This window comes from Megalobrama amblycephala, linkage group LG14, assembly GCF_018812025.1.
Source record: "Megalobrama amblycephala isolate DHTTF-2021 linkage group LG14, ASM1881202v1, whole genome shotgun sequence".
In the NCBI taxonomy this organism is placed as follows: Eukaryota; Metazoa; Chordata; class Actinopteri; order Cypriniformes; family Xenocyprididae; genus Megalobrama; species Megalobrama amblycephala.
The window spans coordinates 35,031,229-35,088,942 of NC_063057.1; the positions used below are offsets into that span (position 1 = coordinate 35,031,229).

The following is a 57,714-nucleotide window of genomic DNA, read 5'->3' on the forward strand; positions in this document are numbered from 1 at the left end:
CCAACACGATGGTTGAGCCTGCTCCCTGCAATTGACAGACTTATCACCACCTGGCCAGCTGTGCGGAGCTACTTCTTGTCGCTGGGAGAGGAGGAGTGCCCCCGTGTCCTCTGGGAAGCGCTCCGGGGTAACGAGCATGGAGAGGAAAATGAATGCAGCGAGTTGGAGGTCACTCCCTTCTTCTTGCAAAATACTTTAAAGATGTTCACTGGTGCTGTGCTGAGTCTTGAGAGTGACAGTCTCACCTCAGTTGAAGTGTATGCGCTGATGAAGGGCCTCCGAACCAAACTGCAGCAGCGCAAAAAGGATGCTTTTTTCGGAGCAAAAGTTGACCGTGTCCTCCTCTCCTCCGTTAATCTTAGGGTTGACAGGCTCAAGAGAGAATTCACGAGTTTCTATGATACCGCGGAGCAATACCTTGAGAAATGGTTCGATTTCTCCGAAACTGGGCACCTGTTCAACATCCAGTGTTTCAATCTAAAGGAAAAGCAAGAAATCAGCTACCAGAAATTAACCGCAGCTGTATCTGCCCTTCAGATGGAGGATGAGCTTGACCTGGACGAGCTCTACAACAAAAGCTGTGTTCTGAAAGAGATATTGCCTCATCTGGAGATACACAGTCACCCTGTAGGTGAGCTTTGGGGCCAAGCACTCAGGAGCAGGTCTGCGTTCCCACAGTATGCCAAGCTACTGTCTTTCATTTTGAGCATCCCCGCGAGCAATGCATACTCAGAACGGGTGTTTTCAATTATGAAAGGTGACTGGACCGATGTGAGAAACGCAGCGAAATCAAAGTAAAAATTAATTTGGTGATGAATTACGCAGAGTTCCATAAATACATCCTGGGAAAGACAGGAGTGCTGGAAACAGTGAAAACCTCCGCGAAATATGCTGACGTCGGGCCTCCACAACCTAGGTAGGCTATGTGTGAATTTAAAGTTTTATTGTTTCTATTCATTTATCTAATTAGTCTATATGCACAAAGACAATACGACCCTTTTGTCCCCTTTTTGTTTTAAGCCTTGATGAAGAGAGCGCAAGTTGCTGCAGCCGCGAGGAGGACAGTGATGCACGCTAAGGAGTGATTGATTGTTCGCAGCACTGTGTACCTACAAAGAATCACTACACAATTATTTCGTTATTTTCGTTTACTCAGCTACAACAGTCATTGTTTTTTTTTCTTTTCACAATGACATCTGTGTTCATGATTTTAATATTTAGACTAAAGACTAATGACAGTTGATCTTTGAATAAAAATGTTCGAAATTCATTATCTTTGAAATTCATTATACTATTAGCAGCTTTTAAATAAAAAAAACGACACAAACTGTCTTTGACAATACTACTGACCTCAGACCAAAACACGGCAAGTTAAGTAAGTTAAGCCTTATAGCTACCAGCAATGAATCGCATAGGAGAGCATGGAGGAAACTGATCATGTATGTTCATGTAACGACTCACAACTCCTTTATTATTTTGGATTGGCAACCACGTAAACACATCGTAATCCATAGTGTAAGCTACATTTAAAAGCATCAAAATAGACCCGCTGTTAAATGTTAAACACAATACAACTAACGTTACACAAATATGCCGCAAGTTGTGCCGCCTTGCCGTCAAGTGTTTCATTAGTAGGTACCGATAGTGTAGGAAAACCGTGACGTTTTCTACTACATAATTACGCGCATGTGTGATACAGATCGTGCAGGTGGAACGGATTGTGTACCGACAGCAACAGTTCATAGCCAGGTCAGATTACGTCAGAGTTGGTTGCCGTTTGTTGGAAAACTGTTCACACCGCGCAGACATTCCATGACCCGATAAACACCGATTAAACATGTTCAGTCCGGTGAAACAGACTGAGATGTCTTAAAGACAGAAATGTCTTATTTTGGCTCAAAAATGGGTTGAATACATGCGGTTCATGTATCTCTTCTTTAGTCTGTTGGCTCTTTAGGTTTTTTACTGGCACACATCACTTACACATTTTGCACTTACAGCGGAGTGTTGAGACTGTTGACATATTTGTGCCCATATGTACATATTATATACTGGTTTTATTTTTTAATGAATATTTTCTAAAATTGTATGATGTTTTTGTTGAGTTAATATTACACAATACTTTTTCTGACCTTTTTGAATCTTGCCCCTGACAAATAGACCAAATTACAAAAAAAAGACTAAAACTAACACTAAAACTAATAAAAACTAAACTAAAACTAAGCATTTTCAAAAAATAAAAACTAAACTAAACTAGCAAACCCACTTTAAAAACTAATTAAAACTAAACTGAATTTGAAAACAAAAAGTCAAAACAAAATAAAAACTAATGAAAAATGCAAAACTATAATAACCTTGCTCCAGACTCACCTTATGAGACTCCACAGCCTCTCTCAGCTGCTGAAGATCTTTCTCTCTCTGCTGGATCCTCTGCTGGAATGACCTCTGCGTCTCCTTCAGCTGGTGCTAAAGGACAAACCAATGACAGGAGAAACATCACATAAATCATCATGGTGTTAAAGGACAAACCAATGACAGGAGAAACATCACATAAATCATCAAGTAAACAGATATGAATCCAGTATCAGTGAAGTGGTGAGATTGAGGGGTTAAAGATCTTGTATGATAAGATTATAAGATCAATCATAAGTGCCAGAATTATTTAATCAATGCCTAGCCTTTGCAGGGATAGTTCACCCAGAAATGTAAATTCTTTCATTGTTTACTCGTCCTCACATCTTTACAAACTCACATCCTCACGTCTTTTTTGTAAAGCACAAAAAAAGATATTATGAAGAATTTATCTGTTTCTAGAGCCTAAATCAAATATGGTGACATGCCAATCACATCAAATGCATGTCATATGACTAAACATGCTATCATATTTGATTTTTCTTATAATTTCAGAAGACTTAAGGTGTATTCCAATTCACGTACTTATGCACTATTCTATGACGTTTTTAAGTATTGTTATAGTGTAAGTTAATTAAAATAAGTTGTTTGTGTTAGTTATTTCATGTATTCATAATGAGTTCTGTATATATATATATATATATATATATATATATATATATATATATATATATATATATATATATATATATATATATATATATATATATATATATATATATATACACACACTCACCTAAAGGATTATTAGGAACACCATACTAATACTGTGTTTGACCCCCTTTCGCCTTCAGAACTGCCTTAATTCTACGTGGCATTGATTCAACAAGGTGCTGAAAGCATTCTTTAGAAATGTTGGCCCATATTGATAGGATAGCATCTTGCAGTTGATGGAGATTTGTGGGATGCACATCCAGGGCACGAAGCTCCCGTTCCACCACATCCCAAAGATGCTCTATTGGGTTGAGATCTGGTGACTGTGGGGGCCATTTTGGTACAGTGAACTCATTGTCATGTTCAAGAAACCAATTTGAAATGATTTGAGCTTTGTGACATGGTGCATTATCCTGCTGGAAGTAGCCATCAGAGGATGGGTACATGGTGGTCATAAAGGGATGGACATGGTCAGAAACAATGCTCAGGTAGGCCGTGGCATTTAAACGATGCCCAATTGGCACTAAGGGGCCTAAAGTATGCCAAGAAAACATCCCCCACAAGATTACACCACCACCACCAGCCTGCACAGTGGTAACAAGGCATGATGGATCCATGTTCTCATTCTGTTTACGCCAAATTCTGACTCTACCATCTGAATGTCTCAACAGAAATCGAGACTCATCAGACCAGGCAACATTTTTCCAGTCTTCAACTGTCCAATTTTGGTGAGCTTGTGCAAATTGTAGCCTCTTTTTCCTATTTGTAGCAGAGATGAGTGGTACCCGGTGGGGTCTTCTGCTGTTGTAGCCCATCCGCCTCAAGGTTGTGCATGTTGTGGCTTCACAAATGCTTTGCTGCATACCTCGGTTGAAACGAGTGGTTATTTCAGTCAAAGTTGCTCTTCTATCAGCTTGAATCAGTCAGCCCATTCTCCTCTGACCTCTAGCATCAACAAGGCATTTTCGCCCACAGGACTGCCGCATACTGGATGTTTTTCCATTTTCACACCATTCTTTGTAAACCCTAGAAATGGTTGTGCATGAAAATCCTGAGCAGATTGTGAAATACTCAGACCGGCCCGTCTGGCACCAACAACCATGCCACGCTCAAAATTGCTTAAATCACCTTTCTTTCCCATTCTGACATTCAGTTTGGAGTTGTCTTGACCAGGAGATTGGAGATTGTCTTGACCAGGACCACACCCCTAAATGCATTGAAGCAACTGCCATGTGATTGGTTGATTAGATAATTGCATTAATGAGAAATTGAACAGGTGTTCCTAATAATCCTTTAGGTGAGTGTATATATATCAGATGTTGCTACATCATCACGCGGGGATTAGTTTACTGTTTGATTTACATTTAGTGTCAGTATGCTCGCAGGCTCTGGTGCAGATGGTTGCATATAAACCCATCAGTGCTGGGCAAGAGCATAAACCCCCGCTATTGTAAAGTTGTGATTAAATAAGTTAAGTGAAGTTTCTTAAACAGATTCACTTTCTTGTGTGCTTCTCTTCACACCTCCTCGGATGCTGTTAAATGAAAGACTAAAGCACAACAAGTGGTTTCAGTAGAGCATGATTGACAGTCATCAGCGAATTGTGAGTGTGGTGAACTGCTGGGACATCCTTTGTGAGTTGATGGGCATTTTAATCACTGCAAAACATTTGTTGTGAAGTATTAAACACTGATTGACCACGTTTAGTCATTGCATTTACCGCAAATTAACGGAGATAAGAGCATCACAGAGTTTCCCTTCCCCCAGCGGAGAGGCGTGGCGCTGGCAGTCTGCCAAATCCAGCACTGCTGTTGACTGCCTGCCAAGTTTCATGGACACTATACGAAACAGCCTTGCAAATCTACGTTGAAACTCACAAGCCACACAATATATTTGAGTATTAATAAATAATAATTAAAAAAAGAAATCAAAAAAAGAAAAAAATAAGTGTAAGAAAAGTTTTCTAGTTAAATTGTAATACAAAATGGATCTGAGTTTAAGTCCAACTTGGTGCATCAGCTGCTCCAGACCCCCCACAATGGCTACAGGCTGTTCTGTCACAACAAAATAAGCGACACCAACATGCCATTTCGCCTCTGCTCCAAAGACTGGAAGCGACAGAGTCCAGTTTGTTTACTCTCATGCAGCAGCCTAATGCCAGCAAAGTAACCTGTGGTCCCCACCCACATAAAGACACTACCACAATTGCAGCTGCCCGATAGAACCCTTGTAACAGACGGAGATGTCACAGGGCCTGGCCCTGATGTAAGATCCAGAACTCGTGCACAAGGACCTAGCCATTATAATGGCTCTTTCAACTTGGGCCCAAACATGCACACACCTTTAACTGCTTCAGTGCCCACCCATCACCTCACAACCCCTCGTGGTAGAGCTACAGATGGACCTAAAGTTGAACTTGATGCTTATGATGGTAAAGATGACTGAGACTCTTTCATAATTTCTTTTGAGCGCAGAGCTGTCATTTAAAGATGGAGTACAGTAGAAAGAGTGGATAAACTCCATGAATGTTTACAGGGAGTTGCTGTCAGATATCTGTGCTCATTACCCGAACACATACGTGAAGATTACTTTCTGCTGAAAGAACAGCTGGCTTTCCAACTTAGCCAAAGAGAGCCTCCCACCACAGCACGGAGGAGACTTGGAGAACTGCGGCAGTCTAAAGAAACTGTTTCAGAGTTTGCTGAGGAGGTTCACAGGCTGGTAATTTTGCTTATCCTGGGGTTGACACTGAGGTCAGGGAGCAAATTGCTGCTGATGCTTTTCTCAAAGGGCTGCGCAACCAAAAAGTGACATACAAGGTTATGAACCGCGACCCTGTATCACTGGATGATGCACAACGGCTAGTATCATCTTATGAACACAACTTTAAAGCCACACTCGGACAAGACTTCGATCAGAGGGGGAGGACATGTTGAGTATCCTGGGCTGATCAAAACATGGACCCTGATGAGGAGCCACAGGAGTTGCAATCACGTAGAGTGCAGGCACAGGGCTATGTTACACAGCTCCAGCTGCAAACACTCATTGATAAAGTTGATAAGCTTCAACTACCCATAGACCGTCTGCCTCCTCCCACTTCTGTTGTTCTTCCTTCTACTGTAAGACCCACCCAACAAATAAATTCCAGTATGGCAGTCAGAATTGGCACAAAAGTGTTGGAGTGGACAGTTTGCATTGCACCAATTCAGGATGCCTTGCTCCTGGGCTTAGATTTCCTAAAAGCTGCTCATTTCACCATATATGCTTCCGGTAAAGTTTTCATGGGCTCAGAACTCATCCCAGCCTATATATCTGAAGGCAAAGGGCCAGACTATGCCATTTCAAGAGTGATGATAGTGGGTGATTTCACTGTGCCACCAGAGTGTGAATGTCTAGTTTGAGGTGTGTTAGATGACCCGAAACCAGACCTCCCTGCTGTTCTAGAGCCTGTTAGCCAGGCTGATGGAGTGTCTTCAGGCAGTATCATGATTAACATGGAACAGAGGATCCCTGTCAGGCTATGCAATGTCTCAGCTTCCAGCAGACTCTTATCACACAGAGTCTGTTTGGGTGTGCTCACCAAAGCATATCCTGATGCTCAAGAGAAGGGAAAGAGGGCCTACTCAGTTCCAATCGACACTCAGTTGTATAAAAAAGGTGGGGACTCAGTGCCACAAGACCCTGACAGTGAGCCTCTAGATGAGCACAACATAAGAAGGGTGTCATCACCAAATGCTCTTGACCTTCCAGAACACCTCAGACAGTTGTTCACTTCTGCAAGCGAAACGCTCACTGAACAGCAACAAGAGATGTTAGTGGCTCTGCTGAGTGAACATCAAGCAGTTTTTGCAGCAACTGATGATGATCTTGGGAAGTTCTCTGCTCTGCAGCACAGCATAGACACCGGACTGTGTCAGTCTGTTCGACAGCCAGTACGACGTACCCATTTAGGGTTCTGGAATGAGGAGGAAACACATTTCAAGAAAATGCTTGATTCAGGTATTGTTGTCCCCTCAAGCTCACAGTGGCCATCCCCTATTGTCCTTGTAAGAAAAAAGATTATCGCCAGCTTAATGATCTTAACCAAAAATAGAGGAATGCCTGGATGTGCTGGGTGGTGCAAAGACTTACTCTACACTTGACCTTCAGTCAGGATATTAGCAGATTGAATTGAAATTGGCTCGCAGAGGTTTTTCAGAGGTTGCAGGATTATGGACTGAAACTTAAGCCCTCAAAATGCCAGCTACTAAGAGATGAAGTCCTGTTTCTTGGTCACGTTGTGAGCGGTGAAGGAATTAAGACCAATCCAGCCCTCATTAATGACCAATTAAGACCAATCCAGCCCTCATTAATGACCAGTATCTAGGAACACCAGTCTTTCCTGGGTCTGTGCAATTATTATAGGAGGTTTGTTGCCAAGATTGCTGAAATCACTACACCACTGACAAAGCTACTCAACAAAGGGACTCCCTTCTCCTGGGAAAAGGAGCAGCAAAAGGCATTCAAACATCTGATGCCTCACAACTGCACCCATCTTGGTGTTCCCAATTACATCAGGACAGTTTGTCTTGGACACCGATGCGTCCATCTAGAGCATTGGAGCAGTACTCTCACAGTTACAGTGGGGGGAAGAGGTGGTTATCTCATTTGCCAGCTGTCTCCTCACACCAGCACACAAGAGGTACTATGTCACACGTAAAGAACTCCTAGCAGTTGTCAGATTCACAAGACAGTTCCGCCACTATTTGGTGGGGTTTAACTTCATATTGAAGACGGATCACAGCAGCCTAACATGGCTATACAGGTTTAAGTGACCAAAAGGCCAACTTGCTAGGTGGCTTGAAGAACTCAGCCAGTACAACTTTGTCATTGAGCATAGGCCGGGTACACACCATGCTGACACACTGCTGAACCTTGTGACTGTTATCAAGCAGGAAGACAGCTAGATAGCTTGCCGTGCAAGGGCTGTCCCTTCTGTCCAAAGATCTAATATCTTCCTCAAATCTGGCCCATTGATGGTGATGATGCTATCCCCTTGGTGGTAAGATGCACACACTCGCTCAACTGTCAGAATAAAGGTAGTGGCACTAATACTCCTAGTCTTGTTAATGAAGAAGGTGATAACAACCCAGGTCCTACCTCAAACTAGCTGCAACCGCTGAGCCTTGAAAGTCTTAGGGAAGAACAATTAGCTGACCCAGACCTTTCTGTTCTCCATAAATGGATGTCTGATAGTTCCTTGCCTGCTAAGGAAGGGGTCATGATGCAGAGCCCAGCGGTTCGCAAGTACTGGCTGTGTTGGTCTCAAGTGGATATGCGAGATGGGGTCCTCTTATCGTTGGGATTATGTCACTGGAGGTATGTCATCTATGCGCTTACTTTTTCTGGTTTCGCTAAAGAATGAGGTTCTCCAAGCCTGTCAAAATCTAGCAAAAGCAGGTCATGTAGGGGAGGAAAAGAAGCTTATGTGCCTCCGCAGGCGTTACCACTGGTACAATATGGGGAGCAATGTACGCCTTTTCGTCAAGAAGTGCCCACAGTGTAGTTCCTGTAAGACAACTAGTCCAATGGGAAGGGCCAAGCTCCAGAACTACCAGGCTGGAGCACATATGGATCAACTCCATCTTGATGTCCTAGGACCATTCCCAGAATCCAAGTCAGGTACATCCTCGTTATAATCGACCAGTTTACACACTGGGTAGAGGCGTTCCCTGTCCCTGAACAAGGAGCTGAGACAACAGCAAAGAGGTTGGTATTTGACTTCATCTCATGCTTTGGTGCTCCCCTTGAGATTCACACTGGCTAAGGACGGAACTTTGAGAGTTTGCCTGTTACAAGTAACCAAGACCCGGATCACACCATATCATCCAGTTTTTAACGGACATGTGGAAATGTTCAATAGAACGCTCTTGCAGATGATATGGTGCTATGTGGACCAAAGTCAGCATAATTGGGATAAACATCTTCCCTTACTCATTGCAGCATACTGGAGCACTCTGCATTCAGCAAAAGGTTTAACACCAAATCAGCTAATGCTGGGGCGAGAAGTTTTCCAGCCACATAACATCTGGTTAAGGATGGCTGAGTTTACAGGGGAGCTAAAGGTCAATCTGAGTTTGTCCAGGAACTGCAAGCTAACCTGCAGCAGGCCCATCAAGTGGCGTGCCAGAACATACACTCTGCTCAGACTCACCAGAAGAAGGTCTATGACTTACGAGCCAGAGAGAAGTCCTACCAAGTAGGTGGTCTTGTGTTGGTGAGGGTCAGTAGCAGACAAAATGGCTACAGACCAAAACTCCAAGCCCAATGGCAAGAGCCATTCATTGTCACAGCATGCCTTGGACCAGTGCTCTACCGAGTGAGAAAATACTGCATCATGATCGCTTGCAACCCTATCTAAGTGACCACATACCTGCTTGGATGCAGCGTCTGTGAAGCAAATACACCTGCACAGAGGAAGGCTCCTTGGTTCCAATAACTGCTCAGGTACCTGTAACCACAGAGGCAGAAGTGCCAAACCTTACACCCTCTGACAACACTGTGTCGGAAGAGCCTCCGACCCTTCTTGTAATTGACTCTAGCTGTGATCCTAGTCCCTGTGGAAATGAGGGGCCGAAGACAAAAAGGGGACAGCTTGTTCGAGCCCCAAGTTGTTATATGAACTGAAAAGAAAAAGTTAACTGTTCACCCTCAGTGGTGCAGAAGAGACTCTGCAGAGCAGAGTGTTAGTTAATTTAAAAAAAAGTTGTTTGTGTTACAGTTATTTCATGTATTCATAATGAGTTCTATATTACCCATCAGATGTGGCTACGACATCACGTGAAGATTAGTTCACTGTTTGTTTGGCTCGCAGGCTCTGGTGTGGATGGTTGTATATAAACCCATCAGCTCAATAAACTTAAATTAAAAAATTTAATTCATACACTACATGGATGAGTACATAGTGCATAAGTACTTAGTGTGTAAGTGCATAGTGTATAGTGCGTTATTTGGGACGCAACTTTAGATTACCCCCTTTGGAGTTGTATGGATTTCTTTTATGCTACTTTAATGTACTTTTTAAATATTGAAACTTTCGGACCATGTTGACTTTAAATATACATACAGATGAGACATTTCTTAAAATACCTTCATTTGTGTTCCTCAGAAAACAGAAATTCCAGTTTAGAATAACACGAGTAAATGATGAATGTACTTTTTTTTGATGAACTACTGGTTCAAATGGGTCCTTTTATGCTTTTTTTCTTGTTCACCTTTCTTTAGTGTGTAATGTTGCTGTTTGAGCATGAAAATGTCTGCAAAGTTACAAAGTTCCTCCAGCAGGAGTTATTCTCTATATTAGTGTCACTGTTTCTGAACTCCCTGAAACACCTCCATTATAGTCGAGTTTTCTTCTGGGAATGAACACATCACTATATTCCTCATATTAAATAATTCCTGCCCAAGGCATACACAAAGTAAAGGGTTCTCACCATTATTATAATGACGGCTTTCTGAACCATGCAGTTCGATGCAGGTCAGATGTTATAAATGAAGTTACAAATGTAGGTTCAGGAGGAGTCTAATCATACAGTCCTGTCAATCATCATTTTGAGCATATATAAGCAGCAGTCATTGAGCCGTCCCAGGAACAATTCTTCCGGCATCCCTGCACATCCCCATTGCCGTTTATGGTAAAGTAAGCAGTAGATCAATCACAGCGGACTGCGATTTTCGGAAGGCAACCTATTATGCCCCTTTATACAAGATGTTATTTAAGTCTCAGGTGTCTGTGAAGTTTCAGCTCAAAATACCTCATAGATAATTTATTATACCATGTTGTAAATCCCCATTTATGAGTAGAAGGAAAATCAGGTAACAATTTATAATAACGTTCAGTTATAAGTCATTTATGAATTATTAGTTAATGATTAACAAATCATTTACAAAACATGAATATACATTTATAAATGATTGATAACTGATATACTAATATTTAATGAATGTTTTATTAATTCAGTTATAAGTCATTTATAAATTATTTGTTAATTATGAACAAATCATTTACAAAATATGGCTATATGTTCATAAATGATGTGATATGTTAACATTTTATGAATGTTTTATTAATTCAGTTGTGAGACACTTATACGTTTTTAGTTAATGATGAACGAATCATTTACAAAACATGAATATACATTCATAAATGATTGATAAGTGTTATGCTAACAATTTACAAATGTGTTGTAAGTTATCTTAATCAAATAAATCAAACAGATCATTAGTAGATGGTTTATAAGTTATTAGTTGATACATTATCACTTATAATAATCGAAGTATTTATGACAAAATTGTTTTAGTATCATTATCTCAATAAACAATTGTTAATCATGAACAAATGTTGAACAAACCATTAGTAAATGATCAGTTTATGATTTAATGATGAAGTTGTAAGCTGGTCAGTGTTCAAAAGCACAAACATGCAGGTATGCTAAAGCACTATTTTTAAGAAGAGTAATTTATTTGTTTTGAAGTGGATAAACATTTTTAAATGCCTTACAGTCAGGTGATTCCAGTGGATTATATTAAATTATCATCAACACAGATTTGTGTTCTGCGTTCTGTGTGTGGGATCTACTGATAAAGTGAACCTCTGAACCGGTTTTACCTTCCACTGAAGCTCACATCAGGTGCACAGAGTTAAACACTCCACGTGTTTCAGAGAAGACAGCTGTCTATACCCTAACCAGTCAGCACTTACACTGCAGTGCACACTACAAAGTGTTCAACACCTGTTATAGATGATGTGTAAATGCATCATTTGTAGACCTTTCTTACCTGTTACAAATGATTTGTATATGTATATTAAGTCATTTATAATGCTTTCTGCATCCCCTATTCCAGTGGTTCCCTTTCAGTCGGTCACGTTCGACGTACGTCAGTAGTGACCGACGAATTGGGATATCGCTTAGAGAGCCCTATCATCTTCGTGTAAACTAAAACAAGCCAATGGAATTGGCGTGCGAAATTTGCATAATGCGCACCGCCCCCGACAGGTGTATATAAATAGGAAGCGGATGCAATCGCACTCTGTCTTTCGCTTCGGAGCCATTCTCTGGTGTCCTATTTAGAAGACTCCTTTCTTCGTTTTGTTTATTCTAAAACATTGCCTCAGAAGAGGATTACAGCGAGCTGTCAGTGCTGGTGAGAGGGCACGTTCAGCGAGGTCGCGAGTGTCCGAGGAGCTGAGCTATAAGCTCTAAAACTGCTGTTTTCACAGCAACACAAAGAGTGTGTGTGTGTAGCGATTTGGGCCGGTTCCTCGGTGTGTCAGGGAGTGGTGTACCTGACACATCGCGTCGCTCCCTGGGTGCTTCAGCACGAGTGAGTTGACTTCCCCTTCTAAAAGAGCTTTACAGACGAACCCTGACAGTATGTCATTTCGTCTGTGCGTTACTGGGTGCGGTCGTTCCCTGGTCCCTGCTGATGGGCACAATCGCTGCATCTCGTGTTTGGGCGTTCAGCACGCTGAAGCAGCTTTTGTGGATGCTTCATGTTCCCATTGCGGGAACATGACCACCGCGGTGCTGAGGTCGAGGCTCTCCTTCCTGAAGTCTCAGGAAGCGGGGGTCCCCTCTCCTATGCCGCGTACGACCGTTTTTTCCGGCCCCGGGAACCGGAATGACGGTACGGCGCTGTATAGGGAGGGCGGCCTGAGGATAACGGTCAGGGCTCCCCCGCCGAGCGGAAACGCTCCTCGGGCCCCTGCCCCCTCGTCAGCACTGCAACCCATCTTGCCGCCGTTGGTTTCCGCTGGGCCCTCTTCGGACTGTCCAGCCGTTACCTTTGGTGCGCCGGCGGAGGATCAGATGTCGATCGCTGCGTCGGAAGGCGAGTTTGAGAATTCGGGGGAGGAAGATCCGGACGCGCTGCCGCCCTCTGGGATCCCGAACTCTCGGCTGTGCTCTCTCGGGCCGCCTTGTGCGTCGGGCTTGAGTGGAACCCTCCACCCTGTCCCGGCCCATCTCGGCTGGATGATTGGTACTTGGGGGGGGGTCGCGCTGGTCAGCCCCAGCGTCCCGCCCCAATGCCTTTCTTCCCGGAGGTGCATGATGAGGTGACCAGGTCTTGGCAGACACCGTATAGTGCCCGTACCAGGCCTGGCCCCGCGTCCGCCTTCACCTCCCTGGACGGCGGGGTAGCCAGGGGGTACGCGAGGATCCCGCCAGTCGAGCGGTCCGTTGCGATGCAGTTGTGTCCAACGGCCACTGGCTGGCGTGGTGAGCCGCGTCTCCCATCCCGGGCCTGTAAGTTCTCAACCGGTCTGACTGAGAAAGCTTACAGTTCCTGTGGGCAGGCTGCCTCCGCCCTGCACGCGATGGCCCTCTTGCAGGTTCACCAAGCAAAGGCGCTGTCGGAGATGCCCCAGGAAGGTCCTGACCGACAGCTGCTTGGGGAGCTGCGTGCTGCCACTGACCTTGCCCTCCGGGCAACGAAGGTGACAGCACGCGCTGTTGGTCATGCGATGTCTACCTTGGTAGTCCAGCAACGCCACCTCTGGCTGACCCTCGCGGACATGCGGGATGCCGACAAGCAGCGGTTCCTAAATTCCCCCGTGTCCCCGGTCGGCCTATTCGGTGACGCGGTGGAGAGCTTCGCCCAACAGTTCTCCGCTGCACAGAAGCAGGCTGAGGCTATCAGTCACGTCATGCCACGGCGGTCCGCTGCTGCCTCCACCCAGCCGCCCGTGGCTCAGCCTCAGCCCGCTCGTCGCCGAGGGCGCCCGCCTGCATCATCCTCCGCCCCTGCTAAAACGGCAAAGCAGCAGCCTACACCAGCCAGGCAGCAGGGTGCCGGTCGCGGGCGTGGTGCCCAGCCCGTCTCCGCTAAGCCCGGTGGTAAACGGAAGAGCAAAACACGGCACTGAGACGGGCAACCTGGAGGGGAAGGTTCTCGCTCTTCGGGAGAAAATACCATCGTCTCTCCCACCCCCGGAGGAGGGCCGGGGGAATTTGTGATGTCTGTCTATCAACCGCCGCTGGCTCCCCGGAGTCCAGCGGTACCCACTTTTTCACAAAAAGAGCAGTTTCCTCAAACTCCAGGTCACAACAAGGTGTGTCTGCCAGTGTGTCAGGCCCTGCCTCGCCGCTGACAGCTCCCTCCCCATTCGCCAGCAGGCGGCAGTGTGATGGCGCAGACCGCGCCCCGTGCGCCGTCTCCCATGCACACTGCTGCCTCGCAGAGTCCGACCCCACTCCGGGCCGCTCCCAAGCCGTCCGAGTCAGGTCCCTCTCTGCCTCGCTGCCTCACCCCCGGTGCGTCTGTGGTGCCTTTGGTCCTGCTGGCTCGGAGTCTGGAGGCGTGGTTCACGCTTTCCAGCCCGTCCCGCTGGCTCATTCGCACTATCAGACTCGGCTATGCGATTCAGTTCGCCCGGCGTCCCCCGGTCTTCAGGGGTGTCCACTTCACTCAGGTGTCGTTGGACAATGCACCTGTTCTCCGGGCGGAGATTGCTGTCCTCCTGGCGAAGGATACAATCGAGCCGGTCCCTCCAGCCGATATGAAGTCGGGGTTCTACAGCCCCTACTTCATTGTACCGAGAAAGGGCGGTGGGCTACGGCCAATCCTGGACCGTCCCCAGGATTGGTTTGCAGCAATAGACCTGAAGGACGCGTACTTTCATGTCTCGATTCTGCCTCGACACAGACCCTTCCTCCGGTCTGCGTTCGAGGGTCGGGCATGTCAGTACAAAGTCCTACCCGACATGGTTTTAGCTCCCAGCCGGTTGGGTCTTCAGGTCAACTGGGACAAGAGCAAACTTGCCCCCGGGCAGAGGATCTCTTGTCTCGGTCTCGAGCTAGACTCGGACGCACGGACTGCGCGTCTCACCGAGGCGCGCGTCCAGTCGGTGTTGAACTGCCTGAGCTCGCTCAAGTGCAGGACAGCGGCTCCACTGAAAGATTTTCAGAGGCTCCTGGGGCATATGGCATCTGCAGCCGCGGTAACGCCGCTCGGATTGCTTCATATGAGACCGCTTCAACACTGGCTCCGCGGCCGGGTCCCGAGATGGGCGTGGCAGTGCGGCACGCTCCGTGTCCCCGTGACACCGAGCTGCCGTCGCACCCTTGTCCGGTGGTCGGACCCTTCGTTCCTGCGGGCCGGAGTACCCCTCGAACGAGTGTCCAGGCACGCTGTGGTCTCCACAGATGCCTCTGCCACGGGATAGGGGGCCACGTACAACGGGCATGCAGTGACAGGTCTTTGGACGGGGCCTCAGCTGCATTGGCATATCAATTGCCTCGAGTTGCTAGCGGTTCGTCTCGCGCTGGCCCGCTTCAAGAAGCTGTTGTCAGGCAAGCACGTTCTAGTCCGCTCACACAGCACTGCGGCCGTTGCGTACATCGACCGTCAAGGTGGTCTACGCTTCCGTCGCATGTCGCAACTCGCCCGCCATCTCTTGTTGTGGAGTCAGAAGTATCTGAGGTCCCTTCGGGCCACTCGTGTCTCAGGTGTGCTCAACCGTGCAGCCGACGAGCTCTCACGGCAGCCTCCACTTGCGGGCGAGTGGCGGCTCCACCCCCAGGCGGTCCAGCTGATTTGGCAGCATTTCGGCGAGGCCCAGGTAGACCTGTTTGCCTCCCCGGAAACTGCCCACTGCCAGTGGTTTTATGCCCTGACCGGCGGCACGCTCGGCACGGATGCCCTGGCACACAGCTGGCCCCCGGGTCTGCGCAAATATGCGTTTCCTCCAGTGAGCCTTCTCGCACAACTCATGTGCAAGGTCAGGGAGGACGGGGAGCAGGTTCTGTTAGTGGCTCCGTACTGGCCCACTCGGACCTGGTTCTCAGACCTCATTCTCCTCGCGACAGCCCCTCCCTGGCCGATTCCTCTGAGGAAGGACCTCCTGACTCAGAGACGGGGCACCCTGTGGCACCCACGTCCCGATCTGTGGAACCTCCACGTGTGGTCCCTGGACGGGATGCGGAGGTTCTGAGTGATCTCCCGCAAGCGGTCGTAGACACCATCACTTCCGCTAGAGCTCCTTCCACTAGGAGTCTCTACGCGCTGAAGTGGAACCTGTTCGTCGAATGGTGCGCCTCTCGCCGAGAGGACCCCCGATCATGCTCGGTCAGATCTGTGCTTTCCTTCCTGCAAGAAGGGTTGGAGCGAAGGCTGTCTCCCTCCACCCTGAAGGTGTATGTTGCCGCTATCGCTGCACATCACCACGCAGTTGAGGGTAAGTCCCTGGGGAGACACGATCTGATCGTCAGGTTCCTGAGGGGGGCGAGGAGACTAAATCCTCCTCGCCCTTCCTCCGTACCCTCTTGGGATCTGACCCTGGTTCTCACAGCTCTCCGGGGTCATCCCTTTGAGCCTTTGCGATCAGTCGACCTGAAGGTTATGTCCCTAAAAACTGTCCTTCTGGTCGCATTGGCTTCCCTGAAGAGGGTAGGGGACCTGCATGCGTTTTCGGTCGACGAAGCGTGCCTAGAGTTCGGGCCCGGTGATTCTCACGTCATCCTGAGACCCCGGCCTGGATACGTGCCCAAGGTTCCTACCACTCCCTTCAGAGATCAGGTAGTGAACCTGCAAGCGCTGCCCTCGGAGGAGGCAGACCCAGCCCTAGCTTTGCTCTGTCCCGTCCGCGCTCTGCGCGTTTACGTGGATAGAACGCGAAGCTTCAGGACCTCAGATCAGCTCTTCATCTGTTACGGAGGCCAGCAGAAGGGAAAGGCTGTCTCCAAGCAGAGGATGGCCCACTGGATAGTGGATGCCATCGCCTTGGCGTATGAATCCCAAGGTGTGCCTTGCCCACTCGGGTTGAGAGCCCACTCCACCAGAGGGGTGGCCTCTTCCTGGGCGCTGGCTCATGGCGCCTCGCTGACAGATATCTGTAGAGCTGCGGGCTGGGCGACACCAAACACGTTCGCTAGGTTTTATAGCCTACGTGTAGAGCCGGTATCTTCACGTGTACTCGCATCCACTAGTCGGTAGACGTGTTGTACCCACTCTAAGTGTCGGCTTGCAATGCCAATGCCAGTCACCTGTCAGATGAGTCTCCCCCTACCCAGGTGGAGCCATCCCAGGGACCCCATATGCGTACTGCCCCCGGTCAAGTCCATATGTGTATTCTCCACGTAAACTCCTCCCCCATTGGGTAGGTAGTGGCTCCGCAGCGTCCCTTACGGGTTCGCTTCCCCAGTGTAGTCTAGTTTACTTAGTGGGTAGTGGTTAGACAGCAGTAAGCTCTCTCGGTGTAAGCTCGTCCCCTTCACCGCCAGCCGGTGCTATGGGCGGCTGAGCTTGCGCTGGGCACTGGAAGGGGTTTCGTAACTGTGGCGCTTTAGCTGGGATCCCAATTCGTCGGTCACTACTGACGTACGTCGAACGTGACCGACTGAAAGGGAACGTCTCGGTTACGTATGTAACCCTCGTTCCCTGAAGGAGGGAACGGAGACGTACGTCCCGTCGCCACAGTTTCTGTACCCTCGCTGTAGTGCGGACACCAGTTGTCTCCTCAGCGAAAAACAGAGTGCGATTGCATCCGCTTCCTATTTATATACACCTGTCGGGGGCGGTGCGCATTATGCAAATTTCGCACGCCAATTCCATTGGCTTGTTTTAGTTTACACAAAGATGATAGGGCTCTCTAAGCGATATCCCAATTCGTCGGTCACTACTGACATACGTCTCCGTTCCCTCCTTCAGGGAACGAGGGTTACATACGTAACCGAGACGTTCTCAAACCTGTCCTGGGGACCCCCCACCACTGCACATTTTGCATGTCACCCTCATCTAACACACCTGATTCAAGTCATCAGCTAATTAGTAGAGACTGCAAGAGTTGAATTGGGTGTGTTAGATGAGGGAGACATGCAAAATGTGCAGTGGTGGGGGGTCCCCAGGACAGGTTTGAGAACCACTGCCCTATTCTATAGTGTAAACCATCTCTTATAAATGTGTTACATACAGTATCATTTGCAGATCTTCTTTATAAATTCTGTACAAACTGCAAATTGTAAATTTACCATTTATTTGCCATATGCAAAGTATACCTTTCAGTTACAGGATATACAAATCTATACGAATCCTGATATTTAAATTATATATTTTTATACAAAAATTATAATATTTTTATGCAAATATATTTTACTATTATATAGATATCTTTGAGCCCCTAACTCACCCCTTATACCTAAACATGACCACTTTTTAGCCACTTCACAAAAATAAAAACACAATATATATACACAGTGACTGTAATCTTAGTTGATATACTATTGTATAAAAAGAATAATTTTAAGCTCCCTACTCCACCCTATAACCTTAAGCATAACCATTTTGACAATATACGTAGCGTAACAGGCAGATAAATGTACATTAGTCACAATTATTTATTTAAAACATTACAAAAAACAGCAAAACATAATTTTGTGTGAATGAAATTTAAGTGTTTAATCGCTGTAAACATTCCCCTGATCTGCATGTCCATCCTCCAAAGCGTCACGCTGACACAACACAGCAACTCAAATTCGGCATGTAGCAAACACTTTATAGTGGGAGGAGGTCCTAAGATGGCAGAGTGAGAGGTTGTGTTCTTAGCTGGCTCTGAATCTTAACTTAAAATTAGGCAAGTAATTAATCCAGTTTGTTTATAATAGCCATATTTTATCTACTAATAGTGATGTCAGACCATGTTTACAACTTGAGTGCTCTTCATGAAGCGTGTGACGAAGACATGATTGTGGAGATTGTGGACCAGGCTAAAGCTAACGATAACGATGATGGGGCCATGTCCAAAGAAAACAAGGTTAACTGGGACCACACGCCGATAAAAAATAAAAAAAAATCTAAAAGAAGTAAGACACAAGACAACCTTGCTAAAGATGACATAGTTCAGAACGATCATGCCAAAGAAGACACGGCAAACGCGATTCTCCAGGCTTTACACGAGCTAACGCAAAAAATGGATGACCAAACTCAGCGTTTTATACGCTTTGAAAAGCTGATTGGGGCCAATTCTTTAGCCATCGACAAGAATAAGAAAGACATATCAGAACTGCAATCCCAAGTAATGCATCTTAAAAAAGAGAATGCAATTCTGAAAAGTGCGTGTGAAGAACACGCTCGATATAAGAGAAGGTGGTTGATCGGTTTGCCTGAAAAGGATGACGAGAATGTTTGGGAGACGGTCATCGGGATTCTGACCCAGATTGTCCCTATGTCGGTGGAGAGGCTGCGTGACACCATGGATACTGTGCACAGGCTTGGTAAGAGAGAGAGTGCTGCTACTTCAAACAACGTCTCTAGAGTTGTCATCATTCAGTTTGGAATGCGCACATTGCGGGATAAAGTTTGGAGAAAATCCAAGGATGCTAGAGTCTGTAAAGATCTTCACATCAGCTTCAAGGAAGACAAACTAGCCCGTGCTAAACTGTGGCCCTTGGTTCAGGAGGCCCATCGGAGGGGGAAGCGTGCGTACCTGAAGGAAGGCTATGCGCTGATCGATAACAAGAAGGTGGACCCAGACTGACTTTTTTGTTTGCATTAATGGTACTGTTCTAAGGTATGTTTTTACCTGTTATAGGGCTATTACAAATTACCATGGTTTTTTTGTGTGGCTAGTAAGATTTCTCATTCCTGCACATACTTTTTGTTAATTTTCCATTTATCTGTGCATATATTGACACTTTCTTTTTTTTTTATGCTATCCTTGTTATCGTTAAATGTAAGGGGACTGAAAAATAACGTCAAACGTAAGGCAATTTTTCTTTATTGTAAGGAGCAGAAGGTGAACTGTTTTTTTTTTTGCAAGAAACTCATTCTGAATGTGAGGACACACGTTTTTGGAAACTTCAGTGGGGGGACTCTGCCTATTTCAGCCATGGTACATCTCATTCAGCTGGGGTTATGATTTTGTTTCATAGGTTCCAAGGCTTAATTATTGACTATACAAGTGACACTAATTGTCATTGGTTAATGGTGATTGTGGAGATTGACGGTTGTCACGATCACAGTCTGTTCCTGTTCACTCCGGACTCCATTTCCCATAATCCTCCCTGTCAGTCACATGCACTCACTCCACCAATCACCTGTTGCCACATACAGCCATGCACACTCCACACTAATCACCACACCCAGCTGATACTCATTACCAGGACTATAAAGGACTCACACACACACCACTTCACGGCGAAGTCTTGATTACCATTGTGTCATTTCTGAGCGTTTCTATCCTGTCTGCCAGCTTGTTATCGGTCCTGCCTGTTTCTTGTTTTTGACCCGTTGCTGCCTGTCCTGATCTTTGCCTGTCCCTTGACTACGACTCTGCCTGTTCCTCACTGTTCCTGTTTGTTCCTGTTTTGACCCTGCCTGTACGACCACTCTCACTTGTAAATAAATGCTGCACTTGGATCTCCCGCCTGAGTCTCCATTCGTTACAGAAGGGGGCGAAGTCTTCTGTAACGAATGGAGACTCAGGCGGGAGATCCAAGTGCAGCATTTATTTACAAGTGAGAGTGGTCGTACAGGCAGGGTCAAAACAGGAACAAACAGGAACAGTGAGGAACAGGCAGAGTCGTAGTCAAGGGACAGGCAAAGATCAGGACAGGCAGCAACGGGTCAAAAACAAGAAACAGGCAGGACCGATAACAAGCTGGCAGACAGGATAGAAACGCTCAGAAATGACACAATGGTAATAAAGACTTCGCCGTGAAGTGGTGTGTGTGTGAGTCCTTTATAGTCCTGGTAATGAGTATCAGCTGGGTGTGGTGATTAGTGTGGAGTATGCATGGCTGTATGTGGCAACAGGTGATTGGTGGAGTGAGTGCATGTGACTGACAGGGAGGATTATGGGAAATGGAGTCCGGAGTGAACAGGAACAGACTGTGATCGTGACAACGGTGTTATAATTGTCGAGCCCTTAACAAATTATTTTATGCTGACCTATGTGTTAAGATTAACCAATGGAAGATGATGTTTTTAACTGATGAAGTTATTATAGGGGGTGATTTTAATTTGGTCTTTAATTTAATCTTCCCTCCAGAGGGCGCCATCACACCTTTGATGACATTTTCAATAATATGGTTTCTAATATAAATTTGATTGATTGTTGGAGATTTAAGAATCCTGGAATTAGAAAATACACATGGTTCAATGCATCTAATAATGGTCAGTGCTCCAGGTTAGACTACTGGCTTATTCAATTTAACTGGATTGATAATATCTCTAAATGTGAAATCTCGTCAGCTCCCCTGACTGATCATTGCTCAGTGACTTTAATCCTTACTATAATTAAGAAAAAGCGACCTCAAAATACAGTTTGGAAATTCAATAGTAATCTTTTAGCTAGTAAAGAGTTCTGTAAAGAAGTTAAAAATCTCCTTGATGAGGTGATGTCTTTAAATTTAAACCACTCCCATTTATTAAGTGGAGAAGAATCTAAAGTTAAGGATGTAGCAATTAAAAGGGGAAAACACTCTGCTCAGCAAAAGCGGGTCAAACAAAATGAAATTGTTACTAATATTAATAGGTTATCCTCTAAAGCCGTGTTGTCTAGGGAGGAGAAAGCCCAATTAGAAAATTTTAAAATTCAACTAGATACGTTATTCCTAGATAAAGCTTGTGGTGCTTTTATTCGGTCAAGGGCTCGATGGATAGAGGAGGGTAAAAAAAATTCTTCCTACTTTTTTAATCTTGAGAAACAAAGGCAAACGAAAAAGAAAATTTCTAAATTAAGCATCAATGGTATGGCTACTGAAGATTTAGGTTTAATCAACAAGGAAGTTAGAGATTTTTATAATAACTTATATTGTTCCAAATATTCTGGGGTGAGTTGCAAATCCTTTTTTCAAGCAATTCAGTGTTGGATTGACTTAATTAAGGATGACTTTAAAAACACTATGGAGGATGATTTAATAATTGAGGAGTTGGATAAAGCTATTAATCAAATGGCTAAGGGCAAATCACCTGGCTTAGATGGCTTAACGGTTGATTTCTATGTTTTTTTTTTTTGGGAAGGACATCCGTCAACTGTTATTTGAAGCCTTTAGTGAATGTATTTTAAATCAAAATCTCTCTCCCACAATGAAGCGTGGTCTCATTACATTGATCCCAAAGACCGACAAAGATCTACTTTCTATTGAAAATTGGAGACCGATAACCCTTTTAGGTACGGATTACAAATTAGCTGTAGTATATGCCAATCGCCTTGATAGTGGCTTGCCAAAGATTATTAGTGAATGTCAATCTGCCTTTATAAAGGGAAGGAATATACATTTTCATACTAGGTTGATTCTTGATATGTTGGACTACAGTCATGTAATAGATAATGAAAGTCTATTATTATTCCTTGATTTTTATAAGGCTTTCGATTCGTTAGAGCATGATTTTATTATTGAAACAATTAAAAGTATGGGTTTTGGTGATAAATTTTGCAATATAATCAAAATGTTATATTCAGACATATCTAGTTCAGACATATCTAAGTATCTTTGGGATCTGAAATTACTCCTAGCTTTAAAATGTCTAGAGGAATTCGTCAAAGATGTCCCATATCTCCTGAATTATTTATTCTAACTACTCAGATGCTCACTTTTCAATAATTTTAATTTGCAAGGCATTAAGATTTTTGGAAAGGAATTTAAAATTAGCCAATTTGCAGACGATACTGCTATCTTTTTAAAAGATAAAGCTATGGTTGATATTGCTCTAAAATTAATTAAAACTTTTTCTGATGCCTCTGGTTTGTCTCTCAATATTAAAAAATGTGTTTTGTTGCCTATTCACTCTTGCCCTGAAAAATCTATTGCCTCAATAAATGTTCAGAATGAGGTTAAATATTTGGGTTTAACAATATCTAAGGATGTTCGTAAGACTGAGGAGGTTAACTTTGAAAAACGTGTCGCTGATATGAAAAAAAAAAAAAAAAAAAAAAAAAAAAAAAAAAATCGCTAAGTTACTGGCTGATCAGAGATCTCTGGAAGAGTTATCTTATCTAAAGCTGAAGGTGTGTCGAAGTTAATATACCCATGTCAGTCCTTGTTTATTTCGAACTGTAATATTAGAAAGGCCAACTCAGTCTTATTTCAATTTGTATTTGCTTGCTCCAACTGTCACGGTACACACAAAGACAAAGATGGTAGATCCAATCGCAGCATAAGCATTTATTGGGGAAATCCAGAAACGTAATCCAAAACCAGGCAAGGGTCAAAATCCATGTAGACAGTCCAAACAAACAGGAACAAAAAATAACACAAAGAAGACCAAACAAGAAAACCAGGGAATCAGAAGTACACGTAACATGAAAACAACAAACCACAACCAAAGACAGAAACAACTCAGTATAAATAGACAGACACTAATGATGTGATATAATACAGCTGGGTGCAATGACAATGATAATGAGTCCGGTGAGTGTGTATGGGATATGTAGTCCATGTAACAGGTGGAAATGAGAGTCCGGGATGGAGTGCCCTCTAGTGGCTGAAAGGGCACTCTCACTGGTGATCATGACATTACCCCCCCTCAAAGGGGCGGCTACCAGACGCTCCACCAGACAAAACAAAAACAAAAACACAACTCAGGAGGGAGGTGGACAGGAGGAGGATCAGGGGGAGGGATGGCGGGCCAGATCCAGGGTGCCCAACAAATAGCCAGGGCGGTGCTGGAGGAACTAACCAGGCTGGTTCCAGCGGTTCTGGAGTCCTGGCTGAGTGCCAGGGTGGCGCTGGAGGGACTGACCAGGCTGGTTCCAGCGGTTCTGGAGTCCTCGCTGAGTGCCAGGGTGGCCCTGGAGGGACTGACCAGGCTGGTTCCAGCGGTTCTGGAGTCCTGGCTGAATGCCAGGGTGGCGCTGGAGGAACTAACCAGGCGGGCACTGGCAGGTCTGGATTCCTGGCTGAGTGCCAGGGCGGTGCTGGAGGAACAGACCAGGCGGGTCTTAACGGTTCAGGTAGCCTGGGTAGAGGCGGCAGGGCAGAAGGCTTGGATGGCGGCGGCAGGGCAGACGACCTGGGCGGCGGCGTCAAGGCTGGCCAAGGGTGCTCCGTGGCCATCTCAGGGAGAGCGGGCAGCTCGGTGATGGCCTCCGTGGCCGTATCAGGGAGAGCGGGCAGCTCTGTGACGGCCTCCGTGGCCGTATCAGGGAGAGCGGAAAGCTCGGTGACGGCCTCCGTGGCCGTATCAGGGAGAGCGGAAAGCTCGGTGACGGCCTCCGTGGCCGTATCAGGGAGAGCAGATAGCTCGGTGACGGCAGTGGGCCCAGGCTGGGACTGCTCTGGGACGGCAGCGGGCCCAGGCTGGGGCTGCTCCGGGACGGCAGCGGACCCAGGCTGGGGCTGCTCCGGGACGGCAGCGGGCTCGGGCTGCTCCGGGACGGCAGCGGGCTTGGGCTGGCAGACTGGTCCAGGGTCAAAAACACCTGAGTGCCTCCTCCAGGCATGCAAGACCGCCAAAACATAAAAAGTAAAGACAGCCCTCTTGGCCATCACAGGACTGACAGGGAGAGCATGCGGGGCTGGAGCGGACTCACTGGCTGGAGTGGACTCACTGGCTGGAGCGGGCTCTGGAGTGGACTCACTGGCTGGAGCGGGCTCTGGAGTGGACTCACTGGGTGGAGCGGGCTCTGGAGTGGACTCACTGGCTGGAGCGGGCTCTGGAGTGGACTCACTGGCTGGAGCAGACTCACTGACTGGAGCGGGCTCTGGAATGGACTCACTGGCTGGAGCGGACTCACTGACTGGAGCGGACTCACTGGCTGAAGCGGACTCATTAGCTGGAGCGGACTCACTGGCTGGAGCGGACTCTGGGGAGGCCTCCGGGTCTTGAGGGATGGAAGCCTTCCTCCTCCTCTTCCTCTTCTTAGATGTGGGAAGCGGAGACTTAGTGCCCACCTCCTCTGTGGCCTCTGGAGCGGAGTCACGGGCTGGAACGGGCTCACGGACTGGAGCGAGTTCACGGGCTGGAGCGGGTGTTGGAGGTCTCTGAATCTGCCCATCCCTATGCAGATACAGGTAACTGGCGAAATTACAAAAATTTAACTTCCCCACCAGCTCCATCTCCCACTGCGGCAGAGGATCATTAAGACAGTTATTAATTGTGTCCTTGAGGACCGCATCAGAGAGACTATACCCCTCCGCCCGTGACCAGAACTTCTGGACGAATGCCTGCACTCCCATTCTCCTCTGGCGAAGAGTTGCCAAAAGGGCCTGAGCCTCCTCAGCCTCCACTGATGACCGGAGTCTCCTGCTGCTGGACCTCTGCATGGTGGTTCGTTCTGTCACGGTACACACAAAGACAAAGATGGTAGATCCAATCGCAGCATAAGCATTTATTGGGGAAATCCAGAAACGTAATCCAAAACCAGGCAAGGGTCGAAATCCATGTAGACAGTCCAAACAAACAGGAACAAAAAATAACACAAAGAAAACCAAACAAGAAAACCAGGGAATCAGAAGTACACGTAACATGAAAACAACAAACCACAACCAAAGACAGAAACAACTCAGTATAAATAGACAGACACTAATGATGTGATATAATACAGCTGGGTGCAATGACAATGATAATGAGTCCGGTGAGTGTGTATGGGATATGTAGTCCATGTAACAGGTGGAAATGAGAGTCCAGGATGGAGTGCCCTCTAGTGGCTGAAAGGGCACTCTCACTGGTGATCATGACACCAACTCTATGTGGTTTCACATACCTAGGGCGATTTTTGGAAAGCTTTGCGGTTTAGATTTTTTGTTAAGATGTGATTTTGACATTAATAAGATTCCACTTGCGTTGTCTAAATTTCATAGTCAAATACTATTGTTTTGGAAAATGATATTCACTCACAATTTTACTCCACACAGTTCGGTCCTGTGGAATTATAGAGCAATAATTGTAAACAGAAAATCACTATTCAAAGTTGATTGGTTTGACATAGGAATTGTCTTTGTGACTGACTTGATGGATTGTAAAGGTGTTTTACTGACTCATAACAGTTTTGTGGAACGATATAATATAATCTGTACTCATAGAGAGTATCAAAGAATTTGTAAAGCTATTCCTTTAGCCTTGATCCAACTAATTCAAAATACATTGACTTACTCTAATGTCACTCCTGAACATTCTCTAGAACATTTATTTTTTACCTGTTCCATTTCAAGCCGGTTCTGGAGCAATGTTAGAGACTGGCTAACCTTAAAAATGTCAAACATCCCTGTATTTAGTATTAATCATATTCAGTTTTACGTTGAGGGTTTAAATAATTCAACATCAGACATTGTGAATATTGTTTTCCTACTGGCTAAATACCATAGTCATTGTTGTAAGTGGAGAAATTCTCACCCATGCTTTGAACATTTTATGAGTGAATTCAAACTATTTTACTCCTCACTGAAATTACTGAAGAACTGTTGTACTCTGAAATTATCATCGGCCATGTCCAAATTTCTGGTGCTTAAATTTTTTTATTTTTTTTTTCCCTTAATTTTATTGTGGATCCCCTTACTATTATTGTATTTGTGTTTATACTATGCTGTTACCTCTACGAGTTCTTGCATTCTATGTAAGGTAAAATAATAATAATAAAAATAAAAAAAAAAACACTCCATGGTAGTCGCAAATCAAATGTGACAGCCGGTGACAGCCAATAAGGAGCGAGGTTTGACGTCACTGCTGCAAGCCTGTGTAGTATTATTTGAAGTGGCAATTTTGAAAGTTATTAAACAGCGGATTGGTACGATTATTAACGTAATATAACCATTACACATTATAAGAATCTTTTCCTCACACGATGGCATTGTATGACTTCTGAAGACTTGAAATAAAATGCACAAAATAATGGACTACGTTTATTATCAGTTTATGGTGTGTTTTCATGTTATGGTGAGGAGCTGTTCCATGAAAAACAAAATAAAAATTTAATGATTAACCCTCTGGAGTCTGAGGCTGATTTGGGGCCTGGAGAAGTTTTGACATGCCCTGACATTTGTGCTTTTTTCAGTTGTTCATAAACATATTAATGACACAAGTGTCATTACACTGTATTCAGCACAAACTAGGCTACCATAATATGTGAGGAACATGTGTGTACATGTTTGTGTTTTTGAAGGAATAACGTTTATGCGTGGTTACTGAAAAAAACAAAAAACTTAAGTCACTGATATAAGGCCAATAAAAGTATATTAAATCTGTGTTCACAAGACTTTTGGGTATTGAAGGTTGTAGACTAGAGTTTTTGCTTCAAAATTATGTAAAAATTATGCTGACTACTCTTTCATTTATAACAATATACTGATTTAGTTTTTGTAAGACACTTTTTGCCAAGAAACACGGTATGCGAGGAGGCGTGAATCATCATGAATAATGGCTCATTCTCACCTGTGAAGACAAAAGAATTGAATAGTAATGACCTGAAAAGACTTGCATATTAATGAGGCATTTCAGTCAGGTAGGCTGTGAAAAAAAACTTCTGTGATGTCTCAAGCTCATCATGGTATATGAAACATACAGAAAAATTTTATTACAATATAAATAATGGTTTTATATTATACTTTAAAATATAATGTATTTCTGTGATGCAAAGAGTCTGAATATAGGCTTTTAGTTTAAAAGCATGCACATTTGGAGAAATATAGGATTCTCATATGTTTATGTCAATTTTCTATACAGAGGAGTTATTTTTTATTTAATATTCATTGTTATCTCTATGAGCGCTGGTGTTTGCAATTCATACTGCAGCCGGAGGGCGCTCTGTGCATTTTAGTCCACAAATTCACCTAAGAAGAAGACGATATTCCATGAATGGTGTTTACCAATTCATACTACAGCCGGAGGGCGCTAAAGAAACAAAAACTCACTTAAAACTTATCAATAGAAGAAAACAAACAGGAATTTACTGAATGTCTTCCAGAGATCGCTAACCATGGCTTTTTCATCCAGATAAACAATTTTCAAGGCAATAAATACACGATTGAGATGATGAATGCATGTGTTGTCTCTGAATTTGCCTGTGAATAGCGCTGGCTCCGTGGGTGTGGCCGCATTAGTGGGTAATGAGCTGAATCACGGACTTCTGACATGGCTCTCTTTTCATACAGATTACATAAACGCAGAATGTTTGTTTTCGATTTGACTTGCACGATTTAAAACCTGACATTTCAACGTTTTGTTAGACATAAGTATGAATTTTTTGTGATTAGTATTCACTAAGTTACACTTCATTTTCTGAGAACTATCAGATTGGACTTCGTTCAGAGGGAGATGAGAGATCACGCATCATGTTAGTTTTCTTTATTTTACAAAAAGCACAACATTTTGTTTTTACTCTGAGTGTATACAAATAAAAGGAGATATTCTATAGTTTCAATTGATGTATTACTTATGTTTCTATGACAAAAAATGACGGAGTATTTTAAGTCTGTTTTGCTGCAATGTGAAAAAAAACCTGCAAAACGCGCCGGCGCGTTTTTAGACCTCAGAGTGTTAAGTGCTGGTTAAATGGTGGAAGATTGTTAATTATTATTATTTTTTTTAAAAACAATGTAAAGTTTAGGCTTCTGTAAAGTGATGGATCATGTAACAGGAAGATCTGCAAATAATATGTAACACATTTATAAGTGATGAATAGTTTACACTAGAATGGGGAATGCAGAAAGCTTTGTAAATTATATAATCATGCGTTTAAACATCATCTATAACAGGTGTTGAACACTTTGTAGTGTGTACTGCTGTGTAAGTGCTGACTGGTGAGGGTATAGACAGCTGTCTTCTCTGACACACATGGAGTGTTCAACTCTGTGCACCTGATGTGAGCTTCAGTGGAAGGTAAAACCGGTTCAGAGGTTCACTTTATCAGTAGATCCCACACACAGAACACAAATCTGTGTTGATGAGTGAAAGAATTTAATATAATCCACTGGAATCACCTGACTGTAAGGCATTTATAAATGTTTATCCACTTCAATACAAATAAATTACTCTTCTTAAAAATAGTACTTTAGCATACCTGCATGTTTGTGTTTTTGAAATGATTATTTACTAATTTACTAATACTCATTTACTAATCACTGATCATTAACTAATAAATTATTAGTGACTTATGACCAAATTAATAAAACATTCATAAAATGTTAGTATATCACTTACTAATTATTTATGAATGTATATTCATGTTTTGTAAATGATTTGTTCAACATTATCTAATAATTTATAAATGACCTATAACTGAATTAATAAAACATTCATAAAATGTTAGTATATCACTTACTAATTATTTATGAATGTATATTCATGTTTTGTAAATGATTTGTTCAACATTATCTAATAATTTATAAATGACCTATAACTGAATTAATAAAACATTCATAACATGTTAACATATCACTTATTAATAATTTATGAACATATAATCATGTTTTGTAAATGATTAGTTCATCATTAACTAATTATTTATAAGGGACTTATAACTGAACATTATTATAAAGTGTTACTGAAAATTATGCTGTTTTTGTGCATGTCTTTAAAAGCAAATATGCTGCTGCCCCCTGCTCTCTATCCAGAATAGCACTTCTTTCATTTAACAGGTCCTGAATTGGATACTCTGCCAAATAAAGATATCTGCTTGGTTTTGATTATCATCTCTATCGTGATTTCACTCAGGGACAGTGCAGTTCTTCTTCATCATGAAAGTTTATTATCTGCATGCGTTTTAAAGTTATATCAGTTTAAACTTCTAATTTATATTTTTTTGAGCGCACACCTCTAAAGCACACGCACAGAAAGCTGGCTGTCAGACGTCTCATGAGTATTAAACTAACTTCTCTTTCATGATTTATTGTGCTTAAACTGTCAAATACACATAAGGTTGTCAAAAACACATAAAAAAGTTCATATAGACACGTTAGTCCATTATGTCTGTGATCGTAAACAGCAGGCACAGAAATAGCATTTATATTGTCATGTACACACAACAGCTCAACTACACTTAAGTTTCTCATACTCTGAAGTCAGGTGATTCTTGTTTCCTGGTTCTGTGTTTGAGTGACATCTGTAAAACAGGTGTGTCTGTAAGTCCATTTTCAATGATGGACTTACAGATGATGGATGATGTACTTACCTAATAATGAACTACTACCTTCAGCTGAGCACTATTATTCATTAATTAATGAATCAGTGTTTCTTGTTAGTAGTTACTAGAGTGTTAATAATGCGTTACTGATTTGTTCCTGTGTAGTTATTCATTAATGAAGGATCAGTATTCTAAAGTGTTACCAACAAAATTATGAACGTGTAAATGAGCATAATGTGACCTCTTTAAGTTCATACCTGTTTCTCTGTCCTCTGTGCTGCAGCTGATACAGTGTCGTGGTTTTTATGTTCATCCATCGTACACAGCACACATATAAACTTCTGATCAGTGCGGCAGAAAATCTCAAGGCTCTTTTCGTGTTTCTGGCAGATCATCTCCTGCAGTCCTCCAGTGGCTTCAGTCAGATTCTGTCTCTTTCTTTTAAACAAACTCTCATGTTGTTGAAGATGTTGTTGATTCTGACAGTAAGACTCCAGACACACCAGACAGAACTTGACAGCTTTGCGTTTTCTTCCAGTACAGACGTCACACTGCACATCTCCAGCTCCAGCGCAACAGTCAGCAGAACGTTTTCTCTTCTTCAGTTTCTCCACCACTTCAGCCAGCATGGTGTTTTTAGCTAAAGCAGGTCTTGGACTGAAGATCTGTCTGCACTGAGGGCAGCTGTAGACTCTCATCTGATCCCAGTATTCTGTAATACAAATCTTACAGTAACTGTGTCCACAGGAAGTAGTCACTGGATCCTTCAGGAGATACAGACACAATGAACACAGGAACTCATCCTGAGAAATTCTGGCTTCTGCCATTTTACTGCATGAATACAGAGACACAAACACACAACAGCTCAACTACACTTCAGTTTCTCTTACTCTGAAGTCAGGTGATTCTTGTTTCCTGGTTCAGTGTTTGAGTGACGTGTGTAAAACAGGTGTGTCTGTAAAGCAGAGTCCATTTCTTTGGGTCAGTGTCAAGGCGTGAACACTTCAGTGCAATGGTGTTCATGGACAGTCTTTGTGATCCAATAGCCCCAAAATTGTGAGAAAAAAATAACAATAAAAATACACACACACACACACACACACACACACACACACACACACACACACACTCTGATGGCTGAAAATAATTACTTCCACACACAAAGAAAACACTTTTTAAACCATTCTCAGCAACACCACGTTTGTACTCAATCCTACTCAACCCACCATGAATGTTGTTGCACTTTCAGCCAAGGTTGTAACCATGTCATGAACATTAGGGGGGGGACCAATTTTATTGTAAAGCATAAATAAAGAGAACAGTGAAGGAAATAATCATTTTTGAACCATTTGCAAATAATATTTGCATTAAAATATGCAAACGTTAAGTAGCCTAATGTGTCGAAAACGTAAAAGTCTCATCACACTCAGTTAAAAATTACTGTCAGTCATTTAACATTTCTATAGCAAAACATGTATTAAATGTTTTCTTACCTCACTCTTTCAACATAAACTGATGCTTTGTGTTCATCTTCTGAGAACAGTAAACACCGCCTACTTTGATATGATTGGTCATCTCAATCATTTTGACATTGACAAGTGATGTAGACTGCTGAGGCAGAGCAGTAACCAGACTAAAATGTAACTTTGAAACCTTTTTGTCATCCTAACAACAACATACAGAGCACTGCATAATGAAGTGCAGCATAGCAGTGCAAGAATTTCAAATATTAGATTTAGCCATTTCTAATTATTAAGGGGGAACCTCCAAATCATTGAATTCAGGTGTTCCATTCACTTACATGGCCACAGGTGTATAAAATCAAGCACCTAGGCATGCAGACTGCTTCTACAAACATTTGTGAAAGAACAGGTTGCTCTCAGGAGCTCAGTGAATTAAAGTGTGGTACTGTGATAAGTTGCCACTTGTGCAATAAAGTCCATTTGTGAAATTTCCTCACTACTAAATATTCCACAGTCAACTGTTAGTGGTATAACAAAGTAGAAGAATCTGGGAACAACAGCAACTCAGCCATGAAGTGGTAGGGCACGTAAAATCACAGAGCAGGGTCAGCGCATGCTGAGGCTCACAGTGCACAGAAGTCACCAACTTTCTGCAGAGTCAATAGCTACAGACCTCCAAACTTCATGTGGACTTCAGATTAGCTCAAGAACATTGTAGAGAGCTTCATGGAATGGGTTTCCATGACCGAGCAGCTGCATCCAAGCCTTACATCACCAAGTGCAATGCAAAGCATTGGATGCAGTGGTGTAAAGCACACCGCCACTGGACTCTAGAGCTCCTCTCTATATTTTAAGTTAATCGGTCATTGTTTTCATTTCTTGGTTTATTTTACTTAATAATTTTCTTTGTTGAAGAGCAGTATAATGACTAAGCCCAAAGCTGAAAGCTGGATAAAGCATTGAATGAATCCCCTGCTCAGTCGCCTTCGGAGATGGCAGAACAGGCCGCGGCATCCTCGGGGTCGAGTGGTGAGACTGATGCTGAATCTACTAGTATTCTTCTGGCAATACAGAATATGAACAAAATGATGACTGATTGATTTGATCTTTTGGAAGCATCATTGGCGTCCACTCAAGTATCTCTAGCTTGCCTCGGGGATAGAATTAATGAGGTGGAAAATGCTACTGTCGATTATGACCACCACTTTTCCCTCGTCGAGCAGAAGCTCGCAAAAGTACAGTCAGAGAATAAAGCTCTTCATTAGAAAGTGATCAATTTAGAAGGTCGCTCCAGGCGGCAAAACATTAAAATCATCGGCTTACCTGAAAAGATTGAGAATGGGCACCCCACGGAATTTCTGACTAAGTTTATTCCTGACCTGTTGGGCGCTAGCAACTTCTCTAAGCCGTTGGAAGTGGATCGAGCTCATCGTCTAGGGAGGCAACCCTCTGGAGAAGACGCACGGCCGCGTGTGATGATAGCATGGATTCATCACTTTCAAACGAAAGAAAAAAAACTCCAACTGGCTTGTCAACAGTTTCCTCTGCGTTACCAGGGCAGGCCGATACGCATCTTTCCCGACCTGCCAGCTGAAATAATGAAGCAGCGGCAGGCATTCAATGATGCCAGGAAGCATCTCCGAGAAGCCGGTTCATTTACCCGGCAAGACTGCGCGTCACCCATGGTACCACTGACAAGGTGTTTTCCTCGCCCGAGGAGACGGAGGTTTACATTGGGACGCTGTCGTGAAAACCATTTATATATGCTGGCATAACATGCTCTGGTATGTGACTTTTATAACAGTTATTTCCCATTTGAAATCTCTGTCCGCTGATGTTATGTACTTGTAGGAGACCCATATTAGGCCCACGAGAGAGAAGATGCTTAAATGCAGCTGGGTTGGCCATATCTTTCAGTCCACATTCCCTAGCAAGGCTAGAGGAGTTGCAATTTTAATCCGTAAGACTGTTTTTTTTTAGACATGTGTCCACTTTGATTGATCCAAACGGTCGATATATTTTGGTAACTGGTTACATTTATTCATTTCATGTTACACTTCTTAATGTGTATGGACCTAATTTTGATGACCCTACTTTCTTTACTAAAATATTTAATTTATTGTCAGATTTTACTGATTCACTTGTTATTGTAGGTGGTGATTTTAACTGTGTGCTTGATAATGTTTTGGATAGGTCAGCCCAAATAAGCCAGTTGCCCTCTGCCTCCACAGTTCTAAATAGCCTAATGTCCTCCATGAATCTGGTTGATATATGGAGACTGATACATCCCACAGGTAGAGGCTGTTCTTTTTTCTCACAAAGGCACAGATCTTTTTCTAGAATTGATTATTTTTTGCTTGACTCCAAACTTATATCAAATGTGATCACATCAGATTATCACAACATCTTAATTTCTGATCATTCTCCGACTTCAATGGTTCTTGATCTTGGCCATAAGACCAAACCATATTGTTGGCGTTTTCACCCTTCTCTACTTTCTGATGGATAATTTTTTCAATTTATATCTCAAAAGATCTCATAATTTTTAGATATCAATGATAATTCTGAAGTAACTGTCTCCACTTTGTGGGAATCTTTTTATCTTATGATCAGGGGTCATATTATCTCTTTTGAGTCTTCTGCCAGACGAGACAAACGTAGACGCCTTTCAGAAATAGTAGAGGTATTATCTCAATTGGAACCCTCTTATAAAATTTCCTCTAGCCCTTCTACCTTACAGACTATTCTCAAATTAAAGTATGAATATAACACTTGTGTAACGAGGCAGCAGACTCAATGGGATCCATTTGCAGCTTTAATAAACAATTGTGGTCGTACAGGCAATGGTCAGATAACAGCAGCAAGAACAACGTAGAGCAAACAGAGACAGGGTCGGTACCAGGCAAAGAGTCAGGACAGGCGGCAGACAGAGCAGGATAATCCAGAGAACAGGCAGAGGTATAACAAGGCAGGCGGCAATTGGCAAACAAGGTAATAAGGCAGTCCAAGATCATACACGGGATAACAAAACACAGGGTAAACGCTCAGTAATGATTGCTAGGCAAAACAAGACTTTGCGAAGCATGATGGGTTATGGGAGTCTTAAATAGTCCAGAGAATGCACTGCAGGTGGGAGGTGTAATCAGTCCAGGTATGTGGGAATGGAGTTGTAGTTCTTAAGACTGGTTAGTATTCCGGTGACGGCGCCCTCAGGTGGCGATCGGAGGGGACCACAGAGACCGTCTCTGTGACAGAGCCCCCTCCCTGCGAGCGGCTCCTGAAGCGAGGTGGCTGACGACGCCGGGGTCTTCCATGAGGCCGGGGGCCGGATGCTCCGGATGGGTCCTGTGAAACTCTGTGATGAGATTTGGGTACAAGATGTCGTCTGCATTGACCCAGGACCTCTCCTCCGGGCCGAACCCCTCCCAGTCGACTAGATACTGTAACAAACGACCCCGGCGTCTGGAGTCTAGAAGCTCGTAGACCTGATAGGTCTCCTCGCCCTCTACGATGACAGGAGGGGGTCTCTGGTCACGGGTCTCCTCTAGGTCCTCCCCTCCTCTCGGACCACCTGCGGGCTTGAGCAGAGAAACATGGAAAGTGGGTGAGATACGGTATTTTGTCGTAAAACTTCGAGTTATTTGTCGTAAAACTTTGAATGGACCCACATACCTGGGACTGAGCTTCCTGCATGGTAGACGGAGACGGAGATCCCTGGTGGAAAGCCAGACCATCTGTCCGGGTTGATATGGAGGCTGGGGTCGACGATTCCGATCGGCCTGTTCCTTGGTTCGACGTACCGCCCTCTGCAGGGGAAAGTGGGCCTCGTTCCAGACCTCCTCACTGCATTGCAGCCAGTGATCCACAGCATATAAGTCCGTAGGCTCTCCGGTCCAGGGGAAAAGGGGAGGCTGGTACCCAAGAATGCATTTGAATGGAGACAGGCCGGTTGCAGGTTTGTGTAAGGAGTTCTGTGCATATTCGGCCCAGAAGAGATATCTGCTCCAAACTGACTGGTTCTGGTGACAGTATGAACGTAAGTATCGTATGAGTTCTTGGTTCAACCTCTCAGCCTGTCCGTTAGCCTGAGGATGGTACCCCGAGGTGAGGCTAATGTTGACATTGAGCTTTTGGAAGAAGGATGACCAGAGGTGGGAGGTAAACTGGGGTCTGCGATCTGAGACGATATCCTCAGGCAAGCCATAGAAGCGGAAAACATAATTGCACAGGTGTTCAGCAGTCTCTAATGCGGTGGGTAGTTTGGGTAGTGGAATGAAGCGGCAGGCCTTGGAGAAGCGGTCGATTACGGTGAGTATAGTGGTATGACCTTGGGAGCTGGGTAAGTCGGTAATGAAGTCTATGGCGATTGAGACCAGGGGCGTTGTGGAATGGGTAAGGGTTGGAGAAGGCCTGCGGGTGAGTGACGGAGAGATTTTGTGGTCTGGCAGACCGTACAGCTCTGGATGTAGGTGATGATGTCAGTTGACATAGTGGGCCACCAGAAACGATTGGCTATCAGATGGGTGGTTGCGGCCGTACCTGGGTGTCCTGTGCTGGGTGACGTATGAACCTCTTGCATTACTCGTTGGCGTAGTGGGGAAGGAACATAGGTGAGGGAGGCTGGACAGTCGGGTGGAGAAGGTTCCTGTTGTTGAGCTTCGGTTATTTCTGACATGATATCCCACTGTATGGGTGCAAGAAGAATCCTGGCAGGAAGGATGGGCTCATTGGATGGTGGTGTTAGACTGGACTCGAACTGTCGTGAGAGCGCGTCTGCTTTGGTATTCTTGGAACCGGGACGGTAAGTCACTTTGAACTGGAAACGTGTGATGAAAAGAGCCCACCTGGCCTGGCGATGGTTTAGGCGCTTAGCGGATCTCAGGTATTCAAGATTATGGTGATCTGTCAGGGCGGTGAACGGATGTTTGCTTCCCTCCAGCCAATGCCGCCAGTGCTCCATAGCCGCTTTCATGGCCAGCAATTCACGGTTCCCAACATCATAGTTCTGTTCCGGAGGGGTGAGTTTACGGGAATAGAATGCACATGGAAACAACTTCGGAGGGTTGTCCTGCCTGATAACACTGCCCCAATACCGGTGCTAGAGGCATCCACCTCCACAATGAATTCCTTCTCAGGGTCTGGGTGACGCAGGATGGGCGGCAAGGTGAACAGTTCCTTAAGCTTACGGAAAGCCTCAGTAGCGGACGGTGTCCACTCGAGTTTGTGGTTGGTTCTCTTGAACATTGACGTGAGGGGTGCCGCGATCAGGCTGAAATTCCGAATGAATCTCCCATAGAAGTTCGCGAAGCCTAGGACGCGCTGCAGCTCCTTTACTGTGATGGGCATGGGCCAATTCAACACTGCCTGAACCTTTTCATCGTCCATGGCGACTCCCTCCGCACTGATGATATAACCCAGGAAGGACGTGGCCGTTTGGTGGAACTCACATTTCTCCAGTTTCACGTAGAGTTGATGGTGGATGAGGAGTTGGAGAACTGCTCGGACGTGTTGCACATGTTCAGCGTAGGAGCTTGAGTATATGAGGATGTCGTCAATGTAAACGATCACCCATCTGTTCAGCATATCCCGGAAAACCTCATTGATGAAAGCTTGGAACACGGACGGACTATTGACCAGCCCGAAGGGCATAACCCGGTACTCATAGTGTCCGGTTGCGGTGGAAAAGGCGGTCTTCCACACGTCCCCCTCGCGAATACGGATGAGATTGTAAGCACTGCGTAGATCGAGCTTGGTAAAGATGCGTGCTGATTGTAACTGTTCTAGAGCAGCAGGAACCAGAGGCAGAGGGTACCGGAACTTGATGGTGATGTCATTGAACCCTCGGTAATCGATGCATGGTTTTAGTCCTCCATCTTTTTTCTTTACAAAGAAGAATCCAGCGGAAGCGGGTGACGTAGATGGTTGAATAAATCCTTTGGCAAGCTCTTCGTCAATATATTTCCTCATAGCTTCAGACTCGGGCTGGGAAAGGGGGAAAATGCGCCCTCTTTGGGGCGTAGTACCAGGTAGCAACTCAATGGCACAGTCGCTATCACGATGTGGAGGGAGTTGAGCGGCCCGGGTTTTACTACAAACCTCGATGAGGTCCTGGTACTCAGGTGGCAGTTCGTTCTGGCGAGATGAGAGTTCAGGGATTTCCGGACGAGTGGGGGTCTGGATGCAAGTCTGAAGGCAGGTGGCGGACCATTGAGTAATCTGATTGTCTGTCCAAGAAATTTGTGGGTTGTGTTCTCTGAGCCAGGGTGAACCAAGTGGATGTTGAGGGGATTCAATGAGGAAAAACTGGAGTGATTCTTTATGCAGAGATCCGATCAGGAGCGTGATGTCAGCAGAGGTGTACTGCATGGCCTGTGTCTGGATAATTTGATCAAGGTGTTTCAATGTGGCTGCAATCTTGATATTGGAGGAATTGGAGTGAACACTCACCGCTGTGGCACCGCGACTGGCGGGTCTCGTGGGGCAGGAGGCTCGCATGTGACTGGGCTGACCACAGTACAGACACAGACGTTGCTGCATGCGTCTCTCTCTCTCCTCAACTGACAGGTGGGTTGTACCGATCTGCATGGGCAAGGGTTCTGGTTCGGTAGCCGGGGAATTGGATGCTGCAGTGAGTGTGTAACTCCTGACAGGGCGTCTTGAACGAATGAGGTTATCAATACGAATTGCGAGGTCGATAAATCCATTTAGAGATCTCCCCTCATCGCGACAAACCAGTTCGGACTGTAGATCCATGTTAAGTCCCTTACGGAACAGAAGTTTAAGCGTGTCATCCACCCACGTCGTTTGAGCAGCTAGCGTGCGAAATGACAGTGCATATTCGGCGGCAGTCTGTTTACCCTGGCGGAGCGCCAACAAAAGCTCACCGGCCTCCTTCCCTCCCTCGGCGTGCTCAAACACTTGACGGAAACATTGCAGAAAGGAACTGAGGGAGGAATATGATGACTGACCATTAGCCCAGACAGTAGTCGCCCAGTCGAGGGCCTTACCCGTGAGGAGTGAGCATATGAAAGCGATGCGACTCTCGTCTGTGGGGTAGAGAGCAGGCTGTTGTGACAGGAACAGGGAACACTGAAGGAGAAATTCTTTGCATCTAGCCGGGGAACCATCGTACTTCTAGGGGAATGCCAAGCGCGGGCTGCTGGTTGCGGCTGGAACAGGGATGGCTGGCGTGGGCGGCGTGGTTGATGGCGGACGGGATTCGGCGGGTGTCATCCGCATGCTTTGTAGTGTCTTAACCAGCTCCTCGGTAACAGAGGTTAGACGCGTAGGTTGTTGCTGATGAATCGCCAGTACGCTGGCCTGAGAAGACAACTCGGTGGTCAAACATTGCATGGCTGCTGGATCGGTGTCTGGTGAAGTCTTCTGTAACAAGGCAGCAGACTCAATGGGATCCATTTGCAGCTTTAACACTCTGAGGTCTAAAAACGCGCCGGCGCGTTTTGCAGGTTTTTTTTCACATTGCAGCAAAACAGACTTAAAATACTCCGTCATTTTTTGTCATAGAAACATAAGTAATACATCAATTGAAACTATAGAATATCTCCTTTTATTTGTATACACTCAGAGTAAAAACAAAATGTTGTGCTTTTTGTAAAATAAAGAAAACTAACATGATGCGTGATCTCTCATCTCCCTCTGAACGAAGTCCAATCTGATAGTTCTCAGAAAATGAAGTGTAACTTAGTGAATACTAATCACAAAAAATTCATACTTATGTCTAACAAAACGTTGAAATGTCAGGTTTTAAATCGTGCAAGTCAAATCGAAAACAAACATTCTGTGTTTATGTAATCTGTATGAAAAGAGAGCCATGTCAGAAGTCCGTGATTCAGCTCATTACCCACTAATGCGGCCACACCCACGGAGCCAGCGCTATTCACAGGCAAATTCAGAGACAACACATGCATTCATCATCTCAATCGTGTATTTATTGCCTTGAAAATTGTTTATCTGGATGAAAAAGCCATGGTTAGCGATCTCTGGAAGACATTCAGTAAATTCCTGTTTGTTTTCTTCTATTGATAAGTTTTAAGTGAGTTTTTGTTTCTTTAGCGCCCTCCGGCTGTAGTATGAATTGGTAAACACCATTCATGGAATATCGTCTTCTTCTTAGGTGAATTTGTGGACTAAAATGCACAGAGCGCCCTCCGGCTGCAGTATGAATTGCAAACACCAGCGCTCATAGAGATAACAATGAATATTAAATAAAAAATAACTCCTCTGTATAGAAAATTGACATAAACATATGAGAATCCTATATTTCTCCAAATGTGCATGCTTTTAAACTAAAAGCCTATATTCAGACTCTTTGCATCACAGAAATACATTATATTTTAAAGTATAATATAAAACCATTATTTTATATTGTAATAAAATTTTTCTGTATGTTTCATATACCATGATGAGCTTGAGACATCACAGAAGTTTTTTTTCACAGCCTACCTGACTGAAATGCCTCATTAATATGCAAGTCTTTTCAGGTCATTACTATTCAATTCTTTTGTCTTCACAGGTGAGAATGAGCCATTATTCATGGAGATTCACGCCTCCTCGCATACCGTGTTTCTTGGCAAAAAGTGTCTTACAAAAACTAAATCAGTATATTGTTATAAATGAAAGAGTAGTCAGCATAATTTTTACATAATTTTGAAGCAAAAACTCTAGTCTACAACCTTCAATACCCAAAAGTCTTGTGAACACAGATTTAATATACTTTTATTGGCCTTATATCAGTGACTTAAGTTTTTTGTTTTTTCAGTAACCACGCATAAACGTTATTCCTTCAAAAACACAAACATGTACACACATGTTCCTCACATATTATGGTAGCCTAGTTTGTGCTGAATACAGTGTAATGACACTTGTGTCATTAATATGTTTATGAACAACTGAAAAAAGCACAAATGTCAGGGCATGTCAAAACTTCTCCAGGCCCCAAATCAGCCTCAGACTCCAGAGGGTTAATAAACAATCATGGTCGTACAGGCAATGGTCAGATAACAGCAGCAAGAACAACGTAGAGCAAACAGAGACAGGGTCGGTACCAGGCAAAGAGTCAGGACAGGGGCAGACAGAGCAGGATAATCCAGAGAACAGGCAGAGGTATAACAAAGCAGGCGGCAATCGGCAAACAAGGTAATCAGGCAGTCCAAGATCATACACGGGATAACAAAACACAGGGTAAACGCTCAGTAAGGATTGTTAGGCAAAACAAGACTTCGTGAAGCATGATGGGTTATGGGAGTCTTAAATAGTCCAGAGAATGCACTGCAGGTGGGAGGTGTAATCAGTCCAGGTATGTGGGATGGGAGTTGTAGTTCTTAAGACCGGTTAGTATTCCGGTGACGGTGCCCTCAGGTGGCGATCGGAGGGGACCACAGAGACCGTCTCTGTGACAACTTGTTTATCAGGACAGGTATGAGATCAATTATTAAGAGTAAGACAAAAATATTTTGAGTTAGGGGATAAGCCCCATAAATTGTTGGCTTGACAGCTGAAGGGTTTGCAAGCTAATAAAGCCATACACAAAATTAAATCAGAAGCCAGGGACATGCTTGTGGATCCTAAAGCTATAAATGATCACTTTAGAGAATATTATCAACAATTATATACATCAAGAGCAAGAGGGGACATCTCTAATTGGCTAGGACCTTTGAATCTCCCACCTTTGATGCTGCCTGTGAGGCCTTAAACTCTGACATTACTATTCCAGAAATCATTGATGCTATAAAATCCTTTCCTAATGGCAAGGTGGCAGGGCCAGATGGTTTTGGTATTGAATTATATAAAAAATATTTTGAAAAGTTGGCTTCCCTTTTACTGAGGATGTTCTCTCATTCTCTTGAAATTAAAAAATTCCCTGACACATTATATTATGCTAATATTTCATTAATACTGAAAGAGGGTTGGGATGAGACTGAGCCTTCATCTTATCGGCCTATCGCATTACTTAACTCTGACATTAAAATTTTTACAAAATTATTAGCCAATAGGTTAAATAAATACATTTAATCTATTATACATTCCGATCAAACTGATTTTGTTCCTAATAGATTTTAATTTTTTAATGTTAGGAGATTAATGAACATTATGTACCATAAATATAAAAAAGGCTCTAAAGTGGCTGCTCTGTGTTTAGATGCAGAGAAAGCTTTCGATCAGCTGGAATGGCCCTATATGGTGAAGGTTATGGAAGAATGTGGGTTTGGTAGTCGTTTTGTGTCATGGATTACAACACTATATGCTTACCCAACCTCTGCTGTACTCACAAATCAAGAAAAATCTAAATAATTTTTATTACATTGTGGGACACGTCAAGGATGTCCCCTTAGCCCTTTGCTTTTTGCAGTTGTGATTGAACCCCTCGCGATCAGTATTAGAAACCATCCATCTATCGAGCCTGTAAGACTGGGAAATGTAGATCATTACATTTCCTTATATGCGGATGATGTTGTCCTCTTTTTGTCAAATCCTGAGCAGTCAATTCCTTTACTGTTAGAGCTTATAACATTTTTTGGTACAGTCTCTGGATATACAATTAATTGGCAGAAGAGTGAATTCATGTCTTTAAGTGCTGAACTTGATGATGAATTCCTACACAATCTCCCTTTCAAAATCACAGACAGACTTAAGTATCTTGGAGTTGTTCTGCTGAAAAACCAAAAATTAATTTTTAAGTTGAATTTTCTTAAGAAATTGCAGAATCTAAAAATAGACTTTGACAAATGTCTCTTCAAAGGACTCTTCCTCTTTCTATGATAGGCCATATAAATGCTTTCAAAATGGTGTCTTTGCCTAGATTCTTATATCTCTTTCAAAACGTACCTATTTTTTTGACCACAGCTTTCTTCAAATCATTAGATTCTGTAATCCTGCCTTTTATCTGGGGCTTTAAAGCTCACAGAATTTCAAAAATACATTTACAAAAACCAAAAGAGAAAGGTGGGCTAGGGCTGCCTTGCTTTTTGCATTATTACTGGGCAGCGAATGTGAGGGCCCTAGTTTATTGGCAGGAGGATTATAAAACAGAAATATCAATTGACACTCCCACCTGGGTAGCTATTGAAAAAAATGGCATTAAAAACAGTTCACTCCCAGCACTCATCTTTTCTGCTTCTGTATTGCCTTCATCTGTCAAGGTGGATAATTTTATTGTTTAAAACTGTTTGAAAATATGGCACTAAATTAAGAAGGGATGCCGATTACCTGACACTGCTATTTTTGCCCCAGTATATCGCAATCACGCGTTTCCCCCTTCCCTCTCAGATGCAACATTCAACATGTGGAGGCTGAGTGGTATAGTTACCTTGGAAGATTGATACATTAATACACATTTTGCTTCTTTTTAGATACTTACAGATCAGAAATTATGTATGTCATGCAGTGTCTAGTTTTGAGTCTCTGCTGGAGGAAAGAAGGATATATAGACTATTGCTGGGCTCACCTGATTCCAAACATTTGATTTCAGATTTTGTAATTCTGTTTTCTGAAGAAGTTAGTTTTTCTACGCATTCTTTGAAAATTGCCTGGGAGGAGGAATTAGGTATACAGATCGGAGATGAAGTATGGGAGAAGAGCCTTAGCAGGATTTGTTCTTGTTCTATTAATTCTAGGCATCAGTTAATTCAATTTAAGGTGATGCATAGATTGCACTATTCAAAATCTAAATTGCACAGGATTTTCCCAACCGTTTCCCCTACATGTGATCGGTGTAAATCTACAGAGGGCTCTCTTACCCATCTCTTTTGGACATGTCCAAAACTTTTTAATTTTTGTGACATATTTAAGTGGTTTTCTGACATGCATAGTTTTGTGTTTAAGCCTGATCCAGAGATTGCATTATTTGGATATTCTATTTCTTTGTCAGAACATAATGTCTCTGTACAAAGCACCATTATTATGGAATGATTATTGCTAAGAGCATCATTCTAAGACTTTGGAAATCGGATACTGTTCCTCAGTTCAAGACCTGGTTGACTTATCTTACTGGAATATTGCACATGGAGAGAGTCCGGTATGGAATTATGGGTAACCTTGATAAATTCTACAGTATATGGCAACCATTTCTGGATCATCTTAACCAGTTAAATGCTAGGTCTGATCAGTAATGTAGGGCATAACATGCTGTCTGCTCTGCCTTCTACTGAATGCTTGTTTGTTTGTGCTTTACCACTGGAACTGCAAATATACGCCCTGGTTCTTAGTCTTTTTATTTATTTAGTTTTTCTTGATTTTTTATTCTTTTTTATTTTTATTATTATTATTAATGGTTGATATTAATAATTATTAATAATCATTTATATTGTTGTTTTTATTGTTAATATTATCATTCATTGATTTGTATATATTTTCTAAATGTATTTTTTGTTTTCTTTTGCTTTTTGTAAAATGTAAAATTCTAATAAAAATACCATTTAAAAAAAAAAAAAAATAATAATAATTCCCATAAACACACTCCTAAACCTTGTAGAAAGCCTTCCCAGAAGAGTTGAAGCTGTTATAGCTGCAAAGGGTGGGCCAACTCCATATTAAACCCTTCGGATTAAGAATGAGGTAGAAGATAGAATGGGAGAATGCACTAATGCATTCAGTGCATTCAGCATAATGTCCTTATGGTCCTTTGTGTCCAATTCTGGACAAAATATTATCCCGTGGCCAACGGTAATAATATAAATTTATGGATACTGATATGAGCAAGGTAGCAAAAAAAAAAAGTTTAAGGTAGTAATTTGGGAAGCACACAGCACAAGACACTGATATATGTGAAAAATCAAAACAAGACTTTATTGAACTACTCTAATAAACACAAACAAATCTAACGAACAAATCACCCCCCCCCCCCCCACACACACACACCTCATTCATACAGTTACAGGGAAATTGTGAGATTGATATCGGAAGGTGAATGGAGTCCCCAATTGTCTAGCTTTAAACAATATTATTTGACCAAAACCTGAATGAATTAATATACTAGTAGTTTGTTTGCTTGATAAAAATTGCACCAGCTCAGCAAAATTAGGAGAACTTTGTTATTTGCATTTGGATGCTCCTGTAAACGAGTGTTCCCTTTGTGACGTAGTTGAAGGAATCTTTGCGGGGCTGCTCGGCTGGAGGTCGGTCAAGTGTTCTGAGGAACAGCGTTCGGTGGTGAATGGATTGGCTTTGCAGGAAAAGGAATCTTCGCTGATCGGTTGCAGGGTTATGCGTTGCTGCATAAATTTCTCTCTGTGTTGCTGGAAATTAAAGACTTTGAGCGAGTCTTCTTCGGTGAAGTTCAACAAAGGTTCTTGCAGGGAGGTTGAGTGAGTTCTTGAAGAGTTCTAAAGTGCAGGCTGGATGATGGTTGGTCCGCAGAGTCAGCAATCTGTATGTGCCAGACACTCACTCATTCAGTGCAAAGTTGTGCATTGTGTGTATTATACAAAAGCTAGATTGGCAAAGATGTATAAAGGTGTTTCTCCAGCATGTGACAGATGCTGTCAAGCTCCAGCAAACCTTATTCATAAGTTTTGGCTTTGCCCTTCATTTTTTAATTATTGGTCCAATATTTTTGAAACATTATCATTTATTACAGGGGAAAGAATTGAGCTGAATGCTGTCACTGCTTTGTTTGGAGTTTGCCCTACAGTACCATCCTTGTCTAATCTTCAACAAGATGCAATTGCCTTTGTCACTCCGCTGGCTAGGAGGCTAATATTGATGAATTGGAAGTCCAAAATTCCCCCTTCACATTCTCATTGGCTATCAGATGATTTTTATTTAATTAAATAAGAAAAGATACAATTTTCCCTGAAGAAATGTTCAAAAAAGATTTGGAAATTGTGGAGTCCATTCTTTCAGTATATTAATGAGAGTAATTTCTCACTCAGTCATTAGGACAGTTGGGCCTTGCGGGTGTAAGGCCCGCCTAATGGGCCCAATGACGGTTTCCCACAGGACGGGGAAGGTTTACGCGTGTATGTCTTTTCAGCGTCTCTATGAAGTTCACTTAATTTCACTCGTTTAATCTGACTCCAATTTTAAATGATTCTTATTCTTAGGTTGTGCTTCCAATTAGAAATGACTCATTAGTTATGCCTTAATTTAGATTTTTGATTATTCTGATTACCTTATAGTTTCAATTATTTAGTTCACTGCAGTCCCGGTATCGCTTTAGAAGAGTTACTTCGGCCGACTTGAGTACTCTTCCCGGACACAAACTCGTCAGTTCTGACCTTAAACATTGGATGCAGGGTAAATATCTACCTTTACTTGCTTACTCGCAACAAAAAGCATAGTTTTTTTTATATATTTACGAAAACTGCAACTTATTTAAGGCAGTGATAGTCAGAAATCGAAATGGACTTAATAGATGTGCCCTATGCTCCATCCATTAAACCTTCCGTATGATCAATCCTGAACACAGATTTGAGGTAATACCTTCGCTTTGATCTACTAGAAATAATGAATTAAGAATAATACAGAATCAACCAAATATAACATTTTATTTGTCAAGTAAAAATATATCATGCCAATTACATTACAGTTAGATAATTAGAAGCCAATTCGGAAATAATGAATGCATAACATCAGTTTAAATGCATATACACACAGTGGTGGACTAGTGTTTGAAGACACTTGTCCATCACTGCGTGGGGGTCTCTGACTACAGACATTCCCCCCTTACTGCTTTGCAATTTACCTTATATACAGACCAGAACAGAAAGGGTCATAAATATTTACTACACCAACACCTGTTTTAGGGGAGAGGAGTGGGTTTTCACAAAAGGCACCACCCAAAAGAGGACAGAATTTTCCTTAGTTTTCAATCTTCTTCATACAGTTTTTCTCAGTCGCTTTGGTGCATTTCTCACATCACTCTTTACATTTGCACAACAGTTAGTTCAATCTCCACAACATTTAGTCATTTGTGCACATCATAGTAGCAGTTTCTCATTCCTTCGAACAAATTGCAAATGCTTTTGGACATGCATCAATTGCTTTCATACAACTCTCTGCTATTTACAACATTATCATTTGCTTATGTCATGTCAGTCAAAATTAACTATACTTGTGAATGCTGAATAGTCATTCCATATAAAACTAATAGTCCTCATTTCATTGCTTGAGTCATTACATACAAAAATGTTGAACTAGTTGTCAAAATCTGTCAAGCTAATTTTACACATTTTTTTAAATCTTTTTTTTCCTGAAAATGTCTCCTAAATTGAACAATTTCTCTCAGGTGAATCTCAACTTTCACTGATGAGAAGGGGTGTGTGAAGCATTAGTTGCAACCAATGATAAGCCACTTCTCTACAATCACTGTCAGAGCTGAATCCCATGAACCCCCACTTTACAAGCATATATGAACCAAGCAGGACATAGTGTGTACCATTTCTACAATACCGTGACACAGAAATGGAAGGTCAGCCTCGTGGAAGAGGGGTGAGGGTGCGAGGAGGAAGGGGACGGGGACAAAACAGGGGAAGGGGAAGAAGAGGCCAAGTACGTAGGCAGATCCCTGATGAAATCAGGGCTACAATTGTAGATCATGTTATCAATCATGGCCTCACAATGGCTGAGGCTGGTCGAAGGGTGCAGCCAAATGTTGGGAGAACCACTGTAAATTCAATTATTCAAACTTTTCGTCGGGAGAACAGGTGTGTATAAATGGACAGTAATTCAGCACTAAACAATCTGCACTGCACTACTGTCATTGTGTCATACATGAAGCTTGCAGTGGGACAAGAACTTGTCACTGTACCTTTTACATTTAGACATACAGCTTTACTGCATCACACATTTAGTGTATTGTAGTGTACAGTAGTGTTACAGTAAAGATTTGCCATATTTACTGTAATTTTACTCTGCACCACAAAGGATTGCAAGACAACCTCGCAGAGGTGGAAGAGGGCCCCTTTTTACTCCGCAACAAGAGGAAGCCATTTGTGCAATGGTTATTGCGAACAATGCCATAAGGTTAAGAGAGATACAAAGTGCTGTTATAGAGGATGACAAGATCTTTGGGAATATCGAATCTGTTTCAGTCGCTACAATTGACAGAGTGCTCAGGAGGAATGAAATGCACATGAAACAATTGTACAATGTGCCATTTGAACAGAACAGCGACAGAGTGAAGGAGCTCCGTCACCAGTATGTACAGGTAAAACATGTATGTGTTCTATGCATATTCTAATTTTCAGTGCTGTAAACTGTTTACTTTGTGTAGTGTCATGCACTACACTTACATGACAGTTCTGTGTATGTGTATTCACTGTGCATACTCTACAATATGTTATCCAAAATGCATTATGTTACACAGGAAAAGTTGTTAGGCTATAGTTTTTCTCACTCCCTGTTCTCACTTCTGTAATTAAGCATGTACTGGAGCTGGAGGCCAGGGAACCACTGCACACATTCATATACTGTGGAATTACAAATTTAAGAATCTGTTTAAAATCTGCGGATCCTACATCCTGACCATTTGGCAGGACAAGCTCAAGATACAGCAGTGCCTTTGTCTCTATGATAATGTAAAGGTATAGGTGATACTGCCAGACTGATTGGATTAGCACCTATGCATTTGAATGACACAGTTATGCTGATTAGATCATGGCTGGGAAATGTAGGCAATGATCTGATTCCTGTACTGCATTTGCATCCTTTGTTTAGATTGTCCACACCTCTACTCTATGTATCCCTCCCCCTTGAATGTATATGAACTACCAAGTCACTGCCTTAGTTAGATTTTGGATGACCACAGCGACGCACAGCGTGTTTCTCAATAAAGAGTAACTTCTGCTTCAAGAGATCCCAAAGTCTCCTGGTCTATGCTTCTGAGATTTCCAACAGTTTTGGTGCCGTGACCCGGATAGAGCTTCTCACCTCAATCCAGATTGGAACTTCAAGCACAACAAAGATCTGACCCAAAAGAAGATCCAGGCTGAATTTTCCTGTTCACCCAAGGGTTGGTGAGTGATACTCTATCCAAAAGAACCATTAAGACCAGTACTAATGTGTTATCCTCTGCGCCGTCAGAGAAGAGTTAACAGACAGCTGTAGGGTTTGGTTAACTAAGTTATCCTCTAAAAATGTTCTTTTAGAGATGAAGTTTAGCCTCTGTTCAGGTAGAGAAGATTAGCATTACGTGCTAATAATTTGTGTTATCCTCTGTTTAATCAGGGAAGGTGGTGTGTTAACAGAATAGCCATCCTCTACTTTGCTAGAGAAGAAGGTTCATCCTTTGTTAATTCAGGGAAGGTTACAACTGTTACAGTGTGCTAGCAAAGTTGGTTCTACTCTGCTCGTCAGAGAAGGTTGAATACATTACGATGTGTATTAACTAGGTTAACCTCTGCTCTGTCAGGGAAGTGTTGAAGTGTATTGTTGTGCCAGAAAGACATTACAAAATGTTGAGAAAGAACGCTAGACTAATTCCAACAACTGAGAAAAGTGGACTAGCTACCCCTTTATGGACAGATAGTGAGTTCAAATCATTGTTAGGAAAGCACATGGACTCAATAGTGACTGAGTCAGTCAGACTGGATTTGACAAAGAAATTTGGGATTCATCCAGAAAAAGTTAGGTCCATTGAAGAATGCAAAAAGGTACTTGGTGCTTGTATTCGGAAGAAAAATATGAAGGGCATTATCTGCTGCCACAGAGAATTTACTCTATCCATTGCACAAGAACAAATCCAACGTATTACTAAGTTAGAAGAGCAGAACAAACAGTTGCACACTCGAGTGTCTCGTCTCACTCAGAAGTTGGGTCGTAACAAAGCATTAACCAAAAGTGACTCAAAAGACCAGCAGTCAGATGAAAGCTATCCTGACTTACAGTCGTTCTGTAGACTTGAGGACAATAGCAATACTGGATTCATGGATAAAGATGTAAATGCAGTTGAAGTGTGTGGAGTGAGACAATAGGCTCAGAGTAGGGCAAAAGGGGTTGACACAGTTCCATCTGTAACCCCCATACTGCAGTTACAAGCGGTCAGTACCACTATAGGTCCTGAAGACATAGAAAGAATTGCTGAGAATTTGCCTTCAGTGCATAGAAACTTTTCTGAGTTTAGAACAGAGTTGTCCAGAAAAATGAAGCTCTATGATATGTCCCTAGCTGAAGTCACCCAGCTAATGTCACAAATCCTGAAAGAGTCAGAATTCAATGATTTTGAAAGTGCTGTAAATAATTCTGAGTTTCAGCATTCCAGCAAAGGTGAATTGAGAGAAGGAGTTCTGAGAGTGTTACAGAACCTTGTTGGACCAAAGGTAGACTGGTCAAAGATCACTAGTTGTGTACAGACGAAGGATGAAACTGTAAGTGAGTACACTGAAAGATTTTGTCAGTCAGCTGCAGCATACAGTGGAATAGTTGACACACCAGAGAAGGTGTTAGAGGATAATGGACCACTGGTCCGCATGTGGTTTGATGGGCTCTCATCAGAATACAGAAATGCATTGCCTTTCTTAGACCTCACATGGTCCAATGGAACTCTGCAAAACAACTTTAATAGGTTAGCTGTTTGGGAAAGAGACTCTGATGTCAAGACAAGAGTAAAAATTGCAGCAGCATCCTTTAAGGTCAACACAGAGAATCGACAGAAACGTAAATGTCCTAAGAGAGAAGGCACTTGTCATTACTGTGGTAAACCTGGACATTGGATGAAAGAGTGTAGGAAAAACAAAAAGACATTAAAAGAAATGAACAGATTTACTCAGCTCCTACTCAGTCTACTTGCTACATTGAAACTGCCCCTCCCCTCTTCTCCAAACTCTTGGAGCAGCAGCTTGCTGACATGCTAACCATTTGGGCTGTGAGTGTTTAATTTCCCCAGTAATCTACAAGAAAGCTGAAAGACTCATTCTGAACAAAAGAAAGTTGACTATCACTTCCACCATTTGGGGACACAGGTTAAGTACACTCACAGCCTTAAATGTATGCTACAGCACACTCCATTCACTTATCCATCCTCAATGGGTTATGATGTCTACTATGACTGATGTTTCAATGGAAGATGGAGATGTAGCACAGTAAAGTTTGCAAACTAACTACAGGGAGAGAATAGGACACACAGACCAGTGAGGAGCCCAGGGAAGAACCGAAGTGCAAAAGGCCTCGGGGGCTAACCCTGTGGTGAAGACTTCCTCATAGGTTTCCCCCTCTCTCAGTTTATCCCCACCTTACTGGTCTATAGGTGTCAAATTGATTAAGACTAGGTTAAGAAAAAGAAGAACAAAACCACTATACGATCACTAGAAGTTTATGATGATCAGAGTTAGACAGAAAAACTATACGATCATCAGGTGTAACGTACTAAAGTCTATGCATGAATACTGCTGGTCTGCTGTCTCTTTGTTTTCTTGTGTGCAGGTATGTGTATATGCCATGACGTCTCACAAGCAGCACCTGGTGTAAAGCATCACCTCAGATATCCATGAACAACCTTCATGATGACGGAGTCATCTGAGCAACTCGGAGTTGCACGACGACAAATAATCATCTTGGGACAAACATGGAAATGGACTCTCCCAGGAACAGACTCCACAGCTATTCAGGCGGCATGGACTTTTAGGACTTCCACGCTTATGCTACATGGTTTTCTGTGTCATCATGTAGTTTATACAACATGTTACCACCCTGCGTTGTATATGTGTGTCAACAGTATACTCAACTTAAAGAACAACACTTATGTAAATGTTGGACATGACACAGAATAAGATGTATGTGCCTGTAGCTGTTACAAGTTGCATGACTGGAAGATGGAACTTATGTTAACAAACATATGTTATAGAAGGGATTTAAGAAGGTTTAAATTTGTATTATGTGAGAGTTATTAGAACTCTCAAAGGGGGAACTGTGGAATTACAAATTTAAGAATCTGTTTAAAATCTGCGGATCCTACATCCTGACCATTTGGCAGGACAAGCTCAAGATACAGCAGTGCCTTTGTCTCTATGATAATGTAAAGGTATAGGTGATACTGCCAGACTGATTGGATTAGCACCTATGCATTTGAATGACACAGTTATGCTGATTAGATCATGGCTGGGAAATGTAGGCAATGATCTGATTCCTGTACTGCATTTGCATCCTTTGTTTAGATTGTCCACACCTCTACTCTATGTATCCCTCCCCCTTGAATGTATATGAACTACCAAGTCACTGCCTTAGTTAGATTTTGGATGACCACAGCGACGCACAGCGTGTTTCTCAATAAAGAGTAACTTCTGCTTCAAGAGATCCCAAAGTCTCCTGGTCTATGCTTCTGAGATTTCCAACACCTTTATGAGGCGGGTTTCAATCTGGCAAAATGTAGAAGACGTGGAAGGAATCTCATTGGACAGAGAGCAACCACTGATGTCCCAGGCCAACGATGAGGGAATATTACTATGTGTGCAGCCATCTCAGAAAACGGCGTCCTCACCCATATCCCCCGTCTTGGTCCATACAACACACAACATCTGCTGACTTTTTTAGACACTCTTTACAGGGACATAATCCCTGAGAATGAGAGGGGTCTAACTGGAGACCATCTGAGCAAGCATGTCGTTGTTTTGGATAATGTGCGTTTTCACCACTCTGATGTCGTCAGACAGTGGTTTGCAGCACATGATAGGATGCTGGTGGCATATCTCCCTCCCTACTCACCATTCCTAAATCCAATAGAGGAGTTTTTCTCTTCCTGGAGGTGTATGACCGGCATCCACATACCCAAATGGCCCTGCTAGAGGCCATGGATGCAGCATGTGATGACATCACAGCAGAGTCCTGCAGAGGGTGGATTCGCCACTCAAGAAGATACTTTCCTCGCTGCATTGCAAGAGATGATATTCGCTGTGATGTAGATGAAATGATGTGGCCAGACAGAGAGGAACGCCTGGATGTGCATGAATGATTACAGACCTATGTATGTTGTATGTTCAGTTCCTCTATGTACTGCAATATTGTTTACAGTTGTGCACAGCTCTACCCAAAGGGAGTTTATGTTTTTTTGTAAATAAGGCTGTATTTTTTTTCTTTTGCAAAATGCTGTGAACAAATTAGAATTGCAAAGAGCATATGCATTAAAAATGTGAAACATACATATTCAGTGTCTTGTACTCAATTACCTCACTAAATACAGTAATGTATAACTTTACTGTATTTTTCAAATGGCTGTGCAAATAGTACATAGTGCTGTCTTGAGCATTTAAAGGTAGTGTCAACAAGATCTGATTTTTTTAAACTGTCATAATGAAAACATGACAAAGCCATTTGACTATCTTGTTCATAAACAATGGTGTCTGGACTTTTCATCTTGATGACACTGACACTTTCATTGACATAAATACTTGCTTTTGAGGAATGACTTATCCATTTTGAGCAAGTGACACGCTTTTGCAGGTTATCAACTAGGTTTTGCAGTTTGTACTAATTGTTTTGAGAACTGCATTAACTGTTGTGCAAATGTAAATATTGATGTGAGAAATGCACCAAAGCAACTGAGAAAAACTGTAATACCAGTGACTGCTGTGAAATTGAGACCATTTTACCAATCGCACTGAAACAAATTAAATGATACCAAACATGAAAAGGGAAAAACAATAGATACACAAGTTACATTATATGTTTTGAATAACTTTCAGTGACTTGACTCAGGGGGAAGGGAAAGTGTGTTTGTGTGTGTGTGGTGGGGGAGGTTGTCCTTTTGGGGTTAGGGCAAGGCGTTGTCCATTGCTACTTCTTTAAGATCTTCTTTCCAGATTAAAGTTTTATTACTTTATTGCAGGATGCTTTATCTCAGTTTTTGTCTAGCAGGAAAATCAAGTCTTACACGGGTTTGGAGTAAGACTTGGTTTATGATGGCTGTATTACAAATGTCATAAACAGCTTGAACAACTGACATTGTATTCTGACTGTGGTTTGTTTGTTTGTTTAACATGTGTGTGTTTTTTTTTTTGTGAGTGTTTTTTATTTTGTTTTATTAATATTGGAACACACTGTATTTTTCTATACTTGTCACTGTTTACACTCTTATTTGTGTTTATAATTAATAAAAAACCTGGGAAGAAAAAAAAGTCAACAAAATGAAAGAGGGTCTCTTTGATCTTTTGCTCTGTTACTACAATCAAATGCATTTGTAATTAAGCAGACATGGAGGAGCCATCTTGAATCGGCCATTTTAGTTCCAAGATTCAACTTTATGGTTCGGTAGGGGGGAAGTTCAATCTCTTTGATCATTGGGGTATGGAGTTGTGTTAATTTGTTCGGCTTCATTCAGGAATACTCTTACTTAGAGTGGAGCTTTCTGGAGAACTTTCTGGGCTTCAAGACATCCCTCATGCTCCACCAGTACTCCCAGGGGCACAGGTGTGATGGCCATTTTGACTGAGGGCTCAGGTGCGGCGGCCATGATGGGATGAGACTTGGGATCTGAGATTTCACACACAGGAGTGGATCTGGGAAGATCACTCGCTGGAAGCATTATGACCATTAGCATTGGCAATGATGTATTCCTTGGAGTGGGAATTTCTCTTGAAGCCTCTCTCTATCAGGATCTTTATTAGGTAGTCAGTCAGGTCACGGCCAGCCAGGTCCATCGTTACTGCTGCTAGATCCATTTCTTTAGGTCAGTTCTTCTGTCATGAGTGGTGGTTATAAGCTTCAAGTCTTAAACAAGTAATTGGTGCTCTTTTCCCAAATTGTTGTCTCATTATGCATTACTATCGTAAATTAATAGTAATTTATATCGGGAAGGCTTTTATGTTTTGATTCAAATATGTTTGAGCAGTTCAATTTGATATTGATTTGAGATGAGTAGACAAATCTTGTTGAGTATGAATGCCATCCGGCTCTCATCGGCCATGTTGATGTTATCATGTGACCTAAGACGTTATCACAAGCGCAACAATTTAAAAGATATGACCGACAGGTGCACTAACACCTGATTTCATCAGTAGCTGGACAACCATACCTTGTACGGTTTTCTGCAACATCAGCCAAAATGTTTGCTAAAATGTTTGCAATGTCTGAACAAAGGAGACGTCGGGCAGCTGCTCAACGATCTCGCATTTGGATAAAACTGATTTTATACTCTAAAAGTGTAAGTACGAATTGTTAAAGATTAACATTAGCCCAGAATGATTGCACTATAATATTGATAAATGCTGACCAATACTTAATTATATTACATATTTTCTTACTGAAATTATATATTTGAGTAAAATAAGCAAACTGTAAATTAACTGTATTGTCATGACATTTTATGCATGAATAGTACACAAATGCAGCCAATGTGAATACATCAATTTTCAGTCAAGAAATGAATTAAATATAATTAATTTATTAATTCATGCATTAACTGACAACAAGAGGATGAACATGAACAAAAACGAGTAAACAAATGAATAAAACAAATAAATACAAGTCAAAAACACATGAAACAAATCTTTATTCAAATTATTATTCTAACAAGCTATATCATATTTACAGGCAGACAACCCCACATCCTACTGCCATCTCAACAGAGCTGTGCCAATACTGCAGCTTTAGTTCAATGAAGCAGCTGACCACCGTGCCCACCTTCGCCTGTCTTTGCCATCCATCATGTCCCTCATTGGTGCACTCAGGCTGGAATCTGACCATGGATGGGAGAGGGACATCGAGGTGCTTGTCTTCGTCTACTGGCTTGCCCATGCAGCATCCTACAGGGTGGTCTCACAGACCTTTAATATCCCCAAGTCCTCTGTGCATGACATTGTGCACAGAGTGAGCCAGGCAATCATGAGAATTTTGAGGAGGGTGATTTGCTTTCCGACCAGAGATGACCTGGAGGCAGTGGGAGCAGGATTTGCACAGCTGGCTGGGTCACCAGCTTTCAGCAGAGCTGTTGGTGCTATAGACGGCTGTCAAGTCCGGATTAAACCTCCAGTAAATAGCTTCCTGTTGTAGTAACAGTGGGAGTTGTTTCATTCCATCCAGCTCCAGGCCATCACTGATCACCGGGGGAAATTCCTTGATGTCTTCATGGGATATCCTGGGTCTGTGCATGATGCCAGGGTGCTGAGGAACAGCCCTGTCTACTCTGGCAGCCTTTATCCACCACTAGGCAAGTGCATCCTTGGGGACGGTGGCTATATCTGCCTGAGTGCACCCATCTGCCTCATCACGCCATACAGAGAGCCTGTACAGAACCTTGTGCAGGCTTGTTTCAACAACAAGCACTCCCGTGCCCGGAACATCGTAGAGAGAGGTGGTTGCATGCTGTGCTGAGCTTCACAATCTCGCTCTTCTCAATGGCGACATCGTTGAGGAAGACCATGATGACAGACCCCCGGAACCACACAACCTCGAAGCAAGAGTGGGAGAACTCCATGAGCATGATTACCTATAAAACATTGAAAAGATTAAAAATTTGCAATTTATGTCAGCATTCTGTTTGTTTACAGCTTCATTTCATGTTCACAATTACGGTAACACTTTACAATAACAGTACATGAATAATCATGAACTAATACCTGAATTAATAGTTACTTCAACATGAACTCAAGATTAGTTAAGATATGAACTAATCATGAATTAATGAAGAGTGATCCTTAACTACGACAGGAGTCATAAGGATTCATGCATGAAAACAGCAGCCTTAAAGGTGCCCTAGAACATGTTTTTAAAAGATGTAATATAAGTCTAAGGTGTCCCCTGAATGTGCCTGTGAAGTTTCAGCTCAAAATACCCCATAGATTTTTTTTAATTAATTTTTTTAACTGCCTATTTTGGGGCATCATTATAAACGCGCCGATTTATGCTGCAGCCCCTTTAAATCTCGTGTTCCCCACCCACGGAGCTTGCGCTTGCCTTAAACATTGCCTTAACAAAGTTCACACAGCTAATATAACCCTCAAATGGATCTTTACAAAGTGTTCGTCATGCATGCGGCATGCATGCGTCGGATTATGTGAGTATTGTATACTGTTATATTGTTTACATCTGATTCTGAATGAATTTGAGGCTGTGCTCCGTGGCTAACGGGTAATGCTACACTGTTGGAGAGATTTATAAAGAATGAAGTTGTGTTTATGAATTATACAGACTGCAAGTGTTTAAAAATAAAAATAGCGACGGCTCTTGTCTCCGTGAATACAGTAAGAAACGATGGTAACTTTAACCACATTTAACAGTACATTAACAACATGCTAACAAAACATTTAGAAAGACAGTTTACAAATATCACTAAAAATATCATGATATCATGGATCATGTCAGTTATTATTGCTCCATCTGCCATTTTTCGCTGTTGTTCTTGCTTGCTTACCTTGTCTGTGCACAGATCCAGACGTTAATTCTGCCTTTTCTTGTCTAATACGTCGAACATGGGCTGGCATATATGCAAATATTGGGGGTGTACATATTAATGATCCCGTCTGTTACATAACAGTCGGTGTTATGTTGAGATCCGCGTGTTTTCCGAAAGTCTTTTAAACAAATGAGATTTACATAAGAAAGAGAAAGCAATGGAGTTTGAAACTCAATGTATGTCTTTATTCTGAACTCTTGTTATTCAACTATGCCAAGGTAAATTCAAATTTTGATTCTAGGGCACCTTTAACTACGTGTTAATACATGTTTGATAATTAATGCATTAATTAACATTTAGGGGTAAACTAAATAAATCAGGCTCCATTAGAGTAAACAAGAAGTACTCTGAATTTGAATTAAACGTGATTTAATACTGTCATAATTTAGACTGTAATATCATAATCTGCCATCTGCAGCTTTGTGACAAATAATTGGAATGGCACATGATTATTTAGCCATTAATTACACATAGATCTGTCTAATCAAATGTGGAAAATAGACTAACTACCACTAATAAATTTAATTTGATCTAAACCGTTTTCTGATTTTTACTGTTAATTTATATGCAGTCATAGCTAAATAGTCATTCCCGGAACTAAAGTATGTAGGGTTTGTTTCTGGCGGGACACTCATTAGTGGCGCATGCTCGGTGTCCTCTTGGCACGTTTGTTGTGTTGCTGGAATTTTAAACTAATAAATGTTGACTGCTTTGGTAAACCGAATTAATAATTAAAGACATATTTACATGTATGTTTTATTGGGATTTTCAGGAGGTTATGTGCAGTTATTAACTGTATTTGTATTTTT

At 42.8% G+C, this 57,714-nt stretch overlaps 1 protein-coding gene across 1 annotated transcript; it reads right to left on the bottom strand.

The window, feature by feature from the left end:
* Positions 1 to 1,015: 1,015 nt before the first annotated feature.
* LOC125244446 (E3 ubiquitin/ISG15 ligase TRIM25-like) lies at positions 1,016 to 31,041 on the bottom strand. The gene is made up of 3 exons (XM_048154528.1): positions 30,361 to 31,041; positions 2,360 to 2,466; positions 1,016 to 1,109 (listed from the first exon to the last, which is right to left on the bottom strand). Exons 1-3 carry the CDS (start codon positions 30,928 to 30,930, stop codon positions 1,016 to 1,018), a joined length of 771 nt encoding a protein of 256 aa, XP_048010485.1. The 5' UTR covers positions 30,931 to 31,041.
* Between the last annotated feature and the right edge of the window lie 26,673 nt (positions 31,042 to 57,714).

What these genes read in the sequence shown, in the direction of transcription:
- LOC125244446 (XM_048154528.1), bottom strand. Translation starts at nt 30,930, where the DNA reads ATGGCAGAAGCCAGAATTTCTCAGGATGAGTTCCTGTGTTCATTGTGT. An exon ending in CACAGAGGACAGAGAAACAG is followed by an intron (nt 2,467 to 30,360) that starts GTATGAACTTAA and finishes TTTGTCCTTTAG; the next exon opens with CACCAGCTGAAGGAGACGCA. An exon ending in TCTCATAAGGTGAGTCTGGA is followed by an intron (nt 1,110 to 2,359) that starts GCAAGGTTATTA and finishes GATTCTTTGTAG; the next exon opens with GTACACAGTGCTGCGAACAA.